Below are 72,089 nucleotides of genomic sequence, written 5' to 3' on the forward strand. Positions count from 1 at the left end.
AACACACCGGTGGGCTAAAGTAGTGAACTATTTGTCTTTTCGATTTAAAGCTTTCGTGACAGCAAGGATTCATCTTCTTTGGTTCTTTCGGTAAAGTCACGTAGAATGAGAATAAAATAATAAATTGATAAAATAAAATAACACAATAATATTCTCACGACGTTTCGGCCACAACACAAGCGGCCTTCATCAGGTGAAGGGGACGAGACTGTCTGACTGTCAATTTATTATTTTATTCTCATTTTATGTGACTTTACCGAAAGAACCAAAGAAGATGAGTCCTTGCAGTCACGAAAGCTTTAAATCGAAAAGACAAATAGTTCACTACTTTAGCCCACCGGTGTGTTGAAGAGTGAATCCACAACATTTACATTTTGAGTACTGGATTCTCTGTTGAACACACCGGTGGGCTAAAGTAGTGAATTATTTGTCTTTTGTCAACGTGACACTTTTTTGCTGATTGGCCGTGTCGGGTGGTGGAGGGTTACGACACATTTATAAATAACGCGATCTAACCCCAAAACCTTTATTATGAATCATCCATAATACAGGTTTTTTTGTTGGGTTAGATCGCGAAAATATAAATGTGTCATGAAACCCGCCACCACCCGACACAGCTGAGTATCAAGGTTTATCACGTAAACATGACGTGATAATTCCCCACTAGTACAGCACACCGGTGTGTTGGAGAACAAATCCACAACATTTACAATCTGAGTACGACGTTTCGCCAGTAATTAAACCCGGCATCATTAAACGATAGCCAGACACGCGATCTAACCACGGGAAAAAAATGAACCTGTATTACACGAGTCGTTACTCTGCATCTACATCATCAGCCATACAGAAGAAGAAGAAGACGACATCCCACTACCGCTCCGAGCACGTGAATCTGCTGATACCCAAGATGATGTCCATCCCCGAGTTAATTGAGAGGCGACCCGCGTGGAACGACATCGCGAGACGGAGTTGCGTGATCCGGGCAGGGGGGCGGGGGGCAAAAACATTTTTTTTTAAATCGCTTCATCATTATGACAAAGTTTAGGTTAGATAAGGAAGGGCCCCCTTTTGTAAATATTTAAGTTGTACATTAGCCTAATTCACCCCCTGGCCAACATTTCTGAAGGAGTATTTACACAGACGACGATGGCTGGCGTCGGACGGGGCTGGCGTATCAAGCGCCGCCTGCGATCTCCGGATCCACTTCCCTCGGCGCGCTCCGCGTCTGAAGTTCCGGGGGTCCTTATCGCGAAATTAGTTCGCTCTGTCAAAGCATGCGCGGACGTAGTTGCAACAAGACGGACAAAGATCGCCCGTGTAACCTTCACAGACCGTTGGTGGGCAAGTGCTGTTAGCGAGCAGCGCCTATGAAGGCCGGAACGGCACGCGAGTGGGTGGGTGGCCAGCACCACGCCCGGCCGCCTTTGTCTCACAATTGGCGATGTTTACACACCGCGCACGAGGTACTAATTTGAGGCTGAGTCGGCCTAGGGGAAGCCCAGGACCGGTTAAAATAGTCGTCACTGGCGTTGGCCGTGAGCGGGAATCGAACTTGGGTCGCTGGGTTCGTAGCGCAACGCGCTGACCGCTACACTACCGCTCCCCACAACGTAGTACACACACACGTGGGCGTGTGTGGGGGTGGAGGCTATCTTATACCCTCTTCTGCATGTGTATGATGCTCTCTCTCTGTGTTTGTGCGAGTGTAGAGGGTAGCTGCGCCACGACCACGGCAAACCGAGATCGATTCCCCTCTCACGGGCCAACATGGGGGACGATTGTCTGAACCGGTCATGGGCCTCCCATAGTTTGACTCAGTCTCAAATGAGTTTCCTGGTGCGATGTCTAATTAGAACAACAAACAACAGCCGGGCGTGCTGCTGGCCACCCACCCCGCGTGTGCAGTAGTATGACATACAAATGCATATACACATAGAATCAAAAATGTGTGTAACTTTTTGATCTATCCAGGAAAGCCTCACTGAGTCTCAAAACTGTTTGGTTTTGAGGGTCCTGCCGCCTGGATTGTTTGGCCAATTCCTCATCGTCGTAATCAACACCAGAATAGTTCTCTATGTATCTTGGAAAGCCACACTGAGACTGGTGACTCGTTTTCAAGAGCGTTGGGTTTGTTTGGCCAACACCAATGACATTGATTGTAACAATCATCATCAGTATCATCAGTATCATCGTCAGTATCATCATCAGACGATGACATCTATGATTGTGGATTTGGCAACACGGCATCAGCGTTTGTAGAAAGGCTGACTCTGCTGATGAGACCCAATGAGGTCAAATCCGGTCCAGACGGTTCGTGTTTGCCTGCGGGAGACGCCGCTCCCGACTCACCCCGCCAACTCCGAGGTGAATGATTTGCTCCATTGTTGGTTGATGGTGACGAGGAGGGAGGAGACAAATAGGTGACGGTGATGATGACGATGAATATAATGATGATGAAGATGATGAAGATGGTAACAATGATGAAGGTGATAACAATGATGATGATCACGATGATTCTTAAGGAATATAATTCATGCTTGCCATCACAGCGATAATAATCACGGTGATTAAAGTGTATTATTATGATATGGGTGGTAGTGGTGATGACGTTTTTTTACGATGTTTACAGCAACCCTTAAGCCAACAAAGCGTGCGGTCAGGTTTCGCCCTTCGGGGTCTCATCAGCAGATTCAGGGCTGTTTAAAACAAATCCTGCTGCGTTGCCAGATGTTATTGGCAAGAGCACCCCGCCATCGATACGGCAAACTCCTCCGTGTGTCCCTTCGTATTTGTTGTGCTGTACTTACATGGTCCCCATCGCGAGCCACGGTCTATCCGCTGCGAGAGGAAAGTCGCACCATGATCATCATCATGATTAGCCACGATCTATCTGCTGTTCGTTTATCTTCCCCCCTATCCTCATCATGATTAGCCATGATTATCCACTGCTGGATGATCTCCCCCAATCCTCATCATCATGAGACACGATCTCTCCACTGCTGGATGAGGGCCTCCCCGTGCCGTCGCCATCGCTCGCGGTGTCGCGACGCAACGATCCATCCCGCTTGTTGCACGCGAGCTGATTTCATCGTTCCGTCTCCGCAATGGATGTCGCCATCCCCCCTCCTCTACGCCGTTACCATCCCCCACGAGGATCCGTCTCGCTCCTCGCGCGCGAACCGATCCAATCGCTCCGTCTCCTCGCGGCGGCGATGGAGTCGATCTGCTCTCTCTGTCTCTCTCTCCGGCACCCGTTCTACCCCTTGCCCCCGCCCCCTTTGTCTCTCCGTACCTTATTTAGCGCCGGGCCAATTTTTTTGCTGCACTCATGAGCGTGTTTATCTAATTGCTCATTTGTTTAGGGATTTAATTAAACTCACACCGGCGCCTATGGAGTGCCCCCACCACCACCACCAGCCTCCCTCGCCAGGGGTGGCATTGTCTTGACGCGAATCCGTCTCCATCCCTAACTCCTAATCTCCTTCTCTCCACCTCCACCACCACCCCCTCCCCCGCGACGCCCACATCAAACAGAGGTGGGGGGGTGGTGGGTGGCTGTGGGGGGGGGGGCAGTGAGGGGTCATCAATCTCCCTCACTTCTCTCCACCCGTGCACTTTCCCCTTTCTCGGTGGACCTGTGGCATCTCACGTCTCGCTGCCGAGCGCTCTGCATCAACCCTCCACGCTCTCCATCCACCAAAGGCAAAGATCGTCCCTCTGCCCCGTATAGCCTCGACAAACTGTCGGGGCAAGTGCTGTTAGCGAGTAGCGAGCAGCCTACGAAGGCCGGCACGGTTACACGACGGGGGATGGGTGGCCAGCACCACGCCCGACCGCCTTTGTTTCCCCCAGTGGAGATATTTACTCACCGCACCAGGTACTCATTCGAGGCTGAGTCGACCTAGGGAAGGCCTAGGGCCGATTAGATCTTCGGCACGATCATCGTCATCACTACTCCCACTAGCACCATCAACACGAGCATCGTCATCACTACTCCCACTAGCACCATCAGCACGATCATCGTCATCACTACTCCCACTAGCACCATCAACATGATCATCGTCATCATCACGCCTCCCACTAGCACCATCAGCACGATCATCGTCATCATAGCTACCGCCGCCTCCCTTCATAAACTAAGAAATATATAGCTTGTATTTTACCAAGTAAGGCCCACTGAGCTATGTAGCTCGTTGTCAGAAGCGACCTGGTCATCACAAATGATAGCTCACGTGTGGAAATGTAGCAGCAGTCAAAGACTCTAAACGCGTGTTGATTGTAAATGTGGAGGGAAAAACCGAAGGACCCGGAGAAAAATCCACGCGACCACGGGGAAAGAAACACGAAAAGTCCAAATATGCAACAGGCTTCAGGGTTGGGATCGAACCCACGACCTCCTGTATAGCAGGCGAGATAGTTAACATCTCCTAGCCACCGTGGCACCCTGACGATGCGTATTAAGATATAAATCTGGCTTTCGCCAAAACGGCCGCGCGGACAGCAGCGGTGGTGGTGGTGTCGGTGGCGGCGGTGGTGGTGGTAGTGGTGGTGGTGGCAGTGGTGGCGGTGGTGGTAGTGGTGGTGGTGGTGGTGTCGGTGGTGGCGGTGGTGGTGGTGGTGATGGTGGTGGTGGCAGCGGTGGTGGTGGTGTCGGTGGTGGCGGTGGTGGTAGTGGTGGTGGTGGCGGCGGTGGTGGTGGTGATGGTGGTGGTGGTGGTGATGGCGGTGGTGGCGGCGGTGGTGGCGGCGGTGGTAGTGGTAGTGGTGGTGGCAGTGGTAGTGGTGGTGGTGGCAGTGATGGTGGTGGCGGTGGTAGTGGTGGTGGTGGCGGCGGTGGTGGTGGTGGTGGCGGCGGTAGCCAACCGTGCAAATCCGCACCTCGGATTTGCACGGATGGCTACGTACGGTTAGAAAGAAGTTCAACATACATACGTGCATACCCTCTCTCCACACTCTCCCAACATCCATCCTCTCTGTCTCTGAATCCATTTCTCTCAAAACGGCCTGGCCCTGTGGATGAGACACTCAATACCGGAACCGGTCGCGTGGATTTGTAGCGTTTACTTTAATTTGTGTTGCTGGTGACTTTGTGTATTTCATATCGAAATCGCCTCCAGTGCTTTTGCTGCTGGCGGCAATAAAAGTTGTTTAAAAGTCTAAAGTCTGCATCCCTCGTTCTCCGATCTCTCTCTCCCTCTCTCTCGTCCCACTCTTCACACACTCACACTCTCTCTCTCTCTCTTCACTCTCTGCCCCCCACTCTCTCGTTCTCTCTCCTCGCGTGCCCGTCACCTCGTCGCCGCGCTGGTGACGGGACGCAGAGGCTCCACTCGCGCCTCCCCCCCCCCGCTCCCTCCCTGCCGCTCCCCTCTCTCTCATCCATCACGCAGTGGCAGCGGTCAGCGAGACGCGCGGGTGCCAATAACATTCTCCAGATTAACGAGGTTCGCGACAACGAGAGCTCTTCCCACCTCCCCCTGTCTCTACCCCCCCCCCCCCTCTCCTCGCATTCTACCTCTCTCTCTAACGCGCTCTCTCTCCATCTGTCTCTACACATACATAATAATAATAATAATAATGTGTAGTACACCATGTTCGTGAAACGTGACAGTTCATATCCCATATTACGCTCCCCTATCTCGCTCTTCCTCTCTCTCGTTCACCCCCCCCTCCCCATATCCCCCCCTCATATGCCCCCCCCCCCCCCATCTCCCCTCCCCATCTCCCCTCCATCACTAAATGCGCTCGCTCTCTACAAAGACAAAGATCCCTCTTATAGCCTGAACAGGCTGTTGGGCCAGGTGTTGCTAGCGAGCACCTATCAAGGCCGGCACGACACACGAGCGGGTGGCCAACACCACGCCCGACTGACTTTGTCTTCCCAGTGGCGATGTTTACACACGGCACCAGGTACTTATTTGAGGCTGAGTCGACCTAGGGGAGGCCCAGGACCGGTTCAAATAATGGTCACTGGCGTTGGCCGTTGAGCTGGAATCGAACCCGGGTCGGCAGGTTCGTAGCGTAGCGCGCTCACCGCTACACTACCGCTCCCCATTACACACACGTACATCTGTATATATGTAACGTAGACAATGTCCGTGAAAATTCACCGTTCAAATCCCTTCTCTTGCTCTCTCCCTTTCCTCAATCCCCCCACTCTCTCGTTATCTCTACTCCGCTCCCTCCCCCTCTCGCTCTCTCCTCCATTCGCTCTCCCCCCTCTCTAGCTCTCTCTGTCTCTCTGCAACACACACACATATATATGCCAACGAACACGTGCGTGAAACTTAACGGTTGAAATCCTCACAACATCTCCACGTCTCTCCCCTGCTCACACTCTCCGCCTCCACGCACGCACGAATATGCCGTGGTAATTCTTCGCGGAAATGCCACGAGGATGACGGAAAATCCTCGCCTCGATGCGTGCTGTTCACACTATAACGCGTGTTCGCTATAACGCGGTTCTTCGATTAGGGAAGCGGCTTTCGCACAACGAAGAACCCGCATCCCGATATTACTCAGAACGCAGACCCCGTTATAACGCGGAACTCGCCCGTTATAGCGAAATTTCTGAGCAGTCGACGACGAACTACTTTCTTGCGCTGTGCGGCTGAGCGGTGCAGTGATGCAGCACGTGGAGTGATAGTGTAACGTGACGGGGTCCCCTCAGTTATTTGCACCGCCACCTCACCGCATGTGCGTTGTGGTAGTCCATCGAATCTCGACGAACTGCACCGTCGTCGTCGCAGCATTATTTGTGGGGAAATTGCTTCCGCTGAATGCGTTTTTTTTTTTTTCCCGTAACGCGGCACTTTTCAGGAACGCATCTACCGTGTTAAACGAGGACTCGCTGTTCCGCTCTGCTACGCTGCTGAATGCGCAACAAAACCGCGCCATCATCATGTAAGTACTGACACATATGTTGCATGTATGTGTGTGTATGTGTATGTTTGTGTGTATATGTGTGTATATGTTTGTGTATGTGTGTGTATGTGTGTGTATGTTTGTGGTGCTGGCCACCTACCCCCTCGTTTTGCGTGCTGGCCTTCATAGGTGCTGCTCGCTAACAACACTTGCCCGAAAAGCCTGTTAAGGCTACACGGGGGCTCTTTGTATGTGTATGTCAGTAAATGCGCGGAGCGGTGGCGCCGTGGTTTCATACCAAAACAAAGACACAGATAGCGAGTGTGTGTGTGTGCATGTTGAACTTCTTTCGCACCGTGCGTAGCCAACCGTGCTAATCGGATGTGTGGGGCGTCGGACGCCAAACCAAGCACAAGACGAGCACCTGTGAAGGACGTCACGGTACACAAGGCGGTGGTGGGTGGCCCGGCACCCCACACGCGGCCGCCTTTGTCTCTCCCCAATGCCGAAGCTTACACGCGGCACATCCAGTCAGTGAGCGTGAGTTGAACTCGGGTCGCCGGTCTTCGCTGCGCAGTGCGCTAACCACTACACCACAGCTCCACGATACGGGCACGTACAGCAAAAGACAAAGATCCCCCATGTAGCCTAGAACATGCTTTTTGGGGCAAGTGCTGTTAGCGAGTAGCACCTGCGAAGACCGGAACGGTACACGAGGGGGTGGGTGGCCAGCACCACGCCCGGCCGCCTTTGTTAACACACCCCACCAGGTATATAAAAAAATATATATACACACGCACATCCAAACAAACTTTTTCCCTCGCACTGCTCCGCTTCGGAATTCCCTCCTCCTCCCATCATCGCCATCATCCTGATCGTCTCAATGTCCAACCTCGTAAAAAAAATTAACAAAAATTTCCCGGTTCAAAAAATGTCCCGCACCTTCGAATAGCACGGTTAAGCTACGTACGGTGCGAAAGAAGTTCAATACATACGTGTGATCTCATATATTACAACTTGTAAGAGTGTTGTTTGTTGCTGCCTTCAAGGCCTGTGCGTGAAACAGAGCAACGTGTATTTAAGGTATATACTGTATATATTCACATTCACACAGAGACATTTGTAAACACATACGTTTATACGGCCGTACAAGGATAAAGATCAGCCGTATAGCCTTAACAGAGCAAGGGCTGTTAGCTAGGAATATTACCGTACAAAGACAAAGATCCAACGTATCGCCTTAATGTACTTTTCTGGGACAAGTGCTGTAGCACCTATGAAGGCCGGCACGGTATACGAGCGGGTGGGTGGCCAGCACCACGCCCGGCCGCCTTTGTCTCCCCAGTAGCGGTGTTTACACACCGCACCAGGTACTTATTTGAGGCTGAATCGACCTAGGGGGGAGGATAAGACCGGTTCAGATAATCGCCAGGTTAGTCGAAACCGGTCCAGAGTTGCTATTACTTGTGTTGGACAAGCAACGCTGATAGATCCATAATATAGGGTTTTTTTGGGATTAGATCGCGTACAGAAATAAATGTGTCATTAAACCCGCCACCACCCGACACAGTGCCAATTAGTAAGGGTTGTCACGTAAACAGAACGTGACAATTCGTTACTAGTCCAGCACTCCGGTGTGCTGAAGAGCCCACCCACAACATTGACAATCTGAGTGTCCGACGTTTCGCCAGTAGTTACGACGAACTGTGGCACTCCTCTGGTGGACGTCGCCACAAATCTGGCTGTCGCCTGGTGTTGCATGTTTGTCTGTGTAGTCATGGTGTTGATAAAAGTAATGTTTGCTGGATACTATTTTTCTGGAGAAAGCCTATAGGCTAATGAACTACGTTTTAATACGGCGATAATAATAATAATCTTGCTCGTTTGTTTATTTATAATTGTGTCTGATTAATGTGGCGCCTGCGAATACGTCCCCGTAGGTGCAGTCTTTTTTATTCTGGTTTCTCTACATCCTTGAGTCGTATCCACCACCATCGTAAATTTGAATCACCCACACACAGCACTGCACAGCTGCCAAGGAGAGTTGAACTTCGTTTCCACGTTCAGAGCTCACGAACTAGAAAATTGGCACACTGGAAACTACATAGATCGCAATTATTTTGGGTAATTGTTTTCTTTTTTGTATTACAATATGAATGTGCCTGTCACCATACGTCGAAGAAAAATGTATAAAGGGGAAGGAAATATGTATAATAGTTTATGGAAATATTATTTATTTGAATGAACCATGTGAATATATAAACGTACTCAAAAAGTAAATGTACACAACATTATGCAAATAGTACATTTTTAAATATTATATGTATATATATAACATTCGTCAAGTTAAATATATGTAATGTGTATATAAATACTGCTTGTGTAAGAAGGTACCGGACGTGCTGCTGGCCACCCACCCCCTCGTGTGGCGTTTCGGCCTTCACTGGCTACCAACAGCACTTGCCCCAACAGTCTGCTCAAGGCTACACGGGGGACCTTTGTCCTTATTATAAGACGCGAGTAACATTTTGTAGCGAGTTCCCGTGGGATGCTGTGTCGCGAGTGACACACGAAGCACTAAGAACGTAACTCTCAAGAAGGGGAATAACTCGAAACGTCGCCTACTGTATATTTGTATTTTTTACCCTTTAAGACTACAGTGCTATTAATAAACGTGTTGGATTTTATTTATTTTGTAACATTTGTGAAATGTTTCATGCGGGTTAAATTAAAGCTAAATCATTAGGAATACATATACGTATATACAAATAATATCTAGATAAAGGTACATTAAATCGTCAACGTTTCAATAGATTTGATTATTCTTTTCTGAATTATCATCACATTTCAATTACATGGGTACAATATGACAATGCTTTTTACAGATGCATTATTATCATCATCATCATCAACAGCAGCAATAGCAGCAGCATCAGGAACACAATCAGCATCATTGCCCCGCGGTTAACACGCGTAGCACAATCATCTACACTCAGCAACACGCTTAATGGTCTAAATTTCATAATCAGGATCATTATCATCATCGTCGCACGATTAACACACAGCACAATCATCCACACTCAGCAAAACGCATACCTCTAGATCGGAATATCATCAGCATCATCATCAGCAGCAGTATCATCATCAGCAGCAGCAACAGGATCATCATCAGCAGTATAATCATCATCAGCAGCGGCATCATCATCATAAGCAGCAGCAGCATCATTATCATCATACGCAGCATCATCATCAGCAGCATCATCAGCAGCATCATTATCATCAGCAGCAGCGGCATTATCATCATAAGCAGCATCATTATCGTCATCATAAGCAGCAGCATCATCATCAGCAGCAGCATAAATCTGGCGCCGGCCACAATCTTTACACGACAGCCATCCTGGGACTGAGGTCCAACTACCAGCTAATCCTGGAGGCTGACAAGGGCAGTTGCGGCTCTAACACGGTGGGGGGCTTGCTCGGGGGAGTGGAGTGGGCAGGGGGGGGGTCCTATGTATGGGGAGGAGGAGGGGGGGTACGGGATTGGTGCGACAAGTCGGTTAATCATTTCCCTGTTCTGTTGTGGCGCGTATGCCCACAGCTCGCCACTCAGTTTGTTCAACTTCTTTCGCACCTTACGCGGGTAGCCGGCCGTGCGAATCGGGGCTGTGAATTAATTAAGCAATAGATAATTAGGCAGGCTAGACGCCTCGCTTTACAATATTTGTCTCTTCACAATATAAAAGTATACGGGGGTTATTTTTTTTTGTACACACACATTCCATCAGCAGTCACGCAGCCTTCTGCCAGTGCATCTTCTAGGAATATAAAATGATGAGTTGAGATCTTATCAACGGCATTGGTACAACAGGGAGCAGAAGCTCTGGGCCGGTTTCGACATGCGCGTATGTACCGGTATCTTGAACTTCTTTCGCACCGTACGTAGCCAATCGTGCGAATCGGAGGTGCGGGGAAGGACGACGCTAAACACAAAAAGCAGTTATAAAGAAATTAGTTCATCGATTTGGATTTAAAAGTTCACAGCTCCAGTCGCTTCCTAATATCGGAAGGAATTTTCCGCGGGTTCTCCAGTTTATCCCTCCACATTTATAATCAAGGTGCGTTTAGAGTGTTTGGCCGATATAAATTACCACGTGACAATCCACTTCGTTGAGCTATCGTGTGTGACATCCAGGGTCGCTTCTGAAAAAATAGCTACGCAGCTCAGTGGGGCTTTAACCTGGTAAAATAAAAACAAAGTTTAGTTTTAGTTTCAGCCCGCGATGCAGTGACTCCTCTCTCCGTTCAAGTGCCATTGTCCACACTAAACACACACAACAAAAACTCATTCGGCGTTTCATCAGCAGTGTCGGGTTGCCTGACTGCCAGAAGAAATTATTGGTGGAACTAGCAGAGTAGTTCACAGTCCAAGGGGTCCTCTTGCTCTGTTAGATATCGGGAAGGTCCTCGCTTGACGCAAACCCCTCCCGAGCAGTCGTGGACAATAAAAGTAGGCACAGCAGTTCAGCGGACGAATTGTCTCCCGAGGTATACGCTGGTAGATATACGCTCCTAAATGTTGCGTTAGTTGAGTGTGTGTTCTCTTCGTAGTAATATTCTATGTGTGTGTGTGGGTACAATTATATTATTAACATAACCACCATGTGTAACAATCAACATAACCATAGTTTTTTTTTTAAACAATTTACGGCTCTATCATCCACGCCGTGCCGGCCATCATGGGATATTAGAGGGGGAGAGCTGTTTGACCATACTTCCCCAGTCTGGTTAATACGGGGGAAAGGGGAGGGTCTCTCTGCCTACGATGTGGAGCGTCTTGAGAATGATGTCGCATTTTTTTCCAAGACGTAAGAGGCGTGGTATAAGCGCCGTGTAGTGATTACATTGGTGGAGAGAGCGAGAGAAAAGAAGACTCAGGTACTAATTTAAGGCTGAGTCGACCTAGATGAATCCCGGGACAGCTTCAGATTATCACTCGCCACTGTTGGTAGCCGTCGCCGGAGATTGAACTCGGCACGCTACCACTGCCTCTCACTGTAATAAGTGTACAGCTATTTTAGGGTATTGCTAACGTATGAAGTGTGTTGGTACATGGTTGTTTTGGCTAAGAATGTTATGACATGAATGATGTATATCTGGTAAAAAGCAATGCTCAATATTAGTTTTGGATTTCAGAACTTACGATTGAAATACATATATACACACACACAAACATACAAATACACACACACACGCCTACGTGTTAAACACAAAATATGCCGGCATAGGGCACATAAGGGGGTAGATTGGTTAAAAACACCATGCCCGTCCGCCTTTGTCTCTCCAGTGCCGATGTTTGCACACCGCACCAGTTACTCGTTTAAGGCCGAGTCGACCTAGGGGAGGCCCAACACTGGTTCAGATCGCGGGTCGCCCGGGGTCGTAGCTGAGTGCGCTAACCATTGCGCCACCGTTCCCCGCCAAACGCAGCCCACGTTCGGTGCACACTCACAGACGAGACAAATACAAAGCTGTCCTGTATAGCCTTTAACATACCTCTTAGAGCAAGTGCTGTTAGCGAGCACCTATTACCACGTGCACACACGCAACACGAACAACAGCCACAGCAGCCCGACCATCTCCATTATGCGACGGCGACGTCACCGCTGTGCTTCGTGCCAGGCTAGGTACATGAACACAAACGCACGTATCTCGCCGGGCTTTCCATATGTAGAGCATTTTATGTCCGTGCATGGTGATGATGATGTTGACGATGATCGTCATGGTGATGATGATGTTGACGATGATCGTCATGGTGATGTTGGCGATGATCGAACATGGTGACGGAGAAAGGCTGGTGGTGGTGGTTGGTGGTGGTTGATGGATGATGATGGTGCAGAGTTGCTGGTCGAGCTGTGGAGGAGGAGGAGGAGGTCTGATGAGGAGACGACGAGAGGAATAGGAGAAGGTGGTGGGGTAGGAGGGAGCAGGAGGAGGAGGAGGGAGAAAGGGGAGGCTTGAGGAGGTGGCGGTGAAGGATCAGACACGAGGAGGAGACGTGATGAGGTGGTGGTGCCGTAGGAAACGCGAGGAGATGCAGGAGGAGGGGTATGGAGTAGGAGGAGGAGACGCGAGTGCATGGCCGAGCAGGAGGAGGAGGAGCGGCTGAGGGTGGAGGAGAGGGCGGGCTGTCACGTGATTGTATCCAGACCCAAAGTTCACCCAAAAGCGCGGGGTGGTGGTGCAACTGAACTCACTCTCGCCTCGGGACCAGAGGATTCCTCCCACCCGTGTCTCGCGTCTCCCCTCCCCTCCCCGGCCTCTCACCTCTCTCTCTCTCTCCTCTCTCTTTCTCTCTCCCCGTCTTCTCTCTCTGCTCGACCCAGCGTGGACCACAGCAGCGCGAGGTAAGGAACGAGCGCGTGCTGCCTCGTCCGTGCCACTGCTGGTGGTGTCGGCGCTTTAGCGCTACGCTGCGCTACGAAGCCGGCGACCCGAGTTCGAATCTCGCTCGCGGCCAACAGCAGCGTGACGATTATTTGGACCGGTCCTGGGCTCTCCCCTAGGTCGACTCGGCCTCAAAAGAGTACCTGGTGCGGTGTGTAAACATCGTCGCTGGGGAGACAAAGGCGGCCCGGGCGTGGTGCCGGCCACCCACCCCCTCGTGTGCCGTTCCTGGCTTCATCGGTGCTCGCTAACAGCACTTGCCCCAACTGTCTGCTAAGGCTATACGGGGGATTTTGTCTTTGTTGTGTATTTCCATGTGTTTATATATATACACACATGTGTTTATATGTCTATTTATATGTTTGTGTATATGTCTTCGTAAATGTTGCGTGTTTTGCCAATATACATTTATGTGCTGTGTATGTACGTTCGTGAGCTGGACGGTGTGTGTATGTACTGCATCAGTGTAATTGTGTGTGTAGGCGTGATGCATGTGTGCGTGTGTACACGTATGTCTCCACACGTCCATCGATGTATTTACTTGTATATATGTATAGTTGTTTCCGCCCCTGGTATTTGTATGTGTGCGTGTGCCTTTGTGTGTGCTGCTGCCTACGTTCGTGTGTGTCTTTGTAATGTGTGTGTGTGCAGTAGTGTATGAGTGTGTGTTTGTGTACGCGTGTGTGTGTTTTTGCATGTGTGTGCAGTGTGTGTACACGCGTGTATTCTTGTGTCTGCTGCGTGAGACGTATACCTATGTCTATATTTGCGTGTTTGTACATTTAACATTACACAGCGTATACATTTCAGATCTTGAACTCTATAGGTCATTGCGCGAAACGTCGACTATTGCATGTTTATACGATATAGGTAGCGCAATGCAAATGAGCGCACAATACGCCTGCCTATATGATGCGTATATAGCCGAATAAGATGACCGGCTATCAGCGAGCACCTACTAGGTCGCCTATGTCTCCCCCCAAGTGCTTCTGTTCACACGCCGTGCCGAGTACTCACTGAAGGCCGAGTCGATCTAGGGGGAAGTATTACCATGCTCGGATATCGTTATATCCGTGGCCAGGTAATCGAACTTAGATAGCCGCGTGTCAGACCCCCCGTGAAGCTTTAACAGACTGTTGGGGCAAGCACTGTTAGTGAGCTCCTATGAAGGCAGGCACGGCACACGAGGAGGTGGGTGGCCAGCAATTGAGCCCGGCCGTTTTTGTCTCCCTCGTGGTGATGTTTACGCATTTTGCTGTTGATTCGGCCTAGGGGAGGCCCAGGACCGGTTAAGATCATCACTGTTACTATATTGGCCGTGAGCGCGAAGCCAAGTTCGGGTCACCGGGTTTGTAGCGCAATGCGCTAACCACCGTGCCACCGCTCCCCAGATCACACGCACGTACAAACACAGAGGCACACATCCATCACCCGTATGAATACAGTACCTGTATAGGTAGGTGCTCGCTAACAGCCCTTGCCCCGCCACAGTATAGAAGGCCACGCGGGGGAGCTTTGCATTTGTTTGGATGACAGCTGGTGCGTGGTACCTAGCCTGCATACAAATCCACTGGCGTAAGACTTTGGAATCTGCCATAAAACACCACGGCGTTCACTCTCCGCTGAATAGAATTACTCACAACGCCGCACCTCGCCCCCCCCCCCCCCCCCGTTACCCTTAGGAGCGCGGAAGCTAAGCAAGGGTTGAGCCTGGATAGTGGTTACTGCATGGAGCGCGCACGGCTGACCGAGCGTGGTGCTGGCCACACCAGAGACAAAGAAGCCCCCCCCCCCCCCCCCCCGTGTAGCCTGTAACAGACTGAAGGCCGGCACGGCGTACGAGCGGGTGGCTGGCCAGCACCACGCCCGGCCGCCTTTGTCTCCCCTAGTGGCGATGTTTTACACACGGCACCAGGTACTCTTTCGAGGCCGAGTCGACCTAGGGGGAGGCCCAGGGAGGGTTCAGATAAAAACGTCACTGGTGGTGTTGGCCGTTAAGCGGGAATCGAACTCGGGTCGCCGTGTTCGTAGCGCAGCGTAGCGCTACCCGCTGCACCACAACCCCTGTGGCATCGCCACTATATATGGCCTCGCCACAAGGGCTGTACCGATGCCGGCCTTCATCAACACGAACCTCGGACACTTTCCCCCAGCAGTCTGTTGAAGGCTGCACGCGGGATGGGGTTTTTTTTCAGTTTTTTGTTCGTGTGTGTACGTGGGTGTCTCGCGCGTGTACCTGTGTGCCACAAGGCTACGCGCGGGGAATCGTGTGTACGTATGCGTTAGTTGTTGATTGGGTGTGTGTGGGGCTTGTAGGTGTGTGAGACTGTGTGGGAGACTGTGCGTGCGTTAGGCGTGTGCTTGGGTTAGGTGTCCGTGGGTTAGGTATTCGTGTGTGTGTGTGTGGGTTAGGTGTGCTGGACTATGTGTGCGTTAGGTGTGTGTGGGTGAGGTGTGGGTGGGTTAGGTGTGCGGGACTGTGCGTGTTTCGAAGTCATTCTACTTATTTACATAAATAATCACCAGTTGATTCGAATATAAGTTGCTTTTGGAAAATCGATTAGACGAATACAGATGTACACCCTAGATCCAAACACGTGCTCGCCCCGTAGAATTTGTCGCGACTATAATGTGTTTATGAATTATACACTGCGTTCAACCACCACTACAACACTGCAGTACACAACAACACTGAACCCACTCACCCGCTCACTCACCCACCCACTCACCACACCGCAGGTCACAACAACGAACTCACCCACCCACTCACCACACTGCTGATCACAACAACGAACTCACCCACTCACTCAACACACCACAGGTCACAACAACAACACTCTTCCCCCTATAGAGGAACCAATATAATCGGCGACGTTTCGGGCAATGCCCCTTTTTCAGAGCGTATAGATTGAAGGCGGAACTCTAGCTGTCACCGGTTGTATCCAAACAGACATCTGTTGTAGAAACCGCGCATTAATCACGGGCCCACGACACCACGAGTAGCCGCTACAGATAAACAATTCGGGGTTGGAAAACCGGTAGAACATTTAATCAACCGGTGAATCACATCTAGGTGATTGTTATTCCAAGAATTGTTTGCGTTTTTTTTACGATAGGCGATGGCCCTTTTTATTCTATAGCAGAAGGGGTTATTGCCCTGAAACGTCGACTGTTGTATGGATTTTGTCTTTTTTTATTGACTATGGTTGTGTACCACTGGCCCACGCAGCAGAAACAGCATCGCCAAAATAATGAGTTTACCGTTATCCCTACAATCTGTCAATAACAACAACAACAACGATACAAAATCATGAGTTTACCGTTATCCCTACAATCTGTCAATAACAACAACAACAACGATACAAAATCATGAGTTTACCGGTATCCCTACAATCTGTCAATAACAACAACAACGATACAAAATCATGAGTTTACCGTTATCCCTACAATCTGTCAATAACAACAACAACAACGATACAAAATCATCAGTTTACCGTTATCCCTACAATCTGTCAACAACAACAACGATACAAAATCATGAGTTTACCGGTATCCCTACAATCTGTCAATAACAACAACGATACAAAATTATGAGTTTACCGGTATCCCTACAATCTGTCATTAACAACAACAACGATACAAAATCATGCGTGAAATACATTTCGTGAATGCTGCAACATCGCGCGATATCGAATGTGGAATCGTGCAGCTCTGTGGACTGTTGGGGCAAGTGCCGCTCGCAATCACCCATTGATGACGAGTACCAACGCACATTAATATTCGCGTGCAACAACAAAGATTCCCGCGTGTAGTCTTCAACAGACTGTTGGGGCAAGTGCTGTTAGCGAGTAGCAACCAATGAAGGTCGGCACGGTACACGAGGGGGTGGGTGGCCAACACCACGCACGGCCGCTTCTGTCTCCCTCGTGACGATGTTTTAAACATAGCACCAGTTACTCATTTAAGGCTGAGTCGACCTAGGAGAGGCCCTGGACTGGTCCAGATAATCGTCACCGATGTTGGCCGCGAGCGGGAATCGAACTCAGGTCGCGGGGTTCATAGCGCAGCGCGCTAACCACTACACGACCGCTCCTCATACAATATGCGCGTACACACACACGGCGTACGGAAGCCTTCATCTAGCAGTGCACTGACCAAGGGCTGTACATTATTAATATTATTGATTCGCTTTATATTTGCTTATTTAAAACCCTCGTGAATATATTCGAGATGCAGTGAAATTAGATGTATACGTATATTCATTATCGTATTTTGCAAGTATACTTTGTCCAATGTATAATTGCAAAAGATTTGCGGGTTTTTTGTTTCGTTAATATATTGTACCTGCAAGTCTGGTGGGACGTTATGCAATTATAATAACTGTCTTCTTTGGTTCTTTCGGTAAAGTCACGTAGAATGAGAATAAAATAATAAATTGATAAAATGAAATAACACAATAATATTCTCACGACGTTTCGGCCACAACACAAGCGGCCTTCATCAGGTGAAGGGGGCGAGACTGTCTGGTAGGACAGCGCTGGAGTGAGAGAGCCACGTTCAGATCACGGCTTTTAAGCTGTGTTGTGGAATCTGAGTCTGTTACACGTTTAACTATCCTGTACAATATTCTTGGTTCTTTCGATAAAGTCACGTATAAGGGAAACAATAAAATAATAAAAATATAAAACAATAAAATTCTCACGACGTTTCGACTGCAACACAAGCAATCATCATCAGGTGTGAAAACAGCTTGCTGGATAGGAGATGTTAACTACAGCTTGCTGTGGTTTTCACACCTGATGATGGCTGCTTGTGTTGCAGTCGAAACGTCGTGAGAATTTTATTGTTTTATATTTTTATTATTTTATTGTTTCCCTTCTACGTGGCTTTACCGAAAGAACCAAGAATATGAATCCCTGCAGTCACGAAAGCTTTAAATCAAAATCCTGTACAATGTTTGTTATTTTACAAGGTAAGCCCCGCTGAGCTATGTAGCTCTTTGTCAGAAGCTGGACACAATTGATAGCTCAACGAAGTGGCTTATCACGTGAAAATTTACAGCAGCCAAATACTCAAAACGTGTTTTTCTAAATGTGGAGGGAAAAACCGGAGGACCCGGAGAAAAATCCACGCGACTACGGGGAGAGAGAGACACGCAAACTCCAAATATACAGCAGCAGGCGTCAGGGTCGGGAATCGAACCGACGACCTCCTGTGTACCAGACGAGGTAGTTAACATGTCCTATCCACCGTGTCTTAAAACTCACTTGCCTCTACAGCAGGGCTTCCTCCGTAACGCAAGATTCCATGTAACGCGCGTTGATGCCTCGTGCGAATAGAGCGCTACGCATAGAATACGGAGTTGTTATACATTCTTATGTAGGCACGTTGAACTTCTTTCGCACCGTGCGTAGCCAACCGTGCTAATCGGAGGTTGCTTGCGAAGAACAACAAACACTAAACACAAAAATCAGCTCGAAGTAAATTCTTTTCAATCGAGATTTACAAGTGCATAGCTTCAGTGGCGTCCTCATGTCGCAGGGAAGTTAAGGAAGGGATTGGAAACAGCGGCATCGTCCTTCATCCAAGTTGAATCACTCACGATCACCGAGAGAAGGAAGCACACGTGGGCGCTACCAACAATTCTCCAAGCTCCGCGGTCCTCTATCTATATATGTGAAGGTGTTGTCGGTCAGTTTACGAGTGCTTAGTCACATACCTTTTCGTGTTATTGTGCAGGACATGAGATATGCGACGGACGTGTGTGTGTATATAAATACACTACACATGATTGTTGTGGATTTTATATAGGTAAAAATATATATTAAAAAATGTGCAAACCATTAATATCTGTACGATCTTCGCGGTGCATAACCACAATGTTACGTTTTACACTTTGATTCTGCAATTAAAGTTGGTGCCAACTCAACTTAAAGTCGCGAATTACAAAGCCTAGAGAAGTGACGGCAGCCTTTGCCAGTGCGAACCCAGCTTACGAACTTTGATTGTGCTACATTGTTACAAACGTGATTACGATTACATTTATACTCGTGCGGAGTCTAATGTAAGTGCAAAAAAGTCTAATGTTCGTGATTACGAATATTATCATAATCGTACGATTACGACTATTGAGGAGAATAATAATATGATCGTAATTTCGATTATTAATTTGACTAATTTACATGTATTTGTCAGATGCCTTCCACTAATGTCTCAAGGAGCCTTGTACGAATCAAGAAAGGCCAAGAGAGATTGAGAAGCTAAATAGAATACACGGACGAAACTTAAAAGCATCCGCATTGTCGGATGAACGCATTTCCGACCATATGCTCATACAGCCACATAATATTATACTTACGATTACAATTATAATCGTACAATCATAATCGCAACCATGAAAAGTAGACTTCGCACGATTATCAACAACGGGGGTGATTGCGAATTAAGGCTTCAGGTCCACGCAGTATTTAGATATGTAAGTTAACTCACCGGATGTTTGAGCTGATTGTTCAAGTCGTCTTTCGATCCGCTGCTGAATGAAAGCGAAATTTTCCAACACTGTCGCTCTCGCCCGGGGGGTGGGGGGTTGCTTGACCATACTTCACCACGTTTTGCCCAATTCGGGTTGAGTGATTGTGTCCAGTATCCCGTAACAGCTGTTATGAGCTCGCCACTGACGTTAGCCGTGGTCGGGAATCAAACTCGGTTTAACTTGGTAGGGTCACGTAAGTGCAGCAAATGGCAACCAGCTCCCCAAATTAAAACATATACCAGTTTTATGTATTCACGTACTGTCAATCAGAGTAAAGATTGTTATTGACGTTTTGGTCGACTGGCCTTAGTAGGAAAGGTCAAACATGCGTGTGTGTGTGTGTATACATATATGTGTGTGCGTGTGTTGGTACGTGTGTGCGGGGCGCGGCAGTGTAGCGGTTAGCGCGATGCGCTACGAACCGGTCGACCCGAGTTCGATTCCCGCTCATGGCAAACGATTATTTGAACCGGTCCTTCCCGAGATCGACTCGCCTGAACCACGGTTCAACGCTAGCATAAACCCTGGAACCGTTTCGACACTCAGTGTCTCATCAGCAGGCGAGCTGCCAAAGTTACAGTGAATGGTCCTCCTGTCTGTACGCTATGGGGATCCTCAGTTCGACACAAAATACACAACGGAGAACGTAAATAATTTTAACTTCACAATAAAGAGGGAACACGTGTGTGGCGCGTGTTCATGAGAATACGGTCAACATAACATAAATGGACTCGTAAGTAGGATAGTAAATCTTTAAAGGAGTATGTTGATCCCAACCGGTGTATCAATATTCCGAACATTATCGGAAGCAAATACTCACTCTTAATGTGATTATATTTATCAGGGTAGTGCATAATATTCCGAGTGTTCTGATTCAACACACACTCGAGTGTAAAATATTTAACGTTTAAATAGTATGTAAACGCAAACACAAAGGTCTACCATTTAGCCTTTTTTATAGACCGCTGGGGCAAGTGCTGTTATCTATTAAGGACCGACAGCCCACGAGGAGGTTGTGTTTTCAGGATTTTGCCAGCGGAGAGGAAAAAAAACGATTTGGGCCGGACGACCCAAGTACCATTTACTACGATGTACTATTTTTATGTCACCAGGTAAAGCTTCACTGAGAAGTGCAGCTCTTTTTCGGAAGCAACCTAGGCCATCGCAAATGATAACCAAGCAAAGTGGCTTATCATCACGTGGGAACTTATAGCAGCAGCCAAAATACTCTCAACGCATTTCCATTATGAATGTGGAGGGGGGGGGGGGCGGGGACCCCCAAGGACCCGGAGAAAAATCCACGCGACCACGGGGAGAGAGAGACTCCTATCTGCGTGAGATCCACCAACCCTCCCATCGGTCGCGAACACGGCGTAATCCCGACTCTATAGTACGCGAGCTCCCATTGTTTGTTTGTGTTGTAGCCGAGATAATGGTGTCGCCTCGTGTAAGATTAGGGGCGCGGGTGATGGTGGTGGGGTGGGAGACGGTGGGGGCGTGAGACAGCGAGACAGGGAGACAGTGGCGTCGTTCACTCTGCCGAGCAAAGCAAATGTTTATTCATTATATCCGTTCATTATTTACTTATTTACCTGTGTGTGTGTGCGTGTGTGGGAGCGAGTGATGGGGAGCGGTAGTGTAGCGTTTAGCGCGCTGCGCCACCCGGGATCGATTCCCGCTCACGGCCAACACCAGCGACGATTATCTGAACCGGTCCTGCGCCTCTCCTAGGTCGACTCAGCCTCAAATGAGTACCTGGTGCAGTGACAAAAAAAACATTGTCACACGGGAGACAAAGGCGGCCGGGCGTGGTGTTGACCACCCAACCCCTCGTGTGCCGTAACGGCCCTGATAGATGCTCGCTAACAGCACTTGCCCCAACAGTCTATTACAGGCTATACGGGGAATCTGTGTCTTTGTGGCTCATCTGGGGAGCAGTGGCGCAGTTGTTCGCGCGACGCGCTGAACCCCTCCCCGGGTCTTCCCCTAGGTCGACTCAGCCTCAAATGAGTGCGAAGCGTAAGCATCCCCACGAGGGAGACAAAGGCGTGCGGGCGTGGTATGCGCCGCGTTGCATTATGGGTATGCGCGTTGCGTTGGGCCATCATCATCGGCGCGATCTGTTTGCCGAGACGGACTCTGCTGCTGATGGAGCCTCGCAAGGTCGAAATCCGGTCCAGAGTTTCTATTTGCTCATCGCAATCGTCGCCCCGTTGTGCTCTTGGGTCCGCGAGGCGAAGCGAGACGGAGGCTGACGGAATGGGAGCGATCCGCTTTTCTTCGTCGTTTTCTAGGGAACGTTGCTGATGAACGTTTGCGTGCAATCTAAACGCGAGTTGTGATCAATGTTAGCGTTGTGGTGACGCTCCACGCATCGCACCGCAGGTGTGCACAGCGGCAGCGGCGAATATTTGAACCCATCCCGGGACGTTCCACCTCTAGGTAGACTCAGCCTTAAGTGAGTACCTGGCACGCTTTAGCAGCGTCGGTCATTAGGGGAGACAAAGGCGGACGGGCGTGGCACTCGTCACACTACCATCTCGTTTGCCGTATCGGCTCTTAATTGGTGCTCGCTAATTTGACAATTTCGTGCTGCTTAAATACATAGACACACACACAGTGTCAGTAGAGCGGTGGCGCAGTGGTTAGCGCACTGCGCTACGAACCCGGCGCACCGAGTTAGATGAGCGGTCAACATCCCTTGGCCACGGCTGCAGTGACCAGCGTGGTGAAGTATGGTCGGATTGGACGTGAGGAACTCGTCATCTTGCAAGTCGCTTGACTGAAGAGCTGTAAATTACTGTTCTTGTTATCATCACAGTGTGCATATATGACATATAAACATATAGATGCGGGGTGGATAGTCAGATGTACTCGTTTGATGGTGAATACTTTCCATTTGTGCTTGCAGATAATTGCTGTCATCAAGTTGAGGTGACATCAGAGAGTTTCAAAAGGAAGGCGGAATTGTGACAGAAGTGACTGGAGACACAGACACACAGACACACGACACACACACAGACACACACACAGACATAGACACACAAACACATAGACAAAGACACACACAGACAAATATCACCCCGTATAGCCTTCACAGACTTTGGGGGCAAGTGCTGCGCAGAAGAACACATCCAAGTGCGTTGAACCGCAACAGCAACAACAGCAGCAAGCAGCCGTTGGCAGTGACGTCACCACGGCGCTGGTGCCCGGCTAGGTGGACTTTATGACACACACGCGTACTTAAAAAGAAAAACGCACAAAGACAAAGATCCCCCGTGTAGCCTACACAGGCTTGCCGGGGCAAAGTGCCCTTAGCGAGTAGCTTCGCTTACGACGCAGTCACGCACACGCACGCCAACCAGACACGCAGGCCACCCTCGTCCGGCTCCTCTCGGCCTCCCCCCGCGACCATGTACCAGAGCCTGTCAATGTCCCCCAGCAACGGCTCGCAGGGCTACGCTCACCACGACTCGCACCACCACCACCACCACCACGCCAGCCCCTTCATGCACAGCACCGCGGCCGCGGCGGCCGCGGCCGCCGCGGCCGCGGCGGCCGCGGCGGCGACGGCGGCGTCACCGCAGGGCCCCGTGTTCGTGCCGACGAGCCGAGTGACGCAGATGCTGCCGTCGCTGCCGTACCTCCACCCGCCATCGCAACCGCAACACGGCGGCGGGGGTGGCGGAGGAGGCGGTAGCGGCGGTGGCGGCCATTCAGCCTGGAGCCCTTCGTCGTCTGTGTCCGGCGGGACCGGCGGGGCTCCTGAAAGCGACGGCGGCGGCCTGGCCGGCGTCTCGTACTCGACCGTGCCGATGCACCAGAGTCTGGCGCCTCGCTTCTCCTACACGGCGGCCTCCGGCAGCGCCGTGGGAACTCGAGAGCCCTTCGTGGGCAGCCCCCTGGCCGCGTCGGCCGCCGGCAGAGACCACCACCCCCACCAGCACCACCACCACCACCAGCAGCACCAACACCAGCAGCAGCAGCAGCAGTACACGTGCGGCTCGCTGGGCATCTCGCTGAACGGGGCGTACAACGGCGTCTACTCGCCCTACGTGAGCCACGAGGTGGCGGCGGCGGCGGCGTGGTCCTCGCCGGGGCCCTTCGAGGGCGGCTCGCTGCTCCACCACGGCATCCATGCAGGCCGCCCGCCGCACCTGCAGGCCCGCAGGCCCGAGTACGGTGAGTGGACGCTCGAGATGCTTCGGCGGCGGCGGCGGCTTCGCGGTTTGGGGAAAGGACCGCGGCGTTGCCGTCGAACGCCGTGACCAACTCCGCGCGGTCCGGTTCGGTCTGTCCGTCGCTCCAGCCAGCCTGGCAGCCAGCCAGCAAAACTTTGTTCGAATAGAGTGTGGCTGGGAAAGGCTGTGCCCGTGCAAGTCCCTTTGACGGTGTAGAGTGGTAGGGTTTTCTCCGGGTCCTCTGGTTTTATTCCCACATGCGCGGAACGTTCAGTGTTATAACAGGTGGAACACTCCGCGTTATAAAGGGTGCATTCCATATTATAAAGGGTGGCACGTTCTGCGTTTTAACGGGCGGCACTTGTTCCCTAACAGAAGAACCGCGTTGGCACGTTAAAGTGTGAACACCGCGCGTTAAGCGAGGACCTACCGTGCAATACAAAGGGGCCAGAACCAACGAGACGGGCAGACCGCTTTGAACTGATGACATGGATAACGCAACGCAAGTTAAAAAGCACGCACGCTGCTGATCAGGCCCAATGGAGTCGAAATCTCGTGCAGGATTTTTCGTACAATCGCTGTTGAGGCTCCCACCGGGTTCGGAAGGCCGACAGGTCGATGGCCGTGAAGGAAATGGAATGTTATTTGTCTTTGTGTGTATCGTATACACGCATACTGCGGTGCTCGCTAACAGCACTTGCCCTAGTGATATGTTAAGGCTATGGGGGGGGGGTCTTTGTCTTTGTGTATTTATAGAGAGCGGTGGCGCAATGGTTAGCGCACTGTATAAATAACCCGGCGATCCGACTTCAATTCCCGTTGACGGCCAACATCAAAGACGAATATCTGAACCGGTTCTGGGCCTCACCTAGGTCGACTCAGCCTCAAATGAGAACGTGGTGCCGTGTGGTAACATCAGCATTGGGGAGACAAAGGCGGTCGGGGGTGGTGTTGGCCACCTAACTCCCCATCGTGCGCCGTGCCGACCTTCATAGGCGCTCGCTAATAGCACTTGCACCAACAGTCCCTTTAAATGCTATAGGGGGGGCATGTGTGCCGTGTGTTAATCACGTACAAATCACACACAATGCAAATCTCTTGTTATCTTCCAATGCCGGGCTATATTGCCCTTATCGCTACATTTAAATTCCTGAAGTGGCTTCGTTTATAATAAATCTGCGTGTGTTTACATCGCCCTTCTATTCTTGCGTACGGCAATATGTTAAGAAGCTACATTTATCTCCACTGGCCTCTATGGGTTTCTATGGATCTCTATTGGTTTCTATGGATGATGGAGCGTATACCCTCAGCGGGTTTTTTTTTTCTAAACGGTACATAGTTTGATAAGTCACGAATCCTCTGTGACGCGCATACCGTAATGTATCATTCATTAAACGTTCGCGTTATCGTGATATCAAAAACCGATAATAATAATAATAATACGGACCACGAGTGATATCCCCTCGTGGAGAGCTCGCCAAGAGAAGGCAGTTACACCAGGCGTGGTCTAATCGCCACTTGTCTCCACCTATACGGGGATAGAGAGTTGCCACCTCTCACGTGCATGGGTTGTCCCGACGTTTCGCACCATGGTACAACTCAGAAACGCATCGGAGACCACTAACAACAACAAACGCTAGGCAATAATGGAATTGGCCAAACGTATACCAGTGTAGAAGAATCATCATTAGGGCAATGTGCTTGTTATTTTTACTGCAATCTGCAAAGACCGACCAGTCAATCTGTCTGCACTCTCTTTGTCTTCGTCTGAAACAGGTTCATTGCCTAAAACGTCGATTCTATATTTCGTACGTTGCAAGCACAGCGGTGTTGGTGATTAAAGTAGTGAGTTTAGTTTTGTTTTATCTGAGGAATAGAATACATCATCCTGATTATAGTTAAAGTTAATGAGAAGTATAAACTTATTTGAGTAATAACTGTGTTGTGAACCGTGCCGGGCCTCATAGGTGCTGCTACTCGCTAAGAGTACTTGCCCCAACAGTCTGTTAAGGCTATATAGGGGATATTTGCCTTTGCTACGCATGTGTGTGTGTATATATGGGTGTGTGCTATGCGTGTGTGGGAGCGGTTGTGGTGTTCGCACATCGCGCTACGAACCCGGCGGACCCGAGTTTGAATTCCGCTCACGGCCAACACAAGTGACGATTACCCGAAACGGTCCTGGGACCTCCCCCTAGGTCGACTCAGCCCCAAATGAGTACCTGGTGCGGTGCGTAAAACATCGCCACCGGGGGAGACAAAGGCGGTCGGACGTGGTGCTGTCCACGCGACCCCCATCGTGTGCCGTGCCGGCCTTCGTAGGTGCTACTCGCTACTCGCTGTCAAACAGCACTTGCCCCCGACAGTCCGCGAAGGCTACACGGGGGATCTTTGCCCCTGCTGCAGTAATAGTAATACATTGTATCCGCACCGGGTCGCTTGGCTTCAATTGCGAGAGTCAACAGCGAGAGGGAGGGAGACAGCATCCCTCCTCAAACACAACGTTAACCTTTGGATGCTGCTCAGTTAGCACAGGGTTGTACGGCCTCTCCCCTCCTCCCTCCCATGCGATGCTCACGACCACTCACCACCACTCACCACCACCAACATCCTCACCCTCCTCTCTCCGATGCGATGCTCACCACTACTCACCACCACTCACCACCACCAGCATCCTACCCCTCCTCTCTCCGATGCGATGCTCACCACTACGCAGTTAAATCACAATTTTATTGCTTTGTCATTCGTGAAGTTGTTCCCCTCTTTCGTAAGAAAACGATTTAGATCAATTTAAATAAATACATTTGGCGATAGTTTTCCGACACTCTAGACTCACGCAGAGATCCATAGATCAGCACAGAGACCCATCGACTAATATAGAAGCTTACATGTTCACATAGACACCAATAGACTCGCATAGACCCAGAGATCCACAGAGATCCATAGACCCACATATAGACTCACAGAACCCAGAGACTCACAGAGACCCATCGACTCACATATAGACTCACATAGACTCACAGAGACTCACAGAGACTCATCGACTCACATATAGACTCACATATACTCACAGAGACCCAGAGACTCACATATAGACTCACATAGACTCACATAGACCCAGAGACTCACAGAGAACCATCGACTCCCCCACTATTTCCGCAGATCGTCTTGGGGTGCGGTCGCATTCAGAAGCTGCGTCGATCCACCTCCCCTTGTACTTTCATTGCATCATTTGCGTTAATTACATGTTGATTACATTTTTGATTTAAAGTTTTCGTGACTGCAGGGATTCATATTCTTGGTTCTTTCGGTAAAGTCACGTAGAAGGGAAACAATAAAATAATAAAAATATAAAACAATCAAATTCTCACGACGTTTCGACTGCAGCACAAGCAATTTCGACTGCAACACAAGCAATCATCATCAGTCGAAACGTCGTGAGAATTTTATTGTTTTATATTTCTATTATTTTATTGTTTCCCTTCTACGTGACTTTACCAAAAGAACCAAGAATATGTTGATTACGTCTTTTTTTAATTATCGGTGATCATGTAGATTTATTTTGGATCGCATTTTTCCCCATCGTAAAAGTCATCGGACTAATTAAACGTTTTAATGGCTAAGACATTAGTTTACCACCTCGACTACGCTGTTAAATTCATGTTTGTCACAATGAAATCCCACGTGGATTTATACAGCCCGTGTGTACAGTGAGGGGAAAATAGTATTTGATCCCCTGCTGATTTTGTACGTTTGCCCACTGACAAAGAAATGATCAGTCTATAATTTTAATGGTAGGTTTATTTGAACAGTGAGAGACAGAATAACAACAACAAAATCCAGAAAAACGCATGTCAAAAATGTTATAAATTGATTTGCATTTTAATGAGGGAAATAAGTATTTGACCCCTCTGCAAAACATGACTTAGTACTCGGTGGCAAAACCCTTGTTGGCAATCACAGAGGTCAGACGTTTCTTGTAGTTGGCCACCAGGTTTGCACACATCTCAGGAGGGATTTTGTCCCACTCCTCTTTGCAGATCTTCTCCAAGTCATTAAGGTTTCGAGGCTGATGTTTGGCAACTCGAACCTTCAGCTCCCTCCACAGATTTTCTATGGGATTAAGGTCTGGAGACTGGCTAGGCCACTCCGGCGGGCGTTCGACACTTCACGTGGCCTCAAGGTGCACATGGCCTGGCACAAGCGTCGTGGTGACGTCACCGCCACTTAGTGGCGAATGGCTGTTGTTGTTGTGTACGTGTGTGTGGGTGTACGTGTGTGCATGTGTGTGTGTGTACGTGTGTGTGTGCGTGTGTGTGTACGTGTGTGGGTGTGTGTGTGTACGTGTGTGGGGAGCGGTAGTGTAGCGGTTAGCGCGCTGCGCTGTGAACCTGGCGACCCGGGTTCGATTTCCGCTCACGGCCAATACCAGTGACGATTTTCTGAACCGGTGCCAGGCCTCCCCTAGGTCGACTCAGCCTCAAATGAGTACCTGGTGCGGTGGATACAAACATTGCCACTGGGGAGACTAAGGCGGTCGGGCGTGGTGCTGGCCACCCACCCCCTCGTGTACCGTTCCGACCTTCATAGGTGCTCGCTAACCAGCACTTGCCCCTACCGTCTGTTAAAGGCTATACGGGGGATCTTTGTCTTTTTGTGTATGTGTGTGTGTGTACGTGTGGGTGTACGTGTGTGGGTGTACGTGTGTGTGCGTCTGTGTACACATGGGGAGCGGTGGCGCAGCGGTTAGGTCGACTCAGCCTTGCTTAAATGAGTACCTGATGCGGAATGTGTGTATGTGTATAATAACATCAGCACCGGGGGAGACAAAAGCGGCCGGGCGTGGTGCTGACCAGATCGAGCCACTCGCCGGCATCCGCACGTGGTCGCTGACCGCACTTGCCCCAACAGCCTATGTGGGCCTACTCGGGGGAATCTTTGTCTTGTGTATGTACGTGTTTCCACGCTGCATATATGTATTTACGTATGTAAACTTTCCAAACGGTAAAGAGCCTACCTTTAACCTCGTAAGCAGAGTAAACTGAGGGCTATGACTGCCTGTAACTGAAGCGGGGCAGTCAGTGGCCACGCATTGTCTGCAGTGAGGGCCATCAAACACGTACACAAACAGTGGTTTAACCCAGTCATCCCCCCCCCCCCCCAATCCACCTCCTACAAATATACCGGGTGCTTCAAAAAGATGTTAACACTTCAGAGAGTTTGCAACAATGCCTGCGGGCTTTGGAGGGCACCTGGAGAAGATCCCAGGCCACGTGTTAACAACGATGGCGAACAAGTGGAGACTTCTTTGACTTTTTGAACCTTTTAACATTACATTTGTTATCATGTTTACAGCGTATTATTATCTGCTCTTGTTCCATTAAAGACGATAGTCCCGTATAAGTGTTAACACATTTTTGAAGCAACCTTGCATATCAAAACAAGTGTCGGTAGACGCAGCTCTCACGCCAACAGCAGCAGGGCTTCGGGTACAGATGAGAGAGAGAGAGGTGCAAATATGTGTGTGGTAGTGGTCGTGAAACAGGACGTTATTAAATCACACATTACGGTGTGTTAAATCGTGGAATGCGATCATGATGATGATGCACAACAAGCATCCATAATTTGTACGAAGTTTGTCTGGATGGCTGGCTGGCATGGACGGATGGTCCAAATGACGTGCATGTTACTTGTCGTACTAATACATATATATAATAAAAAAAATGAACTCGACACATTCCTTCACGGGAAAAACAATATATGATCCGTGACGTTTCGGCAATTGGCCCTACTTCGCAGCACTTAATTGAGACTACGTGTTTACATGATGAAGCCTGGTGAAAATGTCTTTTTGTTATGTTTCCTGACAATATTTAATTGATATTCTTAGTTTTTTCGGTAAAGTCACGTTGAAGAGAAACAACAAAATAACAAAATATATATAAAACAATAAAAAAATTCTCACGACGTTTCGACCGTTTGAGTTATGGTCGAAACGTCGTGAGAATTTTTTATTGTTTTATATATATTGTTATTTTGTTGTTTCTCTTCAACGTGACTTTACCGAAAAAAACTAAGAATATGAATTACTGCAGTCACGAAAGCTTTAAATAAAAAAATAATATTTAATTGGTAAATTATTAAATGATTATAGGTTTGCGTGTAGGAGAATTGCTCCTATGAGTAGACGTTCATCTGAGACGTGGAGCGAGGAATTACAAAGGAAGCCTCCGCGTGACCCCAACCTAATCGCAATTTGACGCGGGAAATCATTGAGAAATAAATACAACTTATTACATTGTGACATCGTAAAGTGAGAGGTAGTAAGTAAATCGTGAAGTTTACCCACTAATTAAATCGTAAATTACGACTTGTTGAATGGTGAAGTTTACCACTTATTATATTGTGTATTACGCCTTATTAAATTGTGATATATGACTTGTGAAATCGTTAAATGGGAGGAATTAAATCGTCAAACATACGACTCATGAAATCATAAAATACATCTTAATAAATCGTGCAATACAACTGTTAAGTTGTGATGTATGCCTTGTTGCATTGTAAAAGGGAACTTGTTACATTGTAAAAAGAAAAACTAAAAGATAACATGTGCCTTCTTCACACGTCTGCCTCTTCACATCCACCAGGCATGTAGACGTATGGGTCTCTATGTTAGTGTATGTGAGTCTATGGATCTGTATGTAGACGTATGGGTCTCTATGTGTGAGTGTATGTGAGTCTATGGATCTGTATGTAGGCATATGGGTCTCTATGTGAGTGTATGTGAGTCTATGGATCTATATGTAGGCGTATGGGTCTCTATGTGAGTGTACATGAGTCTATGGATCTATATGTAGGTGTATGGGTCTCTATGTGAGTGTATGTGAGTCTATGGATCTGTATGTAGACGTATGGGTCTCTATGTGTGAGTGTATGTGAGTCTATGGATCTGTATGTAGGCGTATGGGTCTCTATGTGTGAGTGTATGTGAGTCTATGGATCTGTATGTAGACGTATGGGTCTCTATGTGAGTGTATGTGAGTCTATGGATCTGTATGTAGACGTATGGGTCTATATGTGTAAGTGTATGTGAGTCTATGGATCTATATGTAGGTGTATGGGTCTCTATGTGAGTGTATGTGAGTCTATGGATCTGTATGTACGTGTATGGGTCTATATGTGTGAGTGTATGTGAGTCTATGGATCTGTATGTAGGTGTATGGGTCTATATGTGAGTGTATGTGAGTCTATGGATCTGTATGTAGGTGTATGGGTCTCTATGTAAGTGTATGTGAGTCTATGGATCTGTATGTAGACGTATGGGTCTATATGTGTGAGTGTATGTGAGTCTATGGATCTGTATGTAGGTGTATGGGTCTATATGTGAGTGTATGTGAGTCTATGGATCTGTATGTAAACGTATGGGTCTCTATGTGTGAGTGTATGTGAGTCTATGGATCTGTATGTAGACGTATGGGTCTATATGTGTGAGTGTACGTGAGTCTATGGATCTCTATGTAGACGTATGGGTCTCTATGTGAGTGTATGTGAGTCTATGGATCTATATGTAGGCGTATGGGTCTCTATGTGAGTGTATGTGAGTCTATGGATCTGTATGTACGTGTATGGGTCTATATGTAAGTGTATGTGAGTCTATGGATCTGTATGTAGACGTATGGGTCTCTATGTGTGAGTGTATGTGAGTCTATGGATCTGTATGTAGACGTATGGGTCTATATGTGTGTGTATGTGAGTCTATGGATCTGTATGTAGGCGTATGGGTCTATATGTGTGAGTGTATGTGAGTCTATGGATCTGTATGTAGACGTATGGGTCTCTATATGTAAGTGAATGTGAGTCTATGGATCTGTATGTAGGCGTATGGGTCTATATGTGTGAGTGTATGTGAGTCTATGGATCTGTATGTAGACGTATGGGTCTCTATGTGAGTTTATGTGAGTCTACGGATCTGTATGTAGACGTATGGGTCTCTATGTGAGTGTATGTGAGTCTATGGATCTGTATGTAGGTGTATGGGTTTATATGTAAGTGTATGTGAGTCTATGGATCTGTATGTAGACGTATGGGTCTATGTGTAAGTGTATGTGAGTCTATGGATCTGTATGTAGACGTATGGGTCTCTATGTAAGTGTATGTGAGTCTATGGATCTGTATGTAGACGTATGGGTCTATATGTGAGTGTAAGTGAGTCTATGGATCTGTATGTAGGCGTATGGGTCTATATGTGTAAGTGTATGTGAGTCTATGGATCTGTATGTAGGCGTATGGGTCTATATGTGTAAGTGTATGTGAGTATATGGATCTGTATGTAGACATATGGGTCTCTATGTGAGTGTGTGTGAGTCTATGGATCTGTATGTAGGCGTATGGGTCTATATATGAGTGTGTGTGAGTCTATGGATCTGTATGTAGGCGTATGGGTCTCTATGTGAGTGTGTGTGAGTCTATGGATCTGTATGTAGGCATATGGGTCTATGTGTAAGTGTATGTGAGTCTATGGATCTGTATGTAGGCGTATGGGTCTATATGTGAGTGTATGTGAGTCTATGGATCTGTATGTAGGCATATGGGTCTCTATGTAAGTGTATGTGAGTCTATGGATCTGTATGTAGACGTATGGGTCTATATGTGAGTGTATGTGAGTCTATGGATCTGTATGTAGGCGTATGGGTCTATGTCTAAGTGTGTGTGAGTCTATGGATCTGTATGTAGGCATATGGGTCTCTATGTGAGTGTGTGTGAGTCTATGGATCTGTATGTAGGCATATGGGTCTATATGTGAGTGTGTGTGAGTCTATGGATTTGTATGTAGACGTATGGGTCTATATGTGAGTGTGTGTGAGTCTATGGATCTGTATGTAAGCGTATGGGTCTATATGTGAGTGTGTGTGAGTCTATGGATCTGTATGTAGGCATATGGGTCTCTATGTGAGTGTGTGTGAGTGTATGGATCTGTATGTAGGCATATTGGTCTATATGTGAGTGTATGTGAGTCTATGGATCTGTATGTAGACGTATGGGTCTATATGTAAGTGTATGTGAGTCTATGGATCTGTATGTAGGCGGATGGGTCTATGTGTAAGTGTATGTGAGTCTATGGATCTGTATGTAGGCGTATGGGTCTATATGTGAGTGTATGTGAGTCGATGGATCTGTATTTAAGCGTATGGGTCTATATGTGAGTGTGTGTGAGTCTATGGAGCTGTATGTAAGCGTATGGGTCTATATGTGAGTGTGTGTGAGTCTATGGATCTTTATGTAGGTGTATGGGTCTATATGTGAGTGTGTGTGAGTCTATGGAGCTGCATGTAAGCGTATGGGTCTATATGTGAGTGTGTGTGAGTCTATGGATCTTTATGTAGGTGTATGGGTTTATATGTGAGTGTATGTGAGTCTATGGATCTGTATGTAGACGTATGGGTCTATATGTTAGTGTATGTGAATCTATGGATCTGTATGTAGGAGTATGGGCCTATATGTGAGTGTAAGTGAGTCTATGGATATGGATGTAGGTGTATGGGTCTATATGTGAGTGTGTGTGAGTCTATGGAGCTGTATGTAAGCGTATGGGTCTATATGTGAGTGTGTGTGAGTCTATGGATCTTTATGTAGGTGTATGGGTCTATATGTGAGTGTGAGTCTATGGATCTGTATGTAAGCGTATGGGTCTATATGTGAGTGTGTGTGAGTCTATGGATCTGTATGTAAGCGTATGGGTCTATATGTGAGTGTGTGTGTGAGTCTATGGATCTTTATGTAGGTGTATGGGTCTATATGTGAGTGTGTGTGAGTCTTTGGATCTGTATGTAGGTGTATGGGTCGATATGTGAGTGTGTGTGAGTCTATGGATCTGTATGTAAGCGTATGGGTATATTTGTGAGTGTGTGAGTCTATGGATCTGTATGTAGGCGTATGGGTCTATATATGAGTGTGTGTGAGTCTATGGATCTGTATGTAGGCGTATGGGTCTCTATGTGAGTGTGTGTGAGTATATGGATCTGTATGTAGGCGTATGGGTCTATATGTGAGTGTGTGTGAGTCTATGGATCTGTATGTAGGCGTATGGGTCTATATGTGTAAGTGTATGTGAGTCTATGGATCTGTATGTAGACGTATGGGTCTCTATGTGAGTGTGTGTGAGTATATGGATCTGTATGTAGGCGTATGGGTCTATATATGAGTGTGTGTGAGTATATGGATCTGTATGTAGGCGTATGAGTCTATATGTGAGTGTGTGTGAGTCTATGGATCTGTATGTAGGCGTATGGGTCTATATGTGAGTGTGTGTCAGTATATGGATCTGTATGTATGCGTATGAGTCTATATGTGAGTGTGTGTGAGTCTATGGATCTGTATGTAGGCGTATGGGTCTATATGTGAGTGTGTGAGTATATGGATCTGTATGTAGGCGTATGGGTCTATATATGAGTGTGTGTGAGTCTATGGATCTGTATGTAGGCGTATGGGTCTATATATGAGTGTGTGTGAGTCTATGGATCTGTATGTAGGCGTATGGGTCTATATGTGAGTGTGTGTGAGTATATGGATCTGTATGTAGGCGTATGGGTCTATGTGTATCTGTCTATGGATCTGTATGTCACGATGTGTGACGAGGGGGGGGGGGGTGAGAATTGTGACGTCACATCAAAATGCGCAACTTTAAATAAATATAGACAAAACGTTCAACTTAATTAAATCTACTTTTTAATAAATGTTTTCTCCTACAACATCAGAGTCAGAGTGCAGCGCCACATTAAATACGCACTACAATGGCAATAGTTTAAAGCGATTTGAAGCATGTTGGGGGGGGTGGCAGAACTTTGTGACGTCATATTTGAGGGGGGTGTCTAACTTTTTGTGACGACGTGTGACGAGGGGGGGGGGGTCAAAAATCGTCCAAAATCGCATGACGTCATTTATGGACGGCCCCTACTGTAAGTCTATTTGAGTCTATGGAACTGTATGTAGGCGTAGGAGTATATATGCCAGTGTGAATCTATTGGTCTCTTTATAAGTATATGCGAGTCTATATGTATCTGTGTAAGCATTTGGGTCTTTATGTAAGTGTATATCCATTTTTTGGTTTGTATTTAAACCTATGGATCTCTATGTAAGTGTACAGTATATGAGTTCATGGCTCTGTATGATGGTGGAACTTCTGGCTAAGAAGAATGGGAAATTCTTCTGTAATTACCAACCTGCTCTATGAATGATAAATCTCTTCCCTCTCTCCTGCGCCATCTTCCCAATCACCACCACCCCATCGCCAAATCACCACTACCACCACTACCACCATCACACCATCACCATAACATCACGACCACCACCAACATACCGCCACCTCTAACGCATCTCAAAACTACCAACACCGCCACTCCACAACCACCACGACACCCTAACATCACCACCACCATACCACCACCACCTCCACCCCATCTCCAAACTACCACCACCACCACCGTTCCACAACCACCACCGCCACCACGCAGAGCTGATGGATGACTTCATGGAGGGCCGCGAGTGTGTGAACTGTGGCGCCATGTCTACACCGCTGTGGCGACGTGACGGCACGGGACACTACCTGTGCAACGCGTGCGGCCTCTACCACAAGATGAACGGCATCAACCGGCCCCTCATCAAGCCTCCACGGCGCATGGTGACCCACACAGCCACTACCGCTACCACCACTATCACCGCTACCGCTACCACCGCTACCACCACTATCACCGCTACCACCACTATCACCGCTACCACCACTATCACCGCTACCACCACTATCACCGCTACCGCTTCCACCACTATCACCGCTACCACCACTATCACCGCTACCACTATCACCGCTACCACCACTATCACCGCTACCGCTTCCACCACTATCACCGCTACCACCACTATCACCGCTACCACCACTATCACCGCTACCATCACTATCACAGCTACCACCACTATCACCGCTACCACTATCACCGCTACCACCACTATCACCGCTACCACCACTATCATCGCTACCGCTACCACCACTATCACCGCTACCACCACTATCACCGCTACCACCACTATCACCGCTACCACCACTATCACCGCTACCACTATCACCGCTACCGCTACCACCGCTATCACCGCTACCGCTACCACCACTATCACCGCTACCACCACTATCACCGCTACCACCACTATCACCGCTACCACTATCACCGCTACCACCACTATCACCGCTACCGCTTCCACCACTATCACCGCTACCACCACTATCACCGCTACCGCTACCACCACTATCATCGCTACCGCTACCACCACTATCACCACTACCACCACTATCACCGCTACCACCACTATCACCGCTACCGCTACCACCACTATCATCGCTACCGCTACCACCACTATCACCGCTACCACCACTATCACCGCTACTGCCATCGCTACCACCACACCGCTACCAAAGACAACGATCACCCGTATAGCCTTAACAGACTGTTGGGGCAAGTGCCATGAGCAAGCAACTATGAAGGTCCGGCACTGCCCACGAGGGGGTCGGTGGCCAGTGGCGATGTTTGCACACCGCACCGGGTACTCATTTGAGGTTGAGTCGACCACCACCGGCGCTACCACCGCCACCACCCCTCCTGCCGCAGCTCTCGCTCGGCCACACGGAGCGGAACGTCGGACATGGTGCCGAGTAAAGCCAAGAGGTGCGACGTTTGTAACGCAGTGCGGAGCTGTGCGAGCGAACGCTCGTGGCAGTGGCCATCAGTTATAGCACACGGCTTACGAGGGGTGGGAGTCGTGAGGGGGGGGGGTGGTGATGGTGGGGGTAGGGAAGTGGGGGGGTAGAGGGGGGCTTAGATCGCCCCCCCCCAAAATACCCCCACATATCTCGGACAGGGTGGCGAAGGGGTGGGGGGAGAGGGGGGGGTAGGGGGGGTGAGAATGGGGTTGAGGGGGGGCAGGAGCTGGCTCGCGGTTTGGCGATGGCACACAGGGCGGCCCCGTCCCATCTATAAAGCCGCTATTTATTTCTCTTCGTCCGGGGCCTCCAGTTAAGTAGTTCTTTGTGGAATGTGAAGTGTTTTAACACATTCATAAGGCTCAAGATCAACACCCGTAATTCAGGGCCGGCCCCGAGGCGAGAGAGAGAGAGAGACCCGCAGCGCTATTCATACGACGCCCCACGAATACACACACACACATATATTCTCCACCGCTTAAACAAAATAATAATGAAATCGCCGTGTTTTCTGTTGCGCAAGACGGCGGGGCGGACAGATGGATGATGGAGGCTGCATTGCGATATATTTGACGGTTATTATTATGATAATATTTTTTTTTATTGAACTATCACGCTCGCCAGCATTGAGATAGAGACAAGGGGGGAGGGGGAGGAGGTGCTGGTGATGGATTCCCAGGACTGGGTAAAAAAAAAGCACAGTCCTGCAATGTCCTCGCAATCACGCCGCTGGCTGGAGAGAGAGAGAGGGAGGGAGACAGCCCGTCTTATTAGACTCGTACGTATGGCCTACTCTTCCACGACGTTACTTAACCCGCACTTTATCCCACCGCTTGCACGATCCGCTGACGACAACTAACCGCCACGACCCCAGCCTACACAGCTGCTGGGTGGACGCAGGCGGTTTGCGGCGGGCTGCGAATCGCAATGCGTTGAGAGTATTTTGGCTGCCGCTTTAAGTTCCCACGTGATGATAAGCCACTTTGCTTGGCTATCATTTGCGATGACCCAGGTCGCTTCCGTCTCAGTGAGGCCTTACCTGGTGAAATAAAAATAGTCAATCGCATTCGTGACTGCAGTAATTCATATTCTTAGCTCTTTCGGTAAAGTCACGTTGAAGGGACTTTACCGAAAGAGCTAAGAATATAGTCCCAAATCAAAATCGTTTTTTTCCTCTCCGCTGGCAAAATTCTGGCCGATGTCTTCACTCGGAGGTTCGTCGGCCACCGGTGGGATGTGAATGCATCGCCCACCAGACGATTGTCTGTTCCACCAATACTCTGTGAATCTGATCGCAAGAGTTGGGATCTCAGCGCCGGAAGGAGGTAGAGAAGGAGTTGACTGATGACTGGTGGGTCACTCAGGAGGCAGCTGGGGGGGGGGGGTGTGATTGAGCATGGAAGAGTAGGCCAAATACAAATACCCTCTCAATCTCCCTGTAGCGGAGGCCCTTCCGGTAGCTACGCTGCACGTGGCTGCCTGTTGTGATTCCGCGATTTGTGGAGGCAGCAGCGAAGGTTTGGTGGCTCACCGCTCAAGATGTTGTTGTGAAACTCCCTTCACTTCTGGCTGTCGAGGACGTGCCGTACCCCCTGGTTCGCCAGGAGAAGGCAGTGCAGAAAAGTGTGGACTAATCGCCATCTGTCTCCATCTTTACGGGGGATGGAGTAGTTGCCCCCTCTCGCGCAATGCGTGGGGTTTTCTCCACGTGGCATCATGATAATAATAATAATAATATCAAGAGTAAACGTTCATCATTAATTGTATTTCCGTGTCTCCATGTGTCCCCCGGCATGTCCCCCTCGTGTCCCCCCTCCCCCCGCATGTCCCCCACGTCTCGCGAATCGTCCCGGTGAGCAGCAGTCCGGCTCGCGCCGCGTCGGCCTCTCGTGCTCCAACTGCCAGACGAGCACCACGACGCTGTGGAGGAGGAACACTGACGGGGACCCTGTGTGCAACGCCTGCGGCCTCTACAGCAAGCTCCACGGCGTGAGTGGCGCACACACACACACACAACTAGAACAACAACAACAACAACCGCCATTCGCCACTAAGTGGGGGTGACGTCACCACGACGCTTGTGTCAGGCTATGGGCACCCTGAGGCCACGTGAAGTGTCGAACGCCCGCTGGCAGGAGGTCACGGGGCAGACCCAGCAGGTGCCACGGGTCGACTGACTGAGATCACTGGCTGGTGCACCACCTGTGCCCCCTTACTGTGACAACCTGCTGTGCTTCAGCCGCCCGGCGCTCCGCTCGTTGTTGTGAGCGTCGCTCCTCCGCCCTCCGTTGTTGCTGGAGGGCGACTGCCTCCAACTGCCGAGTAGCGTCCTTCACGAGCCTCCTCCACAGAGGCCGATCTTGACACCGCTGGTACCAGTCATCGGCAGGTCCACTCAGCTCCACGTCCTCCTGTACCACATCACTCCATCTCTTCACTAGCAAGAGCTGTTAGCGAGCACTTATGAAAGCCGGCATGACACACGAGGGGGAGGGTGGCCAACACGACGACCGGTTGCACACACACCCAGACGCACACACACACACACGGTCACTGTCGCTTTGCGGCTGAAACCCGGACTCGAACCCAGGCTCTCAGCAGTGGCGGCTCAGCGCCTCTGACCTCTCAAGCCTAGCCAGGCTCTCCGATAATTTACTTCTTTTGTTCAGGAGAGTTTCGCATCTCCGCCGCGTTGGAGATCGTCAGCGAGCCTCCGGCATTGGCCACTCCTGGACATCTGTGATGAAGGGCTTCAGAGCTCATCAGATTCCTCGCGTATAAAACATTCTGATTACCACTGCGTCCCGTTTGTGACTCCAGGTCCCGCGGCCCCTCGCCATGAAGAAGGAGGGAATCCAGACGCGTAAACGCAAACCAAAGAACCCCAACAAGTGCAAGCCCCATCCGGGTGAGATCCTATACAGTGTGAAAGAAGTTCAATACGCATACCTAACATACAATCCACCGCACAGATCCTGTATCGTCACCGTCATCATCATTATCATCATCAACGTCATCATCATCGCTATCATCAGTGCCATCACCACCATCAGCCTCCCTGTGTGCGGACGCAATAAACGGCTCTCGGTCAGGCTCTATCCACTGCTGGACGAAGGCTTCGGGCCAGCATGGCTGGCATCTGTCGCGGCCACGTGAAGCCCACGGTCCTGTCTGGAGGTTAACGCTTCGACGTGACATCACCCTCCCTCGTTTCCCAGGGCCGGGTCAGGCGGGGGAGCTGGGAGTCGGCACGGGGAAGGGAGCGACCCCCACGGAGCCAATCGCCCTCATCAAGATGGACCCAGGCCTGGGCACGTCCGGGTACAGCTCGCCCAACGCCACACAGGTACAGCGTCCACCACCAAAGACTAAGATCCCTCCTCCCCCCCCCCCCCACTGCGTAGCCTTCACAGACTGTTGGGGCAAGTGCCGTTATCGAGCACCTATGAAGGCCGGCATGGCACACGAGGGGGTGGGTGGCCAGCACCACTCCCGGCCGCCTTTGTCTTCTCAGTGACGATGTTTACACACCACACCGGGTACTCATTTGAGGCTGAGTCGGGCCCACGGGAGGCTCAGGACCAGTTGAGATCATCACCGGTGTTGACCATGAGCGGGAATCGAACTCGGGTCGCCGGGTTCGTAGAGCGGCGCGCTAACCGCTATGACCACCGCTCCTCACGCCAATAATAAAACACACGCAAATCCCGCACTCACGCACGTGTATACCTTCCAGCAAAACAAAACAAATCCCACCCCGGCCATCGTTGTTCCACCGTCATCTCCGTGGCCGTCTCACGGGTGAGCCACGCCGACCGTCGCTGTGTCTCCCGGCAGGGTTCATCCCCGGCCTCTCCCGTGGCCGGCGTCCAGAGCCCGCGCTCGGGCGCGCTGGCCATGCACGCGGTGGCGACGGCGGTGCAGCGGAGGAACCTCTCGCCGTCGGCGCCGACCCATCACCAACCGCATCAGCCCCACCATCACCACCACCAGCATCACCAGCATCACCAGCAGCAGCAGCAGCAGCACCATCACCAGCAGCAGCACCAGCAGGTGTTGTCGGAGCAGCACGACGCGGGGTCGGAGGGCGCGCGACACGGGTTCTGGTGCGCGATGACCCTGGTGTAGTCCCCAGTCGCTCTCCGCGGCGAGAGCCGAAGTTTCTTGATTCGTGACGTTCCGGCAGCGGCGCTTCCCCCCCCCGCCCCCCCCACCCCCATCCTGCGAAGCGCAACTCCCCTGCGTTGGCAGCCGCAGCGCTTCCTGCTGGACGTCCGTGGAAAAGAGCTTCATAGCTCACCGGATTCCTCCGGGATCAACGATGATTGGGACACGAGCGAAAGCTGCGGGGCCGGTGTCGACGTCGGGTGTCTCGTCAGCTGGTGGCCGGGCCAAGGCACGGAAGGAGACGCTGTCGTCCGTCTGGAAACGTCGGGCGCCAACGGAAGGTTTCGCTTCAGCGCTGGTCCTGTCCGTCCGGACCGTCGACCCTGGAAAAATATTTCCGCACCCGGCGCACCGCGTCCGGGGTCGCCCGTACCGCCCGCGGGAACGTGAAATCGTAAAATACTCTTGACGCGGAAGAACGAAACAAGAACCGTGCGGTCATCGCGACCACGGTCACCTAGCGAGGCAAGCGCCAGGCAACGAACGCCGGGTGTGGACGCTCGACGCTTCGCGGGGACTCGAGAGAGATGCAGCTCTACGGTGTCCTAAGCAAGAGACGGTTCTGATTATATTATCATTATTATTATTAATAATATGAATAACAATATTAGACGTAAAATGTACTACGTGTATGCGGGGTGGCCCAAAAAGACGGGACACATAGGGTAATTATATTTATTTTGACAATTCATAGCGGGGCTGCTTTTTACGTCTCCTTACAAATGTTCAAACTGACTTCCATGCACGGATGCACGAATTCTCTTTGGAATTATTTTTTTTCATATGAAAATATTACGGCTGCCTTCTTTTGCAAACACGCGCACGCACATATACAAACTGAATTGAACTCGCTCATCTTTAGTTAATTTTCTTTGAATTTTTAAATGCCATCCGGAGGAGGAGGGAGAGGAGGAAAAATAAATATTAATATTGATAACAAATCACATATTAACTTACGGAATAAATTCGATATTTTAATGAAATAACCCTGTGGGTTCTGAACCTTTTGGGCCATCCTGTATATATATGTGAGTGTGTGGGGGAGCGGTAGTGTAGCGGTGAGCGCCCTGCGCTATGAACCTGGCGACCCGAGTTTCATTCCTGCTCACGGCCAACACCAGTGACGATTATGTTAACTGGTCCTGGGCCTCCCCTACGTTGACTCAGCCTCAAATGAGTACCTGGTGCAATGTGTAATACATCACCACTAGGGAGACAAAGGCAGTCGGGCGTGGTGCTGGCCTTCCCCACCCCCTCGTGTACCGTTCCGGCCTTCCATAGGTGCTCGCTAACAGCACTTGCCCTAACAGTTTCTTAAAGCCTATACGGTGGGGTCTTTGCCTTTGTTTTTGTTCATTACATACGGACACAAAGTGAGATTCAAACGCGGAAAGGTTTAACAGGGAGCCATTCCTTGGAACGGAACACAAAACTCAAAAGGGCGAGCAGCGGCGGCAGCGGCAGCATCTGTCGCAACTTCACACCGTAATCTTTGTTTGGTGAGATTTGCCAAAGAAAACGTGTTTTGTTCGTGTGAACTCCGCGTGAAACTCGTGTGGCACACGCGCGTCACACCGCTTCTTGTGTCAACAGGGTGGTAGTGGTTGTTGTTGTTGTTACGTCGACGCTTCTCGTCCCGTCGCGATCTGGGGATGCGGAATGTGATCGGAGGATCGGGCTGCGTGCTTTGTTCCGTCCATTAGATTACTGCAGAGTAACACTCCTGATCTAAACACCCTCCCTGACAAACACCTTTCTCGACAAACACCCTTTTCAGCAACACCCTTCTCAACAATACCCTACTCAACAACACCCTTCTCAACAACACCCTTCCTTACAAACACCTTTCTCGACAAACACCCTTCTAAGTAACACCCTACTCAACACCCTACTCAACAATACCATACTCAACAACACCCCACTCAACAACACCCCACTCAACAACACCCCACTCAACAATCACCATTCTCAACAACACCCTACTCAACAACACCCTTCTCAACAACACCCTTCTCAACAACACCCTTCCTGACAAACACCTTTCTCGACAAACACCCTTCTAAGTAACACCCTACTCAACACCCTACTCAACACCCTACTCAACAACACCCCACTCAACAATATCCCACTCAACAACACCTCACTCAACAACACCCCACTCAACAACACCCCACTCAACAGCACCCCACTCAACAACACCCCACTCAACAACACCCCACTCAACAACATCCCACTCAACAATCACCATTCCCAACAACACCCCACTCAACAACACCCTACTCAACAACACCCCACTCAACAACACCCCACTCAACAACACCCCACTCAACAATCACCATTCCCAACAACACCCCACTCAACAACACCCCACTCAACAATCACCATTCCCAACAACACCCCACTCAACAACACCCACACCACCAGCAGCATCACCGCGCGCGTCAGCGCTCCATCTGTGCGGCAGCTCTGTGATTTCGCCGGGACCCAATGTTGAGAATCCCCACTCGTCGCTGTTGTATTATTACCATGTATGCTTTGTTTCGTGTAGCGTCGTGACGAACCTACGAAGGAACGTACGGACGTACGGTTACAAGTGCGATTTGAAATTTACACAGCGTCTGCATGAAAACCGCGTCTCAATTACCAAGTGATGATGATGATGGTGGTGACATCATAATCATCAGCATCATACTCTCTAACCTACTCCTCCTCACACAGAGAGAACCATAGACTCACACAGAGACCCATAGACTCACTACAGAGACCCACAGTCTCACACAGGGACCCACAGACTCACACAGAGACCCATAAACTCACACAGAGACAAAGACTCACACACAGAGACCCAAAGACTCACACAGAGACCCATAGACTCACTACAGAGACCCACAGTCTCACACAGGGACCCACAGACTCACACAGAGACCCATAAACTCACACAGAGACAAAGACTCACACACAGAGACCCAAAGACTCACACAGAGACCCACAGACTCACACAGAGACCCACAGTCTCACACAGGGACCCACAGACTCACACAGAGACCCATAAACTCACACAGAGACAAAGACTCACACACAGAGACCCATAGACTCACTACAGAGACCCACAGTCTCACACAGGGACCCACAGACTCACACAGAGACCCATAAACTCACACAGAGACAAAGACTCACACACAGAGACGCATAGACCCACACAGAGACCCATAGGTCTCCCCAGACAGTTTATCCCTCCCCACCCACTCTGCCCTTCTAGTTTTAGATCTTCTCTTCCCCGTGGGTCTGGCGACCCACGGGGACCGCTCCCAACGCGCGTCCCAGCAGAGAGAGAGAGAGAGGCGCTGGCATCACGCCTCAAGATGCAGGAACAAAAACAACCCAGCACCCTCCAAGTGGCTCGCCCGAGGGAGGCACGCGGACGCAATGCGATTTCACGCGCGCGTGCCGTGGTAAAGGCGCGGCCCTGCAATGCCCCACTCACGCCGCCGCTGGCAGATGGACATCCACTGAGAGGGAGCTTCAAAACAGCACCTCCGGTGGACGGTATTTGGCCTACTCTTCCATGCTGGCCACACGTGTTGCAAGCGGTGGCAGTATCCACTCACACTACCCTAACGCACGTGGACCTGACGATGCACTAACTCGTGTGAGTCGATTTATTTCCTGTTGATGGCTGCGCGGGTTGGTGGGTGATGTTAAGAAACTCGCCGAATTGTTTCGACTGCCGAGCCAGGAGATGGAATCGAACCTGCGAACTCTGCGTTGCGAGTCTCCTGTGCTGCTGCTGCTGCTGCTACTGCTGACCGTCACCACACACTGCGGCAGCTCCACTTGTAATCGATCATCAATAACCGATGATGATCGAACGTTCAGCGACCACTCGAGCGGCAAGAAATGCTGCTACCCGCCCGACCAGCACACGTTTGCGCGTTTTCGTTTTTAAATATATATCGACATGTTTTACACGTGTATGTCATTGTTTGATGTTCTTAATCAAGTCAAAGTGCAATTTGCTATTTGTTGTTTTTTTTTGTACCAATCAGTGTTAACGAATGAGCCTAAAAAAGCATGAGGCGGTGGTCAAAGCCAAGAGGGAGATGTTGATCTGTAGGCAGCGTGGCGCCTTGCCTGCACGTGCCGCCTTGCCTGCACGTGCCGCCTTGCCTGCACGTGCCGCACTCGCGGGCACAGGTGAGCGGGCAGCGGTGGCGCAGCGGGCAGCGAGCGGCAACCATGAGGGCCGAGTCGGTGGCCAGCGCCACGCACGGCCGCCTTTGTCTCCCGAGTCGCGATGTTTACACACGACCGCACCGGGTTCTCATTCGAGGCTGAGCCGACCTCGCGGAGGCCCAGGACCGGTTCGGATAATCGCCGCCGGTGTTGGAGGCGGTGAGTGGGAATGGAACTCGTGTCGCTCCCGGGATCGCAGCTCAGGGTAGCGCGAACCACAGCACCACCGCTCCCTAGAGCACCTGTAACCTAACACAAAGACAAAGATCCCCCGCACACCCCCGTATGGGCTGTAACAGACTGTTAACGAGCATCTATGGAGGCCGGCACAGCATGTGAGGGGGTGGGTGGCCAGCAAACACGCCCGGCCGCCTTTGTCTCCCCAGTGGCGATGTTTACATATCGCACCAGGTACTCATTTGAGGCTGAGTCGACCTTGGGGAAGCCCAGGACCGGTTCGGATAACCGTCGCTGGTGTTGGCCGTGAGCGGGAATCGGAACCCGGGTAGCCAGGTTCATAGCGCAGCGTAGCGCTAACCACTACACTACCGCTCCCCACACACAACACACGCGCGCGCGATGTCCTTCCAGTGTTTGCAAGATGCGATATCAATAATTACACGACCAAAGAAGTCTACGATCGTTTGATTGTTTTGTATTTAGGAAAATGAACACTTGCTCAGAATTGACAATTAATATTCATATTTTATCAAAAGTAAACTAAAAATATTCGCTCCAAGTTTGTTTTTTTGTTTAGGTCTAGGGTGTTTTACGTTCAAGTCGGCAAAGCAAGTGGCTATTTTGAGCCAGTTTAATTGAAACAGAATGGGTCACCTCCCCGCTTGGCACGTGTAGATATTGCGACTTGATGGTGATGATGATGATGATCGTGGTGGCGTACGCATGCACGCACACTCAACGTCTATTGCGATGTGTGCATGTGTGTGCGCGTCGGTGGAGCTGTAATTTTGTGATGTTTTGAGTGTTTTTTTTTAAAGACCTGCAGATTCATAAAGAGTTACCACTTATATTGAATTTCACAAACGGTTTCTTGTGGTGATTTTCCGTTTTCGTTCGCGCATTGCTCCCACCTGTTCCCCCCACACCCACCCCCGGGTGACGTCAACCTGAGACGAATCTTGCCCGGAAGAATCATCGCCACGTGCAGTGCGTCGAGAGTGGCCCGCGGAAGCAGATGCCGCAGAGCCTCTTCCGACGGGCTTCATCCACACTCACGCAACTGACCCCCCCCCCCCCCCACGACCCACACGTGGTGGAGCGACCTTCATCCAACAGTTGATTGAAAACGCGCTTGTAAATTATACGTAGAAAAGAAATGAAAACAAGAACTGCTTTTCTTTTTGAACCAAGAGCGGCACACAGAGTCGCGTGATTCGTATTCATGGGGGTTGCTGCTGCCACATTGGGGGGCGCTGTGGTGGCTGGGAGATGTTAACTCCCTCGCCGAATACGCACGAGGTCCTGGGTTCGATCCCGACCCTGATGCCTGCTGGATAATGGAGTTCACGTGTCCCGCTCTCCACGTGGTCGCGTGGATTTTTCTCTCCGCGTTTAGAGTATTTGACTGCTGCTCTGAATGACCACGTGGAAAGGAGACGCTTCGCTGAGCTGTCGTTCGTGGACAGGTCGCTTAGGGAAAACAAGGAGCTACATAGCTCAGTGTATGTATATATGTTTTCAGCCAATTAATTAATGAGTTGTTTATGTTACACGTGGGAGGAAATCGGAGCACCCGGAGAAAATCCCACGGCTTTCACGAGGTGGAGCAACAACCCTACCCCCCACCCCCGTACAGATGGAACCAGATGGCGATTCGTCACACTTTTCTGTACCGCCTTCTCCTGGAGATCTGCTTTTGTGTGCTTAGTTTGTTGTCCTCCGATTATCACGTACGGTGCGAACGAAGTTCAACATACGGTACACACATACATACGAGCCAAAGGGAACGGCTTCCTCCTCAAAGCCCACGGGAAGGCAATTTCGCAAGAACATCTGTGTGTGATCCACCAACCCCCGCCGCTGCCTCCACGGTGCTGCAGGCTGACCGTTGATGATGGTGAGGATGATGATGGTGCGGATGACGATGGCGAGGATGATGATGATGGTGATGCGGATGATGTTGGTGAGTGACGTGTGTGACCTCTGCTGTCGGGGTCGCGCCTGCAGCACGGAGCACGTGTTGTTGTTGTTTGTTGTGTTTACGTGTCGCGCTGTTTGTGTTCGCGCCCGTCTCGCTCGCGCGCTCGGGGTCACGCCGGGTCACTGCGGCGTGACCCCGGCACAGCGCCGGCACAGAGGCCATTGGAGGGACGCGCGCGTGTGTGTCTGTGTGTCTGTGTGTGTGTCTGCCTGTGTGTGTGTGTGCCTGTGTGTGTGTCTGTGTGTGTCTGTGTGTGTGTGTGCCTGTGTGTGTGTGTCTGTATGTCTGTGTGTGTGTCTGTGTGTGTCTGTGTGTGTCTGTGTGTGTGTGCGTGTGTGTGTGTGCGTGTGTGTGTCTGTGTGTGTGTCTGTGTGTGTGTGCGTGTGTGTGTGCGTGTGTGTCTGTGTGTGTGTCTGTGTGTGTGTGTCTGTGTGTGTGTGTCTGTGTGTGTGTGTGTCTGTGTGTGTGTCTGTGAGTGTCTGTGTGTGTGTGCGTGTGTGTCTGTGTGTGTGTGCGTGTGTGTGTGCGTGTGTGTGCGTGTGTGTGTGTGCGTGTGTGTGTGCGTGCGTGTGTGTGTGCGTGTGTGTGTGTCTGTGTGTCTGTGTGTGTGCGTGTGTGTGTGTCTGTGTGTGTGTGTCTGTGTGTGTGTCTGTGAGTGTCTGTGTGTGTGTGCGTGTGTGTGTCTGTGTGTGTCTGTGTGTGTCTGTGTGTGTGTGTCTGTGTGTGTGTGTGCGTTTGTGTGTGCGTGTGTCTGTGTGAAAGCGGGAGTCGGGGAGCGGTGGCCGGGGAGCGGTGGCGACCCCAGTTCGATTCCCGATCACGGCCACCAACACCAGTGACGATTCATACTCTTTGGTTCTATTGGGTAAAGTCACGTAGGTAAAAAATAAAATAACAAAAATCACGACGTTTCGGCCACAACACAAGCGGCCTTCATCAGGTGAAGGGACGAGACTGTCTGGAGGACAGCGCACAGAGGCCATTGGAGGGACGCGCGCGTGTGTGTGTGACGATTATCAGAACGAGTCCGGGGCCTCCCCCTAGGTCGACTCAGCCTCAAATGAGTACCTGGCGTGGTGTGTAAACATCGCCACTGGGGAGACAAAGGCGGTCGGGCGTGGTGCTGGCCACCCCCCCCCCCCCACTCGCCCTCGTGAGCAAGCCGTGGCGGCCTTCATAGGTGCTACTCGCTCACCACACTTGCCCTCAACAGCCGGTCCAAGGCTATACGGGGGACCTTTGCCTTTTATTCCTCGGGCGTGCGCGTTCGTGCTCGCGCGCATTCCCCCCCCCCCCCCGTGGGCCGCTCAGAAGCCTCCCCACACGTGTGCCTGGCGCTACCATCCAAATGACCCTAATTAAGCAGCTCATTAATTGAACGCCTCTGTCTGCAGGTCTGTTTCTCTCTCTCTCTCTCATTCACCTCCCCCACCATCTCGCAGTCCCCCGTCTCACCCCCCGATCCTGTGTAAATCTCAACTCAGACCTAATTAATGTCCTCCCCGCCTTGTCGGCTCCCACTCGGCAGCGAGGGGATTCGGTTGACAGAATTGGCTGCCGCTTGTCCAGACCTAGACGTAGCACTAGTAATATTGTTAATTTCACTTGGGTTTCGTTTGTATATTTTACATATAGATGTATGCACGTGGTTAGTTGCTCGTCGACGCCATCTCCCTCCATCGCGACCCCCCCAAACCCCCGGACCAAGCGCGACAGACAATGGAAACGAGATAGACAAGAGTACGGAGATAAACAATAGAAACGAGATAAACAATAGAAACGAGACAAAGAATAGAAACGAGATAAACAATAGAAACGAGATAAACAATAGAAACGAGATAAACAATAGAAACGAGATAAACAATAGAAACGAGACAAAGAATAGAAACGAGATAAACAATAGAAACGAGATAAACAATAGAAACGAGACAAACAATAGAAACGAGATAAACAATAGAAACGAGACAAACAATAGAAACGAGATCAACAATAGAAACGAGATAAACAATAGAAACGAGACAAACAATAGAAACGAGATAAACAATAGAAACGAGACAAACAATAGAAACGAGACAGACAATACAAACATGAATAAAACAACATGTATCGACTAATAGCTGGTTTAATCGAATCGTCACTACGTAGCGAATCTACATTGGCTAGGGGAGCGCGTTGTGATACGCCGGAGAGGGGGGGTGAGACTCGTTACAACACTCACCACCCACTCACTCACCACCCACTCACTCACCACTTCCTCACCCACCACTCCCTCACTCACCACCCCCTCACCCACCACCCCCTCACTCACCACTTCCTCACCCACCACCCACTCACTCACCACCCCCTCACCCACCACCCCCTCACTCACCACCCCCTCACCACCCCCTCACCCACCACCCACTCACTCACCACCCCCTCACCCACCACTCCCTCACTCACCACCCACTCACTCACCACCCCCTCACCCACCACCCCCTCACCCACCACCCCCTCACCCACCACCCCCTCACCCACCACCCCCTCACTCACCACCCCCTCACCCACCACCCCCTCACTCACCACCCCCTCACTCACCACCCCCTCACCCACCACCCCCTCACTCACCACCCCCTCACTCACCACCCCCTCACTCACCACCCCACCCCCTCACTCACCAAACCCTCACTCACCACCCCGTCACTCACCAAACCCTCACTCACCAAACCCTCACTCACCCCCATCAACTGCCCGCTGAAAGCGACGTGCCTCTGAGTTTGTTTGGAAATCGTCACGGGGGTGTTAGTCACAGCGGGCAGTCACGAACCACAAACAACAACAACAGTCGGCAGACATCACAAGCTCCAGGCGTGACCCCACGCGGCAGGATATCGCAAAACAACAACCAAAACCACATCGACTCTCACAACAACCATCGTCTCATCCGTGTTCTGTTCAACCATCAAATCGCGGAACACAACAGCACTCACTCACACACTCACTCACACACACCCATACACACACCCACTTACTCATACAAAGATAAACAAATATCCCCCATATAGCATTAACAGACTGTAGGGGCAAGTGCTGTTAGCGAGCACCTATGAAGGCCGGAACGGTACACAAGGGGGTGGGTGGCCAGCACCACGCCCGACCGCCTTTGTCTCCCTAGTGGCAATGTTTGCAAACTCACTCACACACTCACACACACACTCACTCACACACTCACTCACACACACCCACTCACACACTTACTCACACACTCACACACTCACTCACACACTCACACACACGCCCACTCACACACACACTCACACACTCACTCACACACACTCACTCACACACTCACACACCCACTCACTCACACACTCACTCACACACTCACTCACACACACTCACTCACACACTCAAACACTTACACACTTACTTACACACCTACTCACTCACACCCACCCACTCACTCACCCACACGCTCAATCAACCCCTCAAGTATTCACTTACTCACACACTCACACACCCACTCACTCAGCCACCCACTCATGCATTCACTCACACAGTCACTCACATATCCACTCACTGACTCAATCATCCACTCACCTTCCCACTCAGTCATCCACTCACCTACCCACTCAATAATCCACTCACCTACCCACTCACATATCCACTCACGAACTCAATCATCCACTCATCTACCCACTCACTCATCCACTCACCTACCCACTCAATAATCCACTCACTAACTCAATCATCCACTACCTACCCACTCACTCATCCACTCACCTACCCACTCACTCATTCATCCACTCATCTACCCACTCACCACACTGCAGGTCACATCGCTTCTCTTTCTGCTTCTTCTCTCCTCCCATCAATGACTTTCGTCAAGCGCTAATGATGACAACACTAACCAAACTCAACTCAATGCCGATTTGATACTGCTGTTTATTGGCGATCGCTTTACGTTACTGGCGTATTTTTGGGCCCTGCGGCCCCGTGTTCAGCCACTGCGTGTTAAGTTAATGAGACATGAACAACAAGAAACGACCACGACACAACCACGATCCGGTCACGGCATCGCGCGGCGCTTTCAGATGCCCTTCTGCGGCCGTCTGGAACGCTCTTCCTTCCGACATTAGGAAGCCACTGGAGCTATGCACTTTTAAATCGTCTAGATTGACAAACTCATTTTTTAAATAACTTTTTATTGTGTTTAGTTTGTTGTCCAACCGCCCCCCCCCCCTCCCCGCCGTACCTCCGATTAGCACAATTGGCTACGTACGGTGCGAAATACGTTCAACGTGCACACATCCCTGCAAATATTCACACTTGGCAAGTTGATTCGGTGTAAGGGAGTCGACTTTGTTTCCAAAAGCGCGCAAGAGAGTCTGAAGATGAAGAGATACGCTCTCGCTGGAAATTGCGACGGAGATTCGCATTAACGACGTCAACTTCCATCGGAACGTCGCGAACAGCCTGCGCAGGCTATACGGGGGAGCTTTGTCTTTGTGTGCAGAGGGAGGAGTTAACCTTTCATCTGGGACTCCACTTCAGTACCAGGCATTGAATTATTGCTCACTCAAGGTCCAGGGGATGATTTGATGCTGGAACAACACGCGTGCGTGTCGTCTCTGTATGTAGTGTGTGTGTGTAGTGTGTGTCGTGTGTGTAGTCTGTGTGTAGTGTGTGTGCTGTGTGTGTGTGTGCGTATGCTTGTCTTTCTGTTAGTAGTAGTGCAGTGGTTAGCCCACTGCGCTACGAACCCGTGCGACACGAGTTCGATTCCCGCTCACGGTCCCCAACACCAGTGACCGATTATTATCTGAACCGGTCCTGGGCCACCTTTAGGTCTACTCAGCCTAAAATGAGTACCCGGTCCGATGGTGTGTGAACATCGCTACTTCTAGAGACAAAGGCGGCCGGGGGTGGTGCTGGCCACCAACCCCCTCGTGTGCCGTGCCGGCCTTCACAGGTGCTACTCGCTAACAGCACTTGCCCCAACAGTCTGTGAGGGCTTTAGGGGTGATCTGATTATTTACAGTGTGTACTCTGGTTGTAGTAGGGACAGGAGGTGGCTGATCGCTGGCGAGCGAGCGAGTGAAGCGCTGGGTCATATACATTTGAAAGTGGTTTGTTTACCTTGCCTTATACTTTGCACTCCTATAGTGTATCTGTGTTGTTTGTTGTTGTAACGTTCTGACGCGCCCCTACTGGACGTCTGTGGAAAAGAAAAGAGCTTCATAGCTCATCGGATTATTCCAGTATAAATACATATTCTGTTTCTGATCAATCACCTTGACTGCTGCTCGACTCTTTAGACTGGGCTCGACCACGTGCAGTGAGGTAGGAGCTGGGCCCTCTACCCCAGCAGCACCAGGAATCCAACTGCGGCAGAATCTCGTACTTTGTATAGCGTCCGTACCCAACTTGTTGTTCGGTGATGTGGTGGTGGTGGTGGTGTAAGTGATGTGAGTGATGTTGGTCTGGTGTAAAAATAATTCACCCCCCGCACCCAGCCCCTACCCCCTCCCCCCATCCCTGGTTTCCTTTCCTCGTTGCCCCGAAAAATAAATTGGGGGGAACAAAATGAAAGAGTAGGAAAATATAATATTAATAATGTCGTGGCAGCCAGAGGGATTGTGTGCCCCAAAAGCCTCTTCCGCCTGTTTGTTTGCTCAGACTGCCAGCCCCTGCTGCCGGCCACAGCCCTGCTGATGCTTGCTGACGGTGCTGCTGCTGCTGTTGATGGTGTACGTGTGTGTCTTGAACTTCTTTCGCACCGTACGTAACCAACCACGCTCACCGGAGCGTCAGGGGAAGGACAACAAACTAATTAATACAATCAAAAGCAGTTCTAAAGAAATGAGTTTACCAATCTCGATTATTTAAAAGTGCATAGCTCCGGTGGCTTCCTAATATCGGGGGGAAGAACGTTCCAGACGGCCACAGAAGCGCACCGGAACGCGCCCGATGCAGCGGCCGTCTTGATGATGATGATGCTGACGACAGTAAGGAGCGGTGGCGCAAGTGATTAGCGCACACAGCGCTACGAAACCCGGGCGACCCGAGGTTGATTTATCGCTCACCGCTCACGGCCGACGATCGCTGACGAACATACGAACCGGTTTTGAGCCCCCTCTAGGTTGACTCGGCCTCAAATGAGTACCTAGGGAGACAGACGCGGCTGGGCGTGGTGCTGGCCAAAACCACCCCTTCGTGTGCCGTGCCGGCCTTAATAGGTGCTCGCTAACAGCACTTACCGTGTGGCCTCCACGGAAAATCTCTGTCGCTCTCTCAGCGCACTCAAAACGGATCGGGGTTTTACAGCGCAATGCGCTAACCACTGCGCCACCACTCCCCCTCCCCCCAACCCCATTCCCCAGCCTCCAGCATGAGTGAGTGCGATAGTTGCGATGCAGGCAAGGATGTTTGCAATGATCCTTTGCTTTCCGGAGCGGCCGAGCGTGAAGGCTGGCACCGCCGGTGCAGCGGATCGGACCCTAACGCGTCCTTACACTTGGGCGGCCGTACCGGCTTAGCTGCAGCAGCAGTCGGTGTGGCCGGCGTGGAGGGGGGGGGAGAGACGGAGGAGCTCGCAATGAACCTCGCTCGAGGCACCAACATGTCTTCCTGCAGCGCGACAACTCTCCTCTCCTGTCTCCCTGTCTCTCTCTCTCTCCCAGCCAACCTCTCAGTCTGTCTCTCTCGTTGCCTCTCTCTCGCCCGCGCGCGCTTTGTCTCGCTGTCATCCAATCTCCGCGCCTATTCCGAAGGCTCGATTCGTGACAATAGTTGAACAACAACAATAACAACGGGCCTCTCGCCTTTTCTCCTAAGCGGTGTCAGCTGATGTGCGGGGTTTGGTGACATCAGGTGCATAGCCCCCGTGACGCGGCTGATGATGAAGAGGGCGGGGAGGTGTGGTAGGGTTTCCCGCCTTCGATGAGCCATCTCGGTTTTGCACGCGCGGTTCTGGGTACCCCTGTGCCCCGGGTCATTTTTAATGCGATGGATTTTTTTTGCTTTGGTTTTTTTTCCGTGCAGTCATCGGTGACTACGGTGAGGACCATCAACTCTGCACTCGAGAACCCCGTTTGACCACAACCCAGTCTCTGTGTACGTCTATGCGTCTCTGAGACTATGGGTCTTCATGTAAATCTATGGGTCCTTTTGTAAGTTTGTTGGTTTTCTTTGTACATGTGTTTATCTGCGTGTAAGGCCCGTGGGTATCTCTGCATTCGACTGTGGGGTTCTCTACGAGTCTGTGAGTCTCTTTGTGCGAGTCGAGGGGTCTCTTTGTGTGTAGGTCTCTGTGAGTATATGAGCCTCTGCGTGAGTCTGTTGAGCTCTGTGTGAGTCTAAGGGTCTCTGCGTGAGGCTGTGGATCTCTGTGTGTGTACAGAAGTCTATACGGGCTGAATGTGCATTTCTCTAAGCCCCAGAATTCGCAGGCTCATGCCCAGGGAACCATTTGCTACCACGGGTCATCTGTCAGCTGAAGTGCTGGTGGGAATACTCTCCCCGCATGCCTGGCGCGGTTAGGCCCAATTAATTATCGGCCAGGCCTGAAATTTGTCACAGATAATGCAGATAAGGACGATGTTTGGGGGTGGGAGGCGGAGGAGAGGGAGATGGTTTGGTCAAAAACCTCCAGTCCATTGCGTACAACTTTAAGTGGAAAGGTTTTTTTATTATTATTTTTTTTGCGGGGCAGCCGTGACGTACGTATATGTACGTATGTTGAACTTTTTTCGCACCTTACGTAGCCAACCGTGCCCATCGGAGGTGCCGGGGGAAGGACAACAAACCAAACACACACACACAAAAAACCGTTTTAACGAAATTAGTCTTCAATCGAAATTATTTGAAAGTTGCATAGTGGCGTCCTAATACCGGTCAGGAAGAGCGTTCCAGAAGGACGCCGAGACGCATCCGAAAGCGCCACGCGATGCGGTGACCACCGCCTTTGTTCCACGGCCATCCCAACAAGCCACTGCGAGAATGAGCACGGAGTCGGCGTGATGATTGATGCTCATTGACGAGATCAGCAAGGTATCGTGGTTCATTCTTGGTGGCGCAACTCATCCGGCGTGCGGTTCCATCTCCAGCGGAACGCCCTCATCAACAGTCAAGAGTCGCGACAACCGCGACACTTTCTGCGGTGCACGTTACAGACCCCGCGGCGTCATTGGCAACAGAGTCACGGGGCGTGGTGTGCCCCCCCCTCCCCCCCCCCCCCACCGGTGCTACGGTCCACGTCTTTTTTTCTTACAAATTTTAAAATAAATGACACCGCAAATCGCTCAGTTGGGACTACACACGGCAACAGTAGTAACATCATCGCCTTCCTGCATACATGATAGCCTCGTTGCCACACAGGGACAGCTGCCACGGGAGGTGCCCCTAGGCTAAACCACACGGCGCCAGTCATCGCCCGCCTACTGTGAAAACTACTTCCGGCTGTGTCTCTGAAAGCCCCACGCGATGACAATGACAGCGTCAATGCCAAATGCAATCCCAAATTTGATTCGGAGTTTCTTCCGTTTCTCATTTCAGTGCAGCTTTCTTGATGCATTGTGGGGGGCTGGTAGGGGGCTGGGGGGGGGTTAATAACAAAGAATACATTTGCACCTCATAATTAATTATCATTCGTATTACAAACGAAGGGCGCCGTGTTTTTATAGAGAGAGAAACTCCAGGGATCGTCCACGGTATTCTTATGTATGTTCAACTTTATGACTGCAATAAATAAGAAAAAAAATTGGAGGGGGATGGCGGATTATTTTTTATTTAGTTCACAGCCCGTCTTGTAAAGTTCTCACGCGCGTGAGGAACTGTGTAAACCCCGTGTAATAAAGCTGTTAAAACCGTGGGAAAATCCGTGGAAAACCCGTATAAAATCGGGTAAAACCAGGTAAAAACCCAGCTCAAAAATAGGTAAGAACCGGGTAAAACCCGTGTTAGAATCGTGTAGAAACCGTGTTAAAACCGAATAACAACCGGATAAAACTGTATAAAAACAGGGTAAGACCCAGGTAAATACCGGGTTAAAATCGTGCAAACCGTGTAGAAACCAGATAAAACCGTGCAGACACCATATAAAACCCGTGTACAAACCAGATAAAACCGTGCAGACACCATATAAAACCCGTGTAGAGACCAGCTAAAACCGTGCAGACACCATATAAAACCCGTGTAGTAACCAGATAAAACCCGTGTAGAAACCAGATAAAACCGTGCAGACACCATATAAAACCCGTGTAGAAACCAGATAAAACCCGTGTAGAAACCAGATAAAACCGTGCAGACACCATATTTAACCCGTGTAGAAACCAGATAAAACCGTGCAGACACCATATAAAACCCGTGTAGAAACCAGATAAAACCGTGCAGACACCATATAAAACCCGTGTAGAAACCAGATAAAACCCGTGTAGAAACCAGATAAAACCGTGCAGACACCATATAAAACCCGTGTAGAAACCAGATAAAACCGTGCAGACACCATATAAAACCCGTGTAGAAACCAGATAAAACCGTGCAGACACCATATAAAACCCGTGTAGTAACCGTGACCACAAGGCAGCCGGGCGCGTTGGATCTGGGCACCAGAGGGGAGAGGATGGTGAGAGGGCGTTGGGAGGGTGGAAGGGATGGGAGCTGATGGGCGGTGGGGCCTCATCTGCCCTCGGCACGGATACCGTGCAGAAGACAACAAATCGACCTCAGTGTCACTAATACTACACAGGACACAATCAATGCCTTATAGACGCCACGTAGACTCGAGGGTCGGGCATCTGCTCACTCAGTGTTCTGTGGTTTTTAGGCAAACGTCGCTGTTACTTTAAAATAAATTACATCTAACCCACACTGGAGGTTTGACCAATCGCGCCCTGTGCGTACGGCGCATGCGGCACTTGCCCCGACAACTTGCAAAAGGCTACCCGAGCCATCTTTGTCTTTTGTGTACGCATGCATAAAGCGAAGGCAAGGCAAAGATGGCCCGTATAGCCTTGACCAGGCTGTTAGGTCAAGTGCTGTCAGCGATCACCTACGACGGCCGACACGGCGCACGATGGGGGGGGGGGGGGGGTGGTGGGAGGTGGTGTGACCAGCACCACGCCCGGCCGCCTTTGTATCCCCAGTGCCGATGTTAACACACCGCACTAAGTACTGTACTCATTTGAGTCTGAGTCGACTACACACACATACATACAAACAAGCACACACGTGCACACGTGCGAGTAGTGTACATGTAGATATGCATGCACGTATGTATGACAACATGTATGTATGACAACATGTATGTGTGGGAGAGCGAGGTGGCCGAGGGGGGGGGGGGGCTCTGGGCCTTTTGTCACCGAGCGGTGATGAATTGGGGGCCGTGTCCGTGGCCAATGACCACACCTCTTGTCCGAGTCTTGGCGCGCTGGGGGACAGATGAATGGTACATTGTGCGAGCGTGCGAGTTGTTTGTTTTCAGAGCCCCCCCCCCCCGTCTCTCTCGCGCGCTCCGTGTTGTCAAACTCAGCAAAATTGCGGCGGCGGCCCTTCTTGATGCGTTATGGGAAAGGGGCAGGAACAATGAGACGCGTAACTGTAATTACAGTTTGAATGTTTTACTTGAACGTGTAAATTACTTCTGTTTATAAGAACGCACGAACGGCCCACACGCCACCCACACAACAATAAAAAAACAAATCCATTACATTCATTATTAGAATGCAATGCATTACCCAAGAGGCCCAGATAATAGTCCGGTGACTATTTGCAGGAAGGTTTCTGCCACATTGGGGTTTTTTTATTTTAAATGTTTTCAGCCAATTCCATTCTCTTCTTGCGACTTACGACAGCAGCAGCGATCTGGTTGAGGATCTCGATGGCAGTGTCGACGTCTCGCCGCTGCTGCTGCTGCTGCTGGCACCACGAGAGGGCTTCAGAAGAGAGAGTTCGTGTCGTGTCGCCCTTCCTCCTCCTGCTGGTGCTGCTGGCACCACGAGAGGGCTTCAGAAGAGATAGTTCGTGTCGTGTCGCCCTTCCTCCTGCTGCTGCTGCGTTGAAGGAGCTCAGACCGCAGTGGATTCACGGTGCGATCCGTGGTGCGGGTGGCATGGCCACAGTCAGCCTGCTGTGGTTGTGTGATGAATGTATCTCAATGCGTGTCTCTCTCTCTCTGTGTCTTTGTGAGTCTCTATGTATCTCCATGGGTCTCTATGTGTTGCGTGTTTATACGTTGTTTCTATTTCTTGATTGTTCACTATTTTATTTAAGCGTTTATTTGCTAATGTATTTGATGTACTCGATTATGTTGACATCTTAGTTCAAAATGTTAACATATAACGTGTTTAATTGTGTGTGCGTTTCACTTGTGTGTGTGTCTGTGCGTGGGGAGCGGTGGGGCAGCGGTTAGCCAGCTGCACTACCAATGTATGTATGTTGAACTTCTTTCACACCGTACGTAGCCCACCGTGCTAATCGGAGGTGCGGGGCGAGGGGAGAGAAGGACAACGAACTAATCACACGAAGCAGTTCTAAAGGAATTCGTTTTCAATTTAGAAGCCGGCGACACAAATTTGTGTCCTGCTCACGGCCCCTATCACCAGTGAGGATTATCTGAACCGGTCCTGCGCCTCCTCTAGGTCGACTCGGCCTCAAACGCGTGCCCGTGCAGTTCTTCACAGGCGCTGCTCGCTAACAGCACTTGCCCCTAACGGTGTGTTGTGCCTATACGGGGGATCTTTGTTTGTTTTCTGGATGGGGGGGGGGGGGCGAGCGAGGGGAGGGGGGAGTGCGAGAGGAAAGTCCTTGCGTCTTCTTGACCTGATCTTGTCTTCATCAGAGCCGCTGCCTTATCTCAGTCCTGACAGTCGTGGAGGAGAGGCCACCGGGACCTTGCCGAGCCATCAGAAATTCCCGGAAGTCGAATTCCAAATTCATCATCAGCAGCAGCAACAGCATCATCATCAGCAGCAACAGCAGCATCGGCATCATCAGCATCATCAGCAATATCAGCATCATTATCATCAGCAGCAGCATCATCAACAGCAGCGTCATCAGCATCATCATCAGCAGCAGCATCAGCACCATTATTATCATCAGCAGCATCAACAGCATCATTATCATCATCAGCAGCAGCATCATCATCAGCACCAGCAGCATCACCAGCAGCAGTAGCCACGATCTGTCCACTGCTGGATGAAGGCCGCCTTCCCCAAACGTCGCCACGTCTCGCGATCCTGCGATGGGACAAATCCACACAGCAGCCGTTGAACTTCGAGCTGATTCCGTCGCTCCATCTCCGCGGTGGTTGGACTCTCGGGCGCGTCCCCTCCTCCTTCAGCTGCCACTCCGTCGTTAGTCGACACCACCGGCCATCACCACCATCACGACCATTATCATCATCAACATCATCATCACCATCATCATCACCACCACCACCGTGACCATTATCAACACTATCATCTTCACCACCACCATCATCACCACCATCACCATCATCATCCTGTTTTGCCACGAGGCGTCCAGCCCACGCCGACTCACTTTAACCAGGACCGCTGCGGATGCCACTCGCCACTGATGTTGGTCGTGATCAGGAATTGAACTCACACGTGACTGTGTTTCTAAACACCGATGCGCTAACCACCGAGCCACCGCTCCACCCATAATTACAAAGACAAAGATCCCCCGCTCCCTCCCCCGGTCCGATGCAGTCTAGATTATAGACTGTCGGGGCAAGTGTTGTTAGTCGAGCACCTTGGATAGTCAGCGAGGGGGGTGGTTCTGGTCAAAGCCCTCGTCTCCCCCAGCGTCAACACATTGAAGACACTTTCCCGAAGGGGCTGTGATTATATTTTTGTTTTCACTCGTGGTGATCGGAATGCCCTGAATTTACACGACGCCCAATCGGGTTCAGTTCGCGAATCAACTGCGATCATTTGTACGCGCCTCTGACGAGCACGGTGGGCTATGTACGGCGCAAAAGAAGTTCAACGTGCAACCGTTATTAAATACAACGGATGCTGAGCAAGGGTCCAAGACGTTGAGCGGCCAGCAAGGAACAGCGCTGCTGAAGATGTGATGGAGAGGAGTGTAGGAACGCGTTTGTGGAATTGAGCCAGGTTTTTTTTTACCAGAGCTTGGAGAAAAGGAGATGATGATGACGACGGGAGGAGATCCGCCTTTGTCTCCCGAATGGCGATTTTTACACGTAACACTAGGCACTCATTTAAGGCCGAGTCGATCTAGGGGAGGCCCAGGACAGGTTCAGATATTCGTCACTGGTGTTGGCACACAGACACAGAGACACACACGCGCGCAAACACAGAGACACGCACGCAGAGCCAGACACAGAGACACACACGAAGACACAGAGACACATACACAAATACACACACGCGCGCAGACACAGAGACACACACATACATAGAGACGCACAGCCACAGAGACACATATGCAGACAGAGACACACACACGAAGACGCAGAGACATAGACGCAGATACACACACGCGCTCAGCCACAGAAACACACACATACACAGAGACACACAGACACATACACAGAGACACACAGAGACGCACACGCGCAGACAGAGAGAGAGAGAGAGACACACACATACACGCACACATCCTTTAGACGTGCCAAGAAGAGAATTAACGAGGAGCGACGCAGCAGAGTTGAATTATTCCATAGGTAGGTTCTGTCTGAGCGAAATTACTCACAACTCACATCTCGCCTCTCCTCCTCCTCCTCGTGAGTACTTCCACCCCCCCCCCCCCCATTACATTTGCTGCATCTGTCACAATCACACGGAGACTTCACGCCCCCCACCCGCAATAGCAAGGGGGGTGGCTTGAAACCGATTTTAAAGTATCCGTGTCAGAGACGATCTTCACATTTTCTGGCCAAAAAGCAGATTTGACGGGGGCATGCGGTGAGTGATGATGCTCTTATTATTATTATTACTACTACAGGCTAGGGTGCCCCCTTTGTAATAATGTACTGTAGCTGGGAAAAAAATAATAATTAATCACAATTTATATTTAACAAAAAAAATAATGTACTGTAACAATGTACTGTCTCTTATGCGTGTCAAAGTCAATTTGGGTTGATGGACATAGACAAAGATCACCCCCGTACGGCATGTAACAGACTGTTGGGGCAAGTGCCGTTAGCGAGGAGCACCTGTGAAGGCCGGCACGGCACGCTAGGAGATGGGTGGCCAGCACCACGCCCGGCCGCCTTTGTCTCCCTAGTAGCGATGTTTTACACACCGCACCAGGTACTCAACTGAACAATTCTCTCGCTCAATAATTCTCTCTCTCGGCTGAAGGGTGTAATGGAAAATCGCGTGCGTTACATCTTCTCCCTTATCAATGATTATAACTCATCCCTTGAGACGACTTGGTGAACGCGGGCTCGAAGGACGAATGGTATTCGCATCATCATCATCATCAGCAGCAGCAGCCAAGAAAAAAAATCGACCGCTGCATGAAGACCATACTTCACCACGCTGGTCAGTTTGGGTAGGTGAAACCTTCGGGGGAAGGTGGCGGGGAGGGTGTTCGTTGCCAAGGCCGTGAAAGACAACACCACCCACTCACCACTGACGAGAGCCGAGGACAGGAATCGAACCGAGGTCATCGATATTTCGTGGCGCTGTGGAGCTAACCTTTGCGCCAACGCTCCTCGCCCTTAACCCCCCCTCACCACCCCAGCCCCCCCCCCCCACAAAGAAACATATCACCCGTATAGCCTTCACAGACTGTAGGGGCAAGTGCTGTTAGCGAGCACCTATGAACGCCACACGAGCGAGTGGTTGGCCAACACCTTGTCTCGGCGATGATTACGCACCGCACCAGGTACTCACTTAAAGCCTGAGTCCACCTAGGGGATGCCCAGGACCGGTTCAATTATTCACCGCTGTTATTGGCCGCGAGCGAGAATCGAACTCGGGTGGCCTTGGTTCGTGAGCGCAGCTTGCCACGGCCACCCCCTCCTTAGCAGACACATCGCCAGAGCGAATTGCAGCCACGGGGCCGAGATGCGTGGCTCGCAGAGCAAGCGGGCTGGCCGCGCCTCGTGCGTGAGTGGTTCTGGCCGCGAGATGCGAGGAGGTTCACAATCGACTTAGGGGGGGGAAGCGGTGAGGATTTCCAGACATAAGCTGTGATTGCTGTTAATTGCCGTGGATGAGAGCGGCCCGCGGGGAGGCCTCGTTAGCCACCACGCTGTGCCGCGGAGACTTAAGGAGCAGAGAGAGAGAGAGAGGAGGAGGATGGCGAGCGAGTGGGGGAGAGAAAAAGAGAGAGAGAGGAGAGGAAAGAGGGAGAGACAGCCAAAGGGAGAGACGTCGCGATTGTGTTGATGGGGGTGACGATGTGCACGGGCTTTGGTTGAGATCGCGCGTCTGTGAGGTCAATTACGATTGAGCCATGATCTATCCACTGCTCGGTGACGGAATCATCAAGGAGATCTCCCACGTCTCGTTGCGGCAATGCAGCGAGCCTCGCCTCTCGCATGGCTCCAACGTGATCAATCAAGCCCCCTCTGACCGACGCGGCGCGGCGAGGCCCTCATCCAGCAGTGGATTGACTAACCGGGGGAGGATAGGCGGGGGTTGCTGCAGATTTGAAAGGTTACCGCCGTAGATCTGAGCTTACATATTTAAAGGGACCATCTGAAGCATCGTGGAGTAATATAATGTCTACAACATATATAGCCACATCAACCCCCACGCTCACCTCCACCCCCTCCACCCACTCCAGCCCACAGCTTTATCCCAAATGCGCTAGAATCGCTGGGGAACGCGAGCGTTCGTGCATTTGACGAGAGCTGGCGCTCAGCAGAGAGTGCGTGTGTGTGTGTGTCTAAGTGCGTGAGTGTGTGTCAGTCATAGTCGCCACTAGGGAGACAAAGGCGGCCGGGCGTGGTGCTGACCACCCACCCCCTCGTGTGCCGTGCCGGCCTTCATAGGTGCTCGCTAACAGCACTTGCCCCAACAGTCTGTTGAGGCTACACGGGGCATCTTTGTACTTGGCTACAGGGTGGAGCCCGTGGCATCAGTGAATTGTGACAATGAACCCAGCCTCCCGCAAGACGCCCATGGAAGTACAGCAAGTAGGTGGTTCTCTGGATCCGGCATGTGCCATCGTGGCCGACAGGCGGTGAGTTGGAGAAGGGGGGTGGGGGTAGTTGGGGAGGGGGCGGGGTGGCAGGGGGCATTGTGATTGGGTAGAGGTTAAATAAAGGTCAACATCTCCTGCTGCAGTTGCAGCGCATTGACTTTGTGTGTGACTGTGTAGAGACCGGGCCTCCCCTAAGTCGACTCAGCCTTAATAAATTAGAACCTGGTAGCAGTGTGCAAGCCTCAGCACTGGGGGAGACAAAGGCGGCCGGGCGTGGTGCTGGTCACCCACCCCCTGGTGTGCCGTGCCGATCTTCGTAGGTGCTACTCGCTGACAGCACTTGCCCCAACAGTCTGTTCAAGGCTATACGGGGAGTCTTTGTCTTCGTGTCTCTTCGTACCTGTGCGGAGCGATGCCGGCAGCGGTGAGAAGAGGCGAGTGGATGGTTCGGTGGCTGTGTGGGGGGTGGAAGGTATGGGTAGGTAGTAGGGGTGGGGGGGGCGGTGGTGGGGGGAGGGGGCAGGGCAATCTGTGTGGGGTTGGTGGGGGGGTTGGTGGGGGGTTGGTGGGGGGGGGGTCTGAACCTGTGCTGCCCTGCTCCTTTCCCGTGCCTCGGTTCCCACACGCGTGGCCTGACATCGATCACTCACTCACTCAATGGACTTTATTTAGAAGCTGCTGCTGCTGCTGCTGCTGAGAAGCCATCGGCACGCGGGCCTCCTCCGGCTTACAGGAATAGCCTCTCCTGAAGCATCCCCGCACCCCACCACCACCACCACTACCACAACCACTACCACAACCACCACCACTACCACTACCACCACCACTAACACCACCACCACTAACACCACCACCACTAACACCACCACCACTAACACCACCACTACCACCACCACTAACACGACCACCACTACCACCACCACTAACACCACCACCACTAACACCACCACCACTAACACCGCTAACACCACGAACACCACCACTAGCACCGCTACCACCACCACTGCCACTACCACCACCACCACTACCACCACCACTTACACCGCTAACACCACGAACACCACCACCATCACTACCACGAACAACGACACCACCGCCACCACCACCCACACCACTACTACCATCACCCACACCACCGCCACCCACACCACTACCACCACCACCCACACCACCACCACCCACACCAATACCACCACCCACACCACTACCACCACCATCCACACCACCACCCACACCACTACCACCACTCACACCACCACCACCTACACCAATACCACCACCCACACCACTACCACCACCACCCACACCACCACCACCACCACCCACACCACTACCACCACCACCTACACCAATACCACCACCACCAATGCTTTTAGGCCTCCCCATGCCGTGTCGGTCAGGGTGGTTTGTCGACTACACCACGCGGATCGGCGCGGCTTAGTTAAGAGGGCGCCGAGAAGCGATTCTGATCCGACTCGCCACTGACGTTAGCCGTGACCGGGAATCTCTCACGCCACTGAAGTTCCTAAGCGCAGTGCACTCAACCAGTGCGCCACCGCTCCTCCCAAACAATTACATCATTACACATAAACTCTCCTGCGTCCCGGACAAAGTTTTGATGTGTTCACGCATGAGCTCTGGTCCGCCTGTCGATCCGATATATCTTGGGCGCCGCAGTGTCTCAGAGATGTTACTACCTCGCCCGATATGCAGGAGGATCGTGGGTTCGTTACCGACCCTGACGATGCCTGTTCATTTGAAGCTTGCGTCTCTCTCTCTCTCTCCCTCTCTCCTCGTGGTCGCGTGGATTTTTCTTCGGCTCCGTCGGTTTTTCCCTCCACATTTGGAATCAACGTCACGCCTTTCGAGTATTTGGCTGCTATTAATTTCCACGCGATGAGCCCACTTCGATGAGCTGTCTCACTCGTGATGGCCAGGTCGCTTCTGAAAAAGAGCTCCATAGCTCAGTGGGTTCCTTACCAGGTAAAATAAAAAAAAAATGTTTTAGTTTTAGTTACAGGTAGTGGCCGTTACCTGATGAAATAAAAGTTGAGTTAATATCACGGCATTCCTGATCCGCGTCTGCTATCGAATTGCGTTGCTGCGATGGGGTGACACGCACGTCAGTTGCTGGCTATCCTGCTGCACGTTGCTGACTGTAACCCAGCGATGTGTGGAGACAGCAGCCAGGGTCGGTGGCTCACCCCTCAGATGTTGTTGTGAAACTCCCCTCCAGGTGTTTGTCGAGAAGGAGCCGTACCCCCTGGCTCTGCCAGCAGAATGCAGTCTGGAGAGTGTGGGCTGATATCATCTGTCGGGATACAATGTTTCCCCCTCGCACACATGCGTTGCTGTTTCCTCGCACGTGTGGTATAAAAGACACTCACCGATTGGCTGAGAACATCTGAATACGTAGAGGACTGCAGAGCAATTGTCGTCAGCGCCGGCTCACCACCTGGCAGCCTTCCGGCTTAGTTTGTGGCTTCCGACTCAGCGATTGTTAGGAGCGATGTTGCATGACCGACGCTGCACATATATACAACGAATCATTAGATTTTGATTTTAAGCTTTCGTGACTGCAGGGATTCATATTCTTGGTTCTTTCGGTAAAGTCACGTAGAAGGGAAACAATAAAATAATAAAAGTATAAAACAATACAATTCTCACGACGTTTCGACTGCAACACAAGCAATCATCATCAAATTGTCTTGCCGTGGTTTTCACACCTGATGATGATTGCTTGTGTTGCAGTCGAAACGTTGTGAGAATTTTATTGTTTTATATTTTTATTATTTTATTGTTTCCCTTCTACGTGGCTTTACCGAAAGAACCAAGAATATGAATCATTAGATGTTCTTTTTTATTGTTATTATTATTAGAACGCTTAACGGATTCCATGCGTAAGCGTGGTTTTTCTTTCTTGTTCAAAAATACAATTTTGGGGGGATTATGGGGGGGGGGGGGAGCTTATGGGGTGGGGGGTGGGGGAACCGCGTCGTTTATCAGAGGAGGGGCCCCCGGCTCGTCACGATAAGAGGCGAGCGCTTCCTACGGTGGTCGGGTCGCGTTTATTTTGGGGGCCCGGAAACATTTCCTGTACACAAAAAAAAACTAAAAACCTTAATTCAGGTGAAATAGGAACACGTGGGTTGGGGGGGGGGGGGTTGTTGGGGGGGAGGGGCGGGGGAAAGTGGGAATATTTTTTTAATATTCACAGACAAATAACTGTAGTCACCACCACCACCACCACTCGTGCGACGTGAAAATGCCTCTTTAGTTTCCGCAGGAGGGCCTCACTGAGCCTGTGCCTCCACCACAGTGAAGACAGAAGAAGAAGATGTGTTTGGTACTGGAGGAATCCGATAAGCTATAAAGCTCTTTTTCGCAGATGTCCAGTCGGCGCGGATAAGAGCGTTACAACAACAAACAATACAAAACATGATAGGAATGTAAAGTATCGGTAAAATTTAACAAATCACTGAAAAATATCCAAATGAAACAACATTTTTTTAAAAAATCTTACCGGGTAAAACCCTCCGTGGTGTTAACTTACTTCTCAAAAGCGACCTGGCCACAAACGATAGGTCAACAAAGCGGCTCATCACGTGGACATCTAAAGCAGTAAAATAATCCAAATAATCAAGGTAATGTCAGTGCACGTCCAAGTGAGGTTGGTGTCACCCGCGGATCTCATCGGCGAGAGGTTTGGATTCGTTGAGCGAGGAAAGCGAAGAAGCTCGCAGAAAAACTCAGGAGGTGACGCTTCAAATTCCGTACAGATGGATTCAATAATCAATTGGTGTGCTGTCATGGTGGTGGTGGTGGTGGAGGGCTGACGGTGGTAATGGGTGGTTAGCGGTAGTAGAGTGGTGGTGGTGGGTGGCGGTTGTGGTTATTCGTAAGGATGGTGGTAATGGTGGTGGTGGATGTGGTAGTGGGGTGGTTGTGGTGATGGAGCTGGGGGGGGTGTGACCATGATGGAGTTGATGGCAATAGAGGTGGTGGCGGTTGCTGTTGTTGTTGTTGTTGGTGGTGGTGGTGGTGACGTCAGAAGAACCACGTGGTGACAAGGAGGGAAATCGTGGCTCCACGGAGTCTCGGTCAGACCGGGCCGGGTCACAGACGCGACGCGCATTGTTGTTGACCTCAACGTGACCTCTTGACCCATATAATGATAACAATGGGAGGTGTGGACCGGTGGAAGTGTGCCATGAACCCAGCGACCTAAGTTTGATTCGCGGCTGCGGATATCACCATTAGTGACGCGCTACATCTGAACCGACTGTCTCCCAAAGCTCTTTCACGAGTGGACGGATCCAAGTGGAGAGGGGGGAGGGGGGGGGGGTATCGCCCTCACCCCCAACACCGCCTCCTTGAGATCCAGGACATTTACGTTCTATTGATATTCATCATCGGAGAAAATGCATCTACTGAGATGTTTTTTTTTTATTAATGTGTGTGCCCTGTTTAACCCGCACAGACCAGCGTGGTGAAGTATGGTCAAGCAACACCTCCCCCACCCCCCCACTCAACAACTCGCACGGCGTAGGGAGGCCTTCATCCAGCAGTGGATTCATCACGGCTGATGATGCTAATGGTACTAATGACGATGATTCACAGATGTATGAGTTACATTCATAAGAAAAATAACACGAGGAGAGTGATGGTCAAATGATTCGCGAACTGCAATCATGGGGTCGCAGCATAGGTTCGATTCCCGGTCGAACATCAACAGCAGCAGCAGCAGCAATGATGAAGAAGATGATGGCTATGATGATGATGATGATGTTGGTGATGGTTAATTTAAAACGAACAAACGCAGTAAATACATCTTCATCGCCGGGACAACAAGGCGGCCGAGTTGTTGTTGGGGGCGCGGTGTGAGAAGGAGAAGGGGAGAGGGGGCGAGCGGGTCTCCCCCCCCCCCCCCCCCACGCCTCTTTGACAAAGTTTGACACTAACAGGGGCCCCGGGAAAATCTCTGACGCCTTCCCCAGGCAGCCACCCACCCAGCCACCTCCTCCCGTCTCTTATCTCCGCCGCGCATAGTCGACTGGGTGCCTCCGAGTCTGCGGGACGGGGGAGCGATGGAGGGTGGGAGGAGAAGGGAGGGAGTGATGGGGGAGTGATGGGGGAGGGTGGATAGTTATTTATTTAATTGATTTATCAAATTCGAGGTGGGTGGGGTTGGGGGGGGGGTTAGGCTCGGGAGGTGGGGGAGTGAGAAAGTAAACCGGCGACCCGAGTTCGATCCCCGCTCGCCGCCAACACCGGCGACGATTATCTGAACCGGTCATGTGCCTCCCCTAGGTCGACTCAGCCTCAAATGAGTACCCGGTGCGGTGTGTAAACATCGCCACTAGAGAGACAAAGGCAGCGGGGCGTGGTTCTGACCACCTACCCCCTCGTGTACCGTGCCGGCCTTCACAGGTGCTACTCGCTAACAGCACTTGTCCCAACAGTCTGTTCAGACTACACGGGGGATCTTTATCTCTGTCGATTCGTAATCATCACCACCACCACAACCGCCGTGACGTGCTCATTTGGTTTAATAAAAGAAAAGCATTCGTCAATGACACAACGTGGGTGCCGGTGAGAACGTAACTTGTCAACTTGATTTCAGACGAAACCGTCTTGAAATAGGCACATGAATAGTTACACTCGTGCAGCGGCTGTTGAGAAACAGACAACCGCCTTCTTCGACAATCCAAAGGCGAAAACACTTGCATAGTACGCGAATATATACCAACACCAACAGCAGCACAGCGACTGGAACTCGCTGGGCTCGCCCGGATGGCGGCGAGCTCTCGGTGAGCTTCAGCGAGAGACGCTGAGCGGCGGCGGTGGCGGTGGCGACGGTGGCCCTGCTCACAGCTGAACGTCGCCCTCGCCTCGGTTCCACAGAGTTGGTGAGAACGGGGTGGGGTGGGGGGCAGGCGCCTGCTGCTCGGGATCTCTCGATAAGAGATGAAACAACTGGCTCGGCAGATACAACCCATGCCACCCCTCCTCCTCCTCTTAGCGCAGCCGCCACCACGCACGCGGGGCCCTGCGCCCAGCCCCAAAAAGAGTCGAGTGGCCACTTGAAGAAAGAATAATACAAAAACGACAGCGGCTTGACGGTGTTTGTGGGTGGGTGGGTGATTGAGTGGGTTAGATGAGTGGGGGTGGCTGGGTGGGTGGGTAGATGAGCTGGTGGCTGGGTGAGTGGGTGAGTGAGTGGGTGACTGAGTGGGTAGGTGAATTCGGTGCGTGGGTGTGTGGGTAGACGAGTGTGTGGGTGACTGGGTGAGTAGGTAGGGTGATTGAGTGGGTGTATGAGTGAGTGATTGGGTGGGTGGCTGGGTGACTGGGTAGATGGATGGGTGGGTAGATGAGTGGGTTGCTGGCTGGGTGAGTAGGTGGTGGGGTGATTGAGTCAGTGGGTGAGTACGTGGGTGGGTGAATATGTGACTGGGTGGGTGGGTGAGTGGATAGCTATGTGGGTGGTGAGTTGCTAGGTGAGTGCGTGGCTGGCTGAGTGAGTGGGTGGATTAAAGAGTGGGTGAGTAGATGGGTGGTTGATGAGTGAGTTGGTTTGTGGGTAGGTATATGCATGGTTGGGTTAAGTAGGCGGTTGAGTGAGTGCGAGGGTGGGTCGGTAGGTGTGTTGGTGAGTGAGTGAGTATGCGGGTCGGGGTCGAATTGGTGAGTCGCTTGTGAGTTGTCAATATCAGCTGTGTCACCAATAACTGCCCAACAAAAACACATTCAACTTGGTTCTGCACCTAATTTGACAAAAAAATCCAACTCTGACAATTACAAAATAATAATTGTTGGCCGGTGGGGGAGGCGTCATCAATATTGAAATAAAAAGACGGCTGTGGGAAATCTGACGCTGGTACCGTAATCCGTTCCGTGCCAGCCTACTTTTCTGCGTCCGTGGGAACGCGACGGTCCTGTAATTGCTCGCCGGTGCAAGTAAGGAAGCCCGGGCCCGGTACAAAGTTCAGCGTGGGGGGGGGGGGAAGGTCGGGGTGATGGGGTGGTTGACTTTTATCCGCTGTTATCGTTTACAGTCGCACACTCGTCGCTGCTGTTTCCTTCTGGAGACTGCCCATTACATCATGGAAACGCGCGCGGCGCCTACGGGGAGAGACAGAGACACACACACACAGGCAAGAAGAAGAAGAGGAGGTGGTGGTGGATGTGGTGGGTGGGGAGTGCAGATTACTCCGGAGGCCAGTCGCGTCGCTCCGAGAGCGATAGGAAACGACGCAGATTGAGATGGAGAGCCACCGCTGTCGTGGCCTTAGCCGTCACCCACCTCTCCGGACAACGCCGCGCCGAGTCCCGTGACGCATTGTCGGGAGGGTCCTGTTACATTCATTGCGGATGTTTGACCAATTTTCTTTCCAAAATTTACGACGACGATGATGATGATGATGATGTAATTTTTTTCCAAGATGAATCAGAAGCAGAATATTAATTTCATTTAAAACGTTGTTGGCTTTCGCGATGTTTTGGGTTAGATCGCGATAGTATAATTGTGTCGTTAAACCCGCCACCACCCGACATCGCCTATTAGTAAGGTTCGTCACCGAAATAAAACATGCTATTATGCGATTACGGATGTTTATTTTATAGTGGCGGAGGAATCCGAAGAGCTATAAAGCTCTTTCTTTTACATATGTCCAGTAGAAAGCACGGGGTCAGAGCGTTGCAACAACAAACAACACAACAAACACTATAGCAGTGCAAAGTATAGGAAAGGTAAACAATTCACTTTAAATACATATAAAAAAAATTACTGAACAATTTTTTTTTATCTTACCAGCTAAAGTCCACCGTGCTGTGAGTTTCTTTTTCAGAAGCGACCTAGCTAAAGTCCACCGTGCTGTGAGTTTCTTTTTCAGAAGCGACCTGGCCACAAATGATAGCTCGTCGAAGTGGCTCATCACCATCATCACCACGTGGACGATGGTGATGTAATATACTCGAACTCATCGAGACGCAGGTTTGTAAATGTGGATGCTGCTGCTGCGGCGATGGCAGTGGTACAAAGGTAAAAACAACAACAACAACAACAACTCAACACGTTCCGTGTCAATAACACTGCGGCCTTAAACATTACAAAGTATATACGAGGCAACGTTTCGGGCAATGACCCTTCTTCATAGCACACCAACGTGCGCTTCTTGGTAGCACATGTCGTGGGAGTGGTGGCGCAGTGGTAAGCGTACTTTCACTACGACCCCGAGTTCCATTCCCGCTCAAGACCCGATAACAGTTACAGCGGCCGTCAATAATTCAACGGGATCCAGGGGCCGGTCTCAACCTTGGGGCGACTCAGCCTCAAATGCGTAACCTGGTGCGGTGTGTAAATAATCAGCACTGGAGAGACAAAGGCGTCCGGACGTGGTGCTGGTCAACCACCCACTCCATATAACAGCACTTGTCCCAAACGTATGTTAAAGACTATCCGGGGGATCTTGGTGTTTGCTGTTTTAACGGGACACCGGTGTGCTTATGCAATTTTTTGCTGTATTTGCTATGAGGTAGGGCCATTCCCCGAAACGTCGCCTAACTGTTTTTTTGTATTGTTCATATATTGACAGAGTGACACACACGCTCGCGTGACTGTGCGGTGAGCTTCATCCCCGTACTTCGCTCTCCTCCCAC

At 50.7% G+C, this 72,089-nt stretch overlaps 1 protein-coding gene across 2 annotated transcripts; it reads left to right on the forward strand.

Moving 5' to 3' along the window:
- The first annotated feature begins 6,222 nt into the window (after positions 1 to 6,222).
- Positions 6,223 to 46,210, forward strand: LOC116942517 (transcription factor GATA-4-like). Of its 2 annotated transcripts, XM_076067258.1 has the most exons (8): positions 6,223 to 6,370; positions 6,820 to 6,903; positions 22,752 to 24,022; positions 35,532 to 35,698; positions 38,627 to 38,755; positions 39,587 to 39,674; positions 39,985 to 40,112; positions 40,604 to 46,210. In XM_076067258.1, the coding sequence occupies exons 3-8, from the start codon at positions 23,254 to 23,256 to the stop codon at positions 40,892 to 40,894; spliced, it is 1,572 nt and encodes a 523-aa protein (XP_075923373.1). In that variant the 5' UTR covers positions 6,223 to 6,370; positions 6,820 to 6,903; positions 22,752 to 23,253; the 3' UTR covers positions 40,895 to 46,210. The 2 variants fall into 2 exon arrangements, with proteins under 2 accessions (XP_075923373.1, XP_032810407.2); XM_032954516.2 differs by lacking the exons at positions 6,223 to 6,370; positions 6,820 to 6,903 and adding an exon at positions 13,025 to 13,268.
- The last annotated feature ends 25,879 nt before the right edge of the window (positions 46,211 to 72,089 follow it).

Source organism: Petromyzon marinus, chromosome 15, assembly GCF_048934315.1.
Source record: "Petromyzon marinus isolate PM22_M1 ecotype Great Lakes invasive population chromosome 15, UKy_Petmar_22M1.pri1.0, whole genome shotgun sequence".
NCBI classification, from domain to species: domain Eukaryota; kingdom Metazoa; phylum Chordata; class Hyperoartia; order Petromyzontiformes; family Petromyzontidae; genus Petromyzon; species Petromyzon marinus.

Excerpts from the sequence above, each read along its gene's own strand:
- LOC116942517 (XM_076067258.1), top strand. The coding sequence starts at position 23,254 with ATGTACCAGAGCCTGTCAATGTCCCCCAGCAACGGCTCGCAGGGCTAC. Across the intron at positions 24,023-35,531 it reads GGCCCGCAGGCCCGAGTACG|AGCTGATGGATGACTTCATG; the intron begins GTGAGTGGACGC and ends GCCACCACGCAG. Across the intron at positions 35,699-38,626 it reads TCAAGCCTCCACGGCGCATG|CAGTCCGGCTCGCGCCGCGT; the intron begins GTGACCCACACA and ends CCCGGTGAGCAG.